The 67,201-nt window shown below is 42.8% G+C and overlaps 1 protein-coding gene across 2 annotated transcripts; it reads left to right on the top strand.

Annotated features, from left to right (window-relative positions):
• Positions 1 to 8,156: 8,156 nt before the first annotated feature.
• Lca5 (lebercilin LCA5) lies at positions 8,157 to 65,445 on the top strand. 2 transcript variants are annotated; one of them, NR_172050.1, is given in 11 exon segments: positions 8,157 to 8,264; positions 8,604 to 8,675; positions 29,902 to 30,270; positions 33,277 to 33,806; positions 54,227 to 54,364; positions 55,237 to 55,330; positions 56,160 to 56,302; positions 57,230 to 57,359; positions 59,384 to 60,357; positions 63,724 to 63,914; positions 65,057 to 65,445. NR_172050.1 is itself a non-coding variant. In NM_001393917.1 (8 exon segments), coding segments are annotated over 7 exon segments (2,193 nt in total). In that variant the 5' UTR covers positions 16,744 to 16,831; positions 29,902 to 30,068; the 3' UTR covers positions 60,340 to 62,215.
• The last annotated feature ends 1,756 nt before the right edge of the window (positions 65,446 to 67,201 follow it).

Genomic DNA, 67,201 nt, shown 5'->3' with positions numbered 1-67,201 from the left:
AAATTCGAAAACACCCACAGGGCTGAGAAGGCCTTTGGTGGATGCCTTTCCTTTGTCACCAGAAGCTCTCATTGAACTGCAGTCGTTTCACCGCTGGTCTGCTGGCCTCTGAGGGGGCTCTAGTGGTGCGCTGTTCCTATTTTACAATGAACTTAGAGAGAGTGCGTTGTTTTTCTAAGTACTAATTAATGGGACTCTGGTTTAAATATACTCAAATAAAGCCTCTCCTTTTCAAAATTATGGTGAAATTTGCATATATATGGTGTATATATGCAACCTTGCAGAGCTGGGCTTGAGGCCAGGACCTTCCCCTACCCTTCTGTAGGCAGCACCGTAAGCAACAGACGCCTCCTCATCTTAGAGTGAATGGCCCTTCTTGTGCCCTAGCTGTGCCCTTTGCAGTTCACCCCTTTCTGTAGCCACGCTCTGCAGTAGCCCCAACAAGAGCCTCGGTACACAGAGTCCCACCTTTGCCCATGCCCCTGTAGCCATCACCCCCCCTTCCTTGTGTCCCTTAGTCTTGAGAAATTCATTTGATTCACATACCTGAAATGTTCAAATTACTTTTCTCAGAAGAGTTTCATTTACAATACTAATTTGCATAGTAAACATTTCCTTTCCTGACAGCTCCAAGGAAAGCAGTGGGCCAGTTGGATTTGAACAATCTCAAGTCCTTAAATCAATGAGGTTGAAAATAATAAACTGTAATACACATAATGGCTTGTCTATTCCAGCATGATGAATTCCAAACTTCCTGCAGTTAGGGTAACTTTTCTCCTGGAATGGCATGACAAAAAAAGGTTTTTGTTTTTTGATTTTTTGGTTTCTTTGATTTTTTTTTTCTTTTTTGTCAGCCAAATGAGACATATAAATCAATAATCTTCTCATAATATATTAAAATTTACCTAGGGAAAAGGCATTCTTTGGACATGGAATGTTCGCCAACCAAAGTGAGTTTGCAAGTGCATGCATTACTGATAGCAGTGTGCTGTCTGCTGTCCTTGAGTACAGATGTGAACATTCGAACATAATTACACCTGGAAGGCTCTCGCCTGCCGATGCTTGCCACAGTCTGGGGGTGTTCCTGGGGAAGAGCTCCATCCCTGTCCTTCCTCTGTCACTAGCTCTCGACACTTCTGTTTTCACTCTACAGTTGTTCTCTGACTACCTATGGCTACATGCCTTTTCTTGTTCTGTAAGGGTTAAAATTCTTCACATTTCAGTACAGTTTGGATAATTTCCCAGTCATGAGTGGCTTGAATAATAATGAGTTAAAATGACAAACATTAGAAATACATGTTGATGCTAATAATTTAAACGTAAGTCATACTTAAATTTGGTTTCTTCCCCCAATCATTACTGATCATCATTTAATAATGACCTATGAAATGCTACAAGGTACACTTTAAACGTGCCGGTTAAAACTCAAAAGCCTGGAAATGTTTTCGTCAGGATTTGTTGGTAGGCATATGATGATATTTGATTCTTCATCTCTTATTCTGTGTGTATGTGGTCAGAGAAGAATCATAAAGTGACCATCGCTACTCTCAGTATCCCCTACATGGACAGAGAAGCAGAATCATTGTAGACGTGACTGCACATTTCCTCTTGAAATTTCAAAGTTAGTGTCTCCTCTTCTAACCATAAAGCATGTTTACAAATCAGGACAAGGACTGTAAAAGAAATATGAAAAAAATCATAGGTCTTTTGTCCAAAGACAGAGTAAATATTTTTGCACATGTTTTTTTTCTCCTGTGTTCAAGTTTCTTTCTTTCTTTTTTTTTAATTGCTATATTTAATTTGCTAGGTCATTATACACTTATGTCCTCAACATTTCCCTCAAACTAGGTGAATGAACAGAAAAATTATATACTTGAAATGAAAAGTAATTATGAGGAAGGATATACCAAGTCTAAACATTAAATATTGTATAAAGAAATTAAAAAATACTACTCACCAAAATATTCATGATAATGAAAACTTCCCAAACTGAAGAGAAATTATTACTCAGCCTGTGATCCTGGAGAGTGCTCCCTGTGGCTGAGGCAGTCTGTATATCTGTGTGTCCATCCTGTGCCTCCCATCCCGTGATCCTGGAGAGTGCTCCCTGTGGCTGAGGAGGTCTGTGTCTCCCATCCTTTCATCCAACACATGTCACATAAACCTAAAAATGAAGGAAAAAAATCCCAAACATAAAAAAGAGGCACAACTTTAAAGTAAATCAATTTTGTAAATGAAATTAAATAATGAGTTATTAATAAATGGTAAATAAAATGAAAGTGAATGCATTTCAAATAAAAACTTTGGCAAGATAAAAAATACTAAAAGCAGTAAACAACACACACACACACACACACACACACACACACACATAAAAGACTTGATAACACACACACACAAAAGACTTGATAAATATGATCCTCTAACTACAATTTCTGGTCTAGAAATGGTAAAGACGCTCTTAACATATATGATGCCTGGCTTTAATCCCAGGACCAAAAATAATTACAGTTTCATTACCTCAAAACCACAGTCACATTGGAAAGACAAACACCAAACTGAGGAAAAACAGACACATTGGGTATCATGAAATATTAACTTAAAACATAAGCTGATTATCAGTAATGCAATGCTATACTAAATACCGTAATAAAATCTGAGTAAAGGCAGCCTCTTCACCTGAAACAATCACATATTAATAAGAGTGAGTCTGACATCATTAGACGCCTTTATAATCTTACCAGAATTAATGTATGAGATGCAATTAATGTGTGAAATGAGACGTCACTTCATTTCATATTTCAAGAGTGGAAATACTGAATATTGGTACAAATGAAAGGGAACACCCATTCTCATAATCTTTTGGAGTAGAAATAGGCTTTAATCTTTTTTGTTTCTAGTCTATCAAAAAGTCTTGAGGCCAATGTGTCCTGTATTATAGTCATTCCATTTTTATAATTTTTGTCCTCCAAGATACTCTTTTATTAAAGAATATTCAAATGTAATATTCTCATGAAGTTTTTACAAAAGGAAATAGAAATGCAGTGAATAGCAATGTGATTAAATTACATTTCACAATAATTTTGAAACTATTCAAAGCAATTGGTTTTGTGATATTAATTAGCCTATAAATCAATTTGAGGTTATTTAACCTCTTTATTCAATTTTCCTTTCTAGGAACATGAAGTATTTTTAGCTTTTGCTTATGTAGGTCACAGAACATGGCTACTGTAGAAAGATGTCTTTTTCTTTTATATCAACTACACAAATGCTGCTAACTCTAAGATTAGAGTTTCTATAATAAGGATGTTTGCCTTACGGTGACCCCTGGCTCGCATTCTTTAGCTCTTGTCCAGTGCATGAAAATATGAGTGTCCTGACATTATCTAATTTAATGTTCTAAATAACCAGCGAAGTGTGTGCTTATATGTTTTCCATTTTACAGACAAAGAACTGGGTTGGGAAGATTGTTAAACGCTAGGCTCGTAAGCACAAAATGGAGAGTTTAAGTAACTGGTACCAATTTGCAACTTCTGAGTCACAGCCAGATCTTTCTGACTTATAACTTCAAATCTCTTAACTACACCACTCTGAGATGTAAAATGCTATGGAATCTTATATCTTTAGCTTATATTCCAATTGACTGAACTTTAGGGTTTAGAGGAAAAAATACATCTGAATTACAAATTTTAAATCAGCATTCTTTACTCCGTCTTGCAGACTTCTCCATAAAGCTTCTATTGAATTTTAAAGACTACTTCAGAAACCAGAACTCTCAAATGATTGTCAGTAGTATTTGTCAAGAGAAAATCAGAAAGGGTCTATTAATATTTTTGAATACATTATATCCTTTAACACAAATTTTGTGACTTAAAAGTCATGTTTCCCCACCCTCAGGTTTCTTATAATAGAAAGATTCTGGGGCTGGAGAGATGGTCAGAGGAAAACTTTGTGGAGTCCGTTCTCTCCTTCTAGCTTTATGTACTTTCAGGAGTAGAAGTCAGGGGCCAGGCTTGTGCAACACACTCTTTTATTACTAGCTGAGCTATCTTGCTGGCCCCAAGCACCCCATTTCAACTGTTGAGATTTTCCAAAGGCAAGTTTAGATTCTCTTAAACCAATGCTCTCAAGCTTCTTTGAGCATTGTCGGACACGAAGACCCCAGCTCTGGACCAGGGGGCCTGAGCACCTAGCTGTTGTGTGAATCTTTTTCCTTTGTGCATCTTGCTTTGAAAGGTTAAACCTCAGTTGCAAAGACCCAAGGTGGCTTTTCTTTTCTGTCTTCTTTACGGATTTTGTTTTTAGGAGACAGCATCTTACTACATAAACATATCCATCCTCCATCCTCCACCCCTGTGCTAAGGTTACAGGCACAGGCCCTCACGTTCCTGCCAGCTGGTTTGTATATGGTCAAGTGCACACACCTGCTTGGCTCCCTGAACACTTCTATACTCTCTCCTGTTCCATTTGGAATCTTAAAGATGAGGCTTTGTATGTTCTTTAAAATGTTTTTTTTTTATAGCCTGCATTGGGAAAAGCACAGGAGAGGAATTAAAAACAACCTTTAAAGAGCTAATAAAAAATGCTCTTCAAAAGTAGCAGTCTGGGGCTGAGAGACAGTTCAGTTAGTCAAGTGCTTGGTGTGTATTTTGAGGACCGAGTTCAGATGCCAATCATCCATGTAAAAAGCCACACAACATGGCACGCACCTGTCAGACTAGTGCAGAGAGGCACAGATAGCAGGGTTCCCCACAGCACTCGTGTCAAAAGGGCCAGCCACTCTTGATAAGCAGGGGTTGAAAAGATGACTCAGTGGTTAAGAGGACTGACTGCTCTTTCTAGAGGACCTGGGTTCAATCCCCAACACCCAGTGTCAGTTTAGAACCATCTCACTCCAGTTTCAGGGGTTCTGGTGCCCCTTCCCGGCCTCCCAAGTCCTTGACTCTGATAATTTTGTTAGCAGGAGGTGCAGTGCCCAGCCTCTCCTCTTGTCCTCTTTCATTCTCTTCCCTTCCGCTAACCTAAATATTGCTTTAAATCCTTCATTTATATTTTTAACACAACAGCAAACTTGCATTTTAGTAGGTGTGGTCTTGTTGGAGAACTTATGTCACTGTTACTATGATTGGGGTTAGGCTTACAGGTTTCAAAAGCCCAAGTGGTTCTCAGTGATCTCTCCCCCCCCCCCCCCCCTCTCTCCTGTTGTGGATCAGGGAGTAAGCTCTCAGCTGCTGCTCCAGAGTCATACCTGCCTGCCTGCCTGCCTGCTGCCTGCTGCCTGCCTGCCTGCTGCCTGCTGCCTGCTGCCTGCTGCCTGCTGCCTGCTGCCTGCTGCCTGCTGCCTGCCTGCTGACTGTTGCCTGCTGCCTGCTGCCTGCCTGCTGCCTCCTGCCTGCTGCCTGCTGCCTGCCTGCTGCCTGTTGCCTGCTGCCTGCTGCCTGCTGCCTGCTGCCTGCTGCCTGCTGCCTGCTGCCTGCCTGCTGCCTGCTGCCTGCTGCCTGCCTGCCCGCTGCCTGCCTGTCTGCCTGCCTGCTGCCTGCTGCCTGCCTGCCTGCTGCCTGCTGCCTGCTGCCTGCTGCCTGCTGCCTGCTGCCTGCTGCCTGCCTGCTGCCTGCTGCCTGCCTGCTGCGTCCTGCCTGCTGCGTCCTGCCTGCTGCCTGCCATGCATCCAGGAGGGCCATGGAGTCACCTTCTGAAACGGTAAGCCCCAGATAAACTCTTCCTTCTATAAGTCACCTTGGTGTTAGTGTCTCTTCTGAGCAATAGAACTATGAAAGGCAGGCATTAATAAAACTGTCTCATTTTTTTTTTCAGTCACTGCTCTCAACTAAGCTTTGGTTGAATTCTAGGTTCCCACTAGTCTAATCTCTTGGACATATTCCATAACATTCTGGTGATGCAATGTTTGAAACATAGTCCAGGCATTATTATTTCTTAAGACACTTATTTCTTTAAGACACTCAGAGAGACACACATGGGAAGATTACAAAAGAAGAGAAGATGTGAGGATACAGAAACAGACACACAGATTGAGAGAGAGAGAGAGAGAGAGAGAGAGAGAGAGAGAGAGAGAGAGAGAGAGAGAGAGAGAAATGGAGACTCTGTTTCTTGGGCACGGATGGTGTTCAGTGATACCAAGGCTCTGTGGTTAATGTTTAAACCATTGTGGGGTATGAGGAGGGCAAAAACATCTTAATCCTAGGTTCAGAAGAACGACCTTAGCTAGGCCTGGTGGCACATGCCTTAATTCTCAACACTCACAAAGTAAAGACAGGAGGATGTCTGTGAGTTTGAAACCAGCCTGGTCCATACAGGGAACTCTAGGACAGCCAGGACTACACACAGAGACTGTATCATAGTGTCTCAGGCAGGTGGGTAGGGGAAGCCGGAGACACTATGATAATTTCCCTACTAATTTGTATTGTTCACTTGGTATTCTAGAGGTAAATATTTTGTTTTCCTAAATGTATCAAATAATGTCACAGTGTTGTGATCAACTTCACCTTTGTCCTAAATACTAATTAGGGCATTCCAGGTTGAGTGGAGGCACACAGAAATTTGCTCCCTCATAAAGATACCATGACCCCAATCCTACTTGCTCCTTTGATCCTTGGAAGTCTGACATTTATAAGTGGACACTGAGAGCATGGAATGCTTTCTTTAAGACCACTGCTTGCAGAAAGCTTGGCTGCCCGTATTGGGAAAAGCATGAATGGGGATGCGGCTCAGTGGACCAATGCTTGCCTAGGATGCCTGAGGCCCTGGTTTCATGTCTAGCACTGCATAAAACAGGGAGATGGCACAGGCCTGTGATCTCATCATTTTATGGTAAAGCCATAATGATCAGAAATTCAAGGTCATTGTTCGCTACTGGAGAATTCAAGGTTAACCTGAAGTAGAGAGTGTCGGAGGAGGAGGAAAAGGAGGAGAAGGAAGAAGAGGAGAAGGAGGAAGAGGAGGAAGAAGAGGAGGAGGAGAAGGAAGAGGAGGAGGAAGAGGAGGAGGAAGAGGAGGAGGAGGAAGAGGAGGAGAAGGAAGAAGAGGAGGAAGAGGAAGAGGAGGAAGAAGAGGAGGAGGAGGAGGAGGAAGAGGAGGAGGAAGAGGAGGAGGAAGAGGAGGAGGAGAAAGAGGAGGAGGAAGAAGAGGAGGAGGAGGAAGAAGAGGAGGAAGAGGAGGAGGAGGAGGAGGAAGAGGAGGAAGAGGAGGAGAAGACATAAACTTGATCAAAAAGACAATACTACCAAGAGTTAGCAGAGGGCTGAGGACATAGGCTTAAGTTTTCCTTTGGATAAATTTGCAGCCAGTCATTTAACACTGCATTTGCAGATCAGTACACAACTTCAAGAACCACTGTTTTTGTTTTTGTTTTTGTTTTTAAGATTTATTTATTTATTATATACACTATAGCTGTCTTCAGACACACCAGAAGAGGGCATCAGATCTTATTACAGATGGTTGTGAGCCACCATGTGGTTTCTGGGATTTGAAACTCAGGATCTCTGGAAGAGCAGAGATCTTAAGGTTAAGAAGTGCTCTTAACCTTCGAGCCATCTCTGCAGCCCGAATCGCTTTTGCTAAAGGGCCGGTGTCTGGGGCAACACTTCTTCACAAGTATCTTCATATTTTTGGGACTTTTTTTTTTCATCCTATGATGTAGGTCACTGGTCTAAGTTATATGTAGTGGGAACAGGAAGTGTCTTTTATAGTTTGTTTTCCTATGGAATCTTATTTCTAAAATTGCTTTCCAATTGTTTTAATTACCAAGATAAAACTTCAGGTGGTGAGATCAAAGATGAGTTATACTTAGGGAGGCAGGCCAACAGTTAAAACAGAAGGGAAAGTGGGGGAAATTAAATTAGTTTATTTCCAAATTTCACTCATCTGAAAGCTTTGGTTAGAAAGCACCCGAGAAATAAGTCATGCATCATTTTAATGGATCCAAGTCCAAGTGACTGCAAGGCTGCTTGTTTTTCTTCCCGGGCCAAGGATGGGCAGGGCAGCTGATGCATCTGGCATCACAGGCATAGCCAGGCCCTGAGCGGACCGAGATGCTGCGCCACAAAGAGCGGCGGCGGCTATAGAGGGAGGAGGAGGAGAGGGCAGCGTCATGGCTTAGATAATGTAGGTTCAGGTGGGAGGCTTAAATCCGGGGAGACCTGCGGCTCATCACAACCTCACACTCACCGTCCTTTCAGTCACCTTACGAGCCACAAATAGAACCACAGGGCGGTGAGAGAAGGTAGATCAGACCGCTTGTTCCGCAGGTGGCACTTTCGACATTTGCTTCTTAATTTAACGCTCAGGCTTTTTCTTTAGTCTTAACACAAACCATGTAAAACCTCGGACGTCTTAAAAAGAATTTCTAGAGCCTTTATTTGGCTAGATTGCATATTATTAAAAATTAATCCTCAAAATAACCCTCTGATCTAAATAATGGCTTGTATCAGAGAAATCGGTCACTCACTGGACAATAGGAAATAGCGTATACCACTGCGGGGAAAATTGCTCTTTGCGGGCGGTATTAAGCTTTAACTCATGAATAAACACAGTCCTACCGGGCTTTATTTTGTAATGTACTAACTTAAATTTTTGTTTCGGTCAAGATGCAGAGCGTCCTTCCTCAGGTTGCTGCCCGAGCAGAATGAGCCGACTCCTCCGGATCCCCGGATTAAGAGGTGTGCTGATAAGGGCTAACACTAACTCTGTGGAAAAAAGTCTGTTTTGTGGCAGTTTTCTGTTTCTGTGGCATGAGTATCTTCACCCTGTCTTATCTGGGGCCAATGTAAGGTCAATTACGTTATCAAATTGCTGCAGGTGCAACGGTGTGCCTCGGGGAGCCAGTACCATGCTCCCGGCTGGGTACTGCGCCCATTAGGGGTCTCACACCAGCTGCAGGTGGATTTGAACACCTCTCTGAGGTGATGGTGGGATTGGAGCTGCACGTTTGGATTTGGTTGCACGTTTTGGTTTGCTAAGTGATTGAGAGAATTCTTGAGAACCCCTAGAATGCCAGATTGGGGAGATGCTGAATTGCTGGGGGCCCTACCTTCTCCCGTTTCAGTTTATCAGGGCAAGGAAGGCCTGGAAATTCCAGCTTTACAGCACAGGAATTCTAGCACTCAGGAGGCTGAGGCAGGATTGCCCCAGTAGAGGTCAGCCTGGACTTCAGAACAAGAATCTGTTTCAAAATAATAATAACTAACAAAATAAACAAAAGCAAACTCGTACAGAGAGAGAGAGAGAGAGAGAGAGAGAGAGAGAGAGAGAGAGAGAGAGAGAGAGAGAGAGAGACCAACAGAGAGAGAGACACACACACACACAAAGACAGAGACAGACACACACACACACACACACACACACACACACACACACACACGGGGCATGGAGATAGGGATTGAGATTGATCCCCAAACTGCAGGACAGTCTCTGATTTCAGAGTTATAACTTTGTACAAGGTATTGCTTGAAGGCAATTGCTTGAAGAAAAGATGGCGTTAGAAACCACGGGAATGACTTATGTCATTTATGGAACCTAACAATGACATGAAACTACAGATACAGATCAAACACCTACATGCCAGTGCAAGTCCATGGACAGTACTGAACTTACTGTACCTTACTATTCTTGATTAAATACTAATCCTGGCTAAAAGAGATTTCCTGAGTCTGAGTGGAATGGTATTCATGTAACCACAGACCTATTTAAAATGAGGACCTTAGATTTGGTTTCTTCCAAGGATTTTCAGATGTGCGTGTGTGTATGGGGCAGGGAGACAGAAACAGACAGAACAAGTTCACAAGAGGTTGCAAGCCGTTTGGACTCAGTCCTCTCTGACATGTACGGCATTGTGTCCTTTCACAGCAAGGAGTTCCTTTAATGAAATCTGTTTCCTGTATTTTAGACATGGGACTTTTATTTTCGAGGTGGGCAATGGCAACTGATGCTGTAATTCACTGTCCTAAAAATAAAACAAAATCAGAACACAACTGAAAAAGAAAGGAAGGAAGGAAGGGAAAGAAAGAAAGAGAGAAAGAAAGAAAGAAAGAAAGAAAGGAAGGAAGGGAGAGAGAGAGAGAGAGAGAGAGAGAGAGAGAGAGAGAGAGAGAGAGAGAGAGAGAGAAACTAAATACTGCCGAGCTAGTAATCGGCAAAGTCAGGTTCGGAATTAAGGATGCAGGCTTCCAGCTCAGCATCACTTTTCTCCTCAGAAGCCAGCTCCCCACTGCTAAGCCATGCCACGCCTCTGTGTAATAGCCTAACATGTGCTGACTGTGTGTGAGGTGCCTATGACTGGTGGAACGAATGCTTAAGGCTCTGAATTAAGATGTATCAAAGAATGGAGACATTTAGTTGAATTATCTGTTTTTTTCTCAGGCTGGAGAATTTTATAATTATGTGCTTTTTTTAAAATTTAAAAAGAAAAAAAGTTCATCAGGTTGGTCTATACGAATATATGAGGAGTGAAATTCAACTTTTGATATAGGCTTGTGTTTTTTATTTATTTATTTATTTATTTTTGCAGTCTAGCTTTTCTGGAATATTGTTCTCTAAATATCTACTTACACCCAGACCACTTAGCTGGACTTAGTGTTACATGAATACAAAGTCATCTTATTGATTACAGTGAGATACATAAGCACATTCTTCACAGATACTGAGCAGGTATTAAACATTGGTAAAATTCTGTGGTTATTTTAATTATTAATAACTTCCATAAGATTGTGTCATAACCACAATCTTTATTCTTTTCTTTTTTTACACTCCAGATTTTGTTCCCCTCCCGGTCCACCTTCCAACTGTTCCACATCCCATACCTCCTCCCCAGCTCCTTGTCTCCACTAGGGTGTCACCACTCCACCCACCCAGCCAGACCTCTAAACTTCCTGGGGCCTTCAGTCTCTTGAGGGTTAGGTGCATCTTCTCTGACTGAACCCAGACTCGGGAGTCCTCTGCTGTATATGTGCCAGGGTCCTCGTATCAGCTGGTGTATGCTGCCTGGTTGGTGATGCAGTGCTGAGAGATCTCAGGGGTCTGGGTTAATTGAGACTGCAGGTCCTCCTATAGGGTTGGCCTCCTCCTTAGCTTCCTCCAGCTTTTCCCTAATTCAACCAGAGGGGTCTGCAGCTTCATTCCATTGGTTGAGTGCAAATATCTGCATCTGACTCAGCTGGTTTTTGGGTTTTTCAGAGGACAGTTATGATATGTCCCTTTGTGTGAGCACCCCATAGCCTCAGTAATAGTGTCAGGCCTTTCTTGGGGCCTCCTCTTGAGCTGGATCCCACTTTGAGCCTGTCACTGAACCTTCTTTTCCTCAGGCTCCTCTCCATTTCCATCCCTGCAGTTCTTTCAGACAGGAACAATTATGGGTCGGAGTTTTGACTGTGGGATGGCAGCAACCCCATCCCTCACTTGATGCTCTTTCTGCTGGTGGGCTCTACAAATTCCCTCTCCCTACTGTAGGACATTTTATCTAGGGTCCCTCCCTTTGAGTCCCAAGTCTCTCACCTCCCAGGTCTCTGGTACATTCTGGAGGATCCTTCCAACCTCCTACCTCCCGAGGTTGCCTGTTTCCATTCTTTCTGCTGGCCCTCAGGGCTTCAGTCCCTTTCCCCCCCAACAGCATATCATGTCCCCCTCTCCCCCCACCTCCGCTGCATCCCCCCTTCATCGTCTTTCCCTCTCAAGTCCCTCCCTTCCTCTCCCCTTGTGGTTGCTTTCTTGTCCCTCCCAAGTGTCCTTACTTGGGCCCTTCAGCTTGTTGAACTTTTGGAGTTCTGTGGACTGTCTCTTGGGTATTCTGTACTTTTTTCTTTGACTAATATCGACTTATTAGTGAGAACACACTGTGCATGCCCTTTTGGGTCTGAGTTACCTCACTCAGGATGATATTTTCTAGTTCCATCCATTTGCCTGCAAACCTCAGGATGTCCTTGTTCTTAATAGCTAAGTAGCATTCCATTATATAAATGAACCACATTTTCTGATACCACCTTTGGGAATATGCCCAAAAGACACCCCACCATGCCATAGGGGCACGTGTTCCACTATGTTCATGTTGGCCTTATTTGTGATAGTCAGAAGCTGGAAACAACCCAGTTGTCCCATGACAGAATAGGCTTGTATTTTAGAGTTTAATACCAATGCAAAGCTCCTCCCCCAATTGAAATAAACTCTACAAAACTCAGATACTATTAATGACTCACCTTACAATGTTAAAGAAAGTCACCAGTGAATATCTAAAGTGGTTCAGTTTCTTTTTCAACTGACACAGTAAATTACTCAAAAATTTCATCAAGTATTCAACAATTCATCTTTGACAATAATCAACAGCCATGAGTACTATAGTTCATTTTTACTTATTATTTATATATTATTATTTTATATATGTGAGTACACTGTCACTGTCTCAGACACCAGAGAGGGCATCAGATCCCATTACAGATGGTTATGAGCCACCATGTGGCTGCAGGGAATTGAACTCAGGACCTCTGGAAGAGCAATCAGTGCTATTAACCGCTGAGCTATGGAAGATGAGGAGTGATAATCAGATTGGACTGTGTGTTTTTGCAAGAGCAGCCCCACCTTATCAGTCTTCAGTTGCCATGAACCTTATCTTTTGTTCATTTTTCTAAAGTTAATCAGTTTCTTTATAATGCAAACTACAGATGCTCTTCATTAATGCTATATGCTAACATTCTATTTAATTAATTCTCTTAATTCTATTCTATTTGATAAACAAATAAATGAAGTAATGCATTTAAAGCGGTATGAACAACACGAAGTTCCATTTTTAAATTGCCCGACTTCGATACTTATTTATACAAACTTCGATATTTAGGTAAAAGAATGTAAAACTATGACAGTTTTATGGCTCTGTTTAATTTTTTATTGATTCTTTGTGACCTTCACATCATGTGCCTCAGTCCCCCTCAGCTCCCCATCCCCTTATATCCACCCTTCTCTTGCAACCTTCTCCCTAAAATAAACACAACACACAGCACACACACACACACACACACACACACACACACACACACACACACCTCAAAACAAAAAGCAAAGCATAGAAAAACATCACTGACTGCAGTGCTTCAAGCTGTCCCCACCTCTCACAGGTGGCAGCACTCAGGAGAGCTGGCCTTGGCAATGAACTTGGCCAATGAAGTGAACTTAAGACAGAGGGATATTCTGTGGGACACACTATGACATACTATAGGTTTCATGATGAAATGTGGGGCTACTTTTCCCAAGGGCTGCAGCTGGTGAGGGATACTGCCAGATTAGCCACTTTCATGATCCTAGGGCCAGCTCTCCTGTCACAGGTAGCAAGGGACGAGAAGGGCATCACCCCCACACCCACGACACTTCATTGCTGATGAATGGTGGGGCTAGCCCACACTTGCTCTCACCCTTGAGGCTGGCTCATTCGCAGCCTGTCGCTGGTGGCAGTGTAGAGGGGCTAGCAACAGCTGTGCTTTCCCAACTCTCAGATTCAGCTCTCCCCATTCAGGGGGCTGCTCACCCACATCCCTGCTACCAAGGCCAGCTCCACTAATGCCTGAGTAAGGTACATGGTTGCTCTGTGAGCGCTGCCCCTGGTTGGAGGTGGAGCCAGTGATGAGGGGTGGGGCTAGTTCTAGGCAGCTCCTGGACATCCATGTGATCCCCATAGGCTGCCCCCACCAGAGACTTGCCCATGTTCTCTAGTGGTAATAAGACCATAGACATCAACACTTGTCACTGTGTCGCCATGGATCTAGACATGGTCTTTAGCAGCAGTTCAGGCTGGGACCTCACCATGGCTCCAGGTGGTGACACTGGCCATTCAAAACAGGCTACTGTTCCCCACCCGTGGGTCTCCAGTTCCACCTCTCTTCACAGTGCTCAAGCCGCTCCACTTCTCTTTCTCTCCATCTGACCACCGCATATGTGGTTGTTCCTACGGCAGGCTGGCCATGCGGCTGGCAGGCCCCTGTCACATCCTCCATCTCGCTGCATGGCAGGTGAGTGTCTATGGTCTGCCTGTGCTTTTCACAGGGCCACAGGTCTGTGGATGGCATAGCGATTGCAGGTCTCTGTCTTCCTCTTCTCTCCATGGGCTGCTTGGTGGTAGGCAGGGCTTTGTGTGTCTATGGCCTGCCCATGCTGTGGGGTGGAGGGCAGGCTGTGATCATCTTTCCCCTACCCTTACCTTATGGCGTAGCAGAATGCAGGTCTGTTTTCCTCCTCCTGGACTGTGCTGCCTGGATTTGGTTTGATCTTTGTGTGTCCTCGGCATAAAACAGCTTTGGACACCAAGCCAGGCATCAGGCTAGGATGAACAGAGGACTGCCATCTGCTCCTCCCTGACTGATATATGAATAACACCGAGGTGTCTCTTTGCCCATTGCTTTCTTCTTTCTGTTTTTTCTTTCTTTCTGTTTTTTTGGTTTGTCTAAGACAAGATCTTGCTATGTATATAGCCAAGGCTGGAAGTTGAGATATTCCTGTCTGAGGCTCACAAATTTTAGATTATAGGTATCTGTCACACACAACTTTTTAAAAGAATGGTATCTTATGAATAACTGAACTTTTGCTGAGGATGATCATCTGTTGTAATAAGATTATCTTATATGCGTGTGTATGCATCTCCCCCTTTAAAGTTGTGGTCAGTGCAATTTCTGAATTGTCTGATGGCAGGAAGGTTATGGATTATTATTCTGGCTAATAAATGGTTTGAAGGTTCTAGCAAATTCTTCCACCTCTGCGATAGTCGTTACTTCATAAGAAAAACTGGAATGATTCTATTAGAAAACCATTTGTAGAAATAGTTAAGTTTTCTTCGCATACTGCCACAGAGCATCAACCATGGCAAAGTCCTACAGAGAAAAAAAAAGGCCATTCATTGGCCAATGGGAATCTGAAGCCACTGCAATAACAAGAACTCCTGTGAGACTAAAAACACGACCCCAGAGTACCCCGTGGTGAGCAGGCTTCATCCCCAAACACGATCTTTAGAAACAGCAGACAAGTATTTAGTGCAGCTAAGTAGTTTCAATTAGCAGACATATTAAAATGGGTAGCTTCATTTCTTCTTTTTCCTGAAAAGCCGTATCCGTGTAGTACACAGTGAAGTGAAACGATATAATCAGAAGACCGAAGTCATAACAAAACAACAGATCAAAACCATGTCGTGTAGAAAGGTGAAATTATCATCACACCCCTCAGATAAGCCTTTAAAACATCAATTCCGTAAAACTGGCTTTTGAGGTGGGAGTTTATAAATTATTTTGGTCTATTTTTTCAAGGTCAAATAAAAGCAAGGGTTAACTCTGACAGAATAACACTGTGCACTGTAGTAAGGACACTGAAAATGTTATATACAGAGAGGTACTTTTGTTTGGGAGATCTCTAAATTTTTAGATACTTTTTTTTGACTTGCCGGTAACACTATTGCCAGGCTAGAGAAGCACTCCAAAGATGCTAGGTTTGGGATTTAATAGCCATGTGGTTCTCTCCTGACCTCATCACTTACTACTCCTTGAATCTCTTTTCTGGAACATAAATGACAACTAACAATATCTAAGTCATGGGTTGAAACAGAATGGGATCATACAGCCTAGAACATTCTGCATGCCCAGCTGTCACAGTTGTTGGCTGTCTCTGAGTTGAACAAACCTTCTCGGGAGGGGGTGGGGGGCAGTCATCCAGGGAGATGGCAGAATACTTCTTTATTTATGGTTCAACTACTTTCTGTTAACTCTGTCAGTAACAACAGTAAGCTATTTTGACATAGAACTATGGGACTGAACTATGGGATACGACGGACTTCATGGCAGTTTGCGGGAGTCCTTTTATTTTCACTAAAGGACAATTGCTACCTCCTAAGGCAAACTGTGTACCATAGGAAATTACATAAGAAAACACATAGAAAATTACATTTACAGTATTTAGGTAAGTAGTCTGTTACTTGAAGGGGGATAAAAACGAAGTGAGGGGAGAAATTGGGAACGATGATCTTTAATGGGCAACAGATTAGAATATATTTGCATCAAAGAATTTGATCTGCAGTTCAAAACTGAAACCAGAGAGACACTGAGTAGCCTTAAACAGTCTGGATGAGAAGCTCAGAGAGCTTCAAAGCCCCCGTGGAAAAGATTTTCTTTATAGCATCTTTGCCTACTGCAATTAATGCTGCTTAGTGTGAGCTGTCAAATTTAAAAGAAAAATTAGCCATCAGTCACCCTTCGCCCACTGGCATGCACTTAGGAATATTTCCTTCAAAAACGTAATTCTGCTCAAACGTGTTCCCATTATCCTTTAGCCCCAAATTTCCTTCAGAACTTAAAAATCCCACTCAAGCCATATTTAAGATGCGTTGTCTCAAGAAAGCCCAGAACCCAGGCAGGAGCACATCCTCCTACAGATCAATTTCAGCGGAACTAGAAAACTATATTATGATTTCTTTATAACGAAATCCAAAATATTCAGAAAGAAATCGGGGCAGTTTTCAAGGATTTTGTCCAGTGGCCAGTTTCACAGACCCTTTCCCGAGTCGGCGTCCCTCTTCCAGAAGGATTGGCATTCTTTCGTTCAGTCCGGGGCTCCGCGAAGCAACAGTCCTCGCGGGTCGTGGTCCCCGCCTCAGCTGCGGACCAATGGCTGATGCCTCTCGTCTCGCCATCCCGCCTTCCGATGCCACAGTAACCAATAGAAATGGCCGTATGCAGTTAGTAACCAATGGGAACTCGGGGGGGCGGAGGTCGGTCCTCCCGCGGTGCAAGCTGGGCCTCCGCTCCGTTGCCCGGGAGCCGAAGCCGCCGAGCCGCCGCCCGCAGCCGTGGTCCCTACAGTGAGTGAGTTTAAACTCCCCGCAGCCGCAGTCTGCAGCGTCCGGGTACTCTAGGTCTCGGGCCGGGGCTGTCAGTCGGATTCGGGGATCGGCCCATGATGGCAGGTGCAGGAGGTACCAGCTTAGAGGGCGAGGGGCGGGCGGCAGCGGAGAGAAGTGGTCTGCGGCCGGGGGATGGACTTGATGGGGTAAGGCGGGGCGGGGCGGGATTGGACGGCTGAAGCGGCTTTGGACAGGAGCGAGAGAAAGTTGAGAGGGTGGGATTTGTTAGCCCCACAAAGCAGGAGGAAAGCATGTGCAGACCGATCCAAAGAAGAGCGAAGTTACCAGAAAGAAACCTCAGGAGGCTGGTGGAGATCGGGATGGGAAAGAAGGGCGCGCGGAGCCTTTCAGAGACTCTGGAACAGTCTAGGATATTATTGTTACACTGTCGTTAAAGGGGAGAGGCACTTTGGTCTAGGCTGTGGATTAATTTTATACATCACTGAGGGATGATGGAATGAAGCGAATAAAGGTAGTTAGCAAAACCTACCTGTTGGCATAACTGAGTTGTGGTGAATACAGATGCCTTTTGTTTCGCGCTAGCTGAACAAGGGAACAGTGTTTCCCAGTGTGAAGGGCTGGTCCATTTCACCAGAATGTAAATTCTTAATCACTTCATGGGCTTGAAAAGTAATGGCATCTTTGGTTGGTAACACGTTGGTAGTGGCAGTATTTTTTTCCCCCAGAGGAGGGGTGCAGTGCAGACACATTGTGAGGATTAATTTTAAGGAGGTCTACATTTGGGTAAGTAGGGTGGGGGGTATGGAGGAAGGTTTTATGAAAGTAGATTTTCTTTTAGGATTGATTTTGTGCGTTTTCCCCCCTGTCATGGGCCAGCTCCTGCCTGCTCATCTCCACCCGGAGTTTGAGGGTCTTAACTCTTTGCCTAAGCAGAGTATGCTTGACCACATACATACTTATGCCCAACGTACATTCAGGGTTAGATGTCTTTGGGATCAACTGTCATAATTTAGGGCTTGAGAGATGATTCAACAAGCAAGAGTACTATACTCTTGCAGAAGTCCTAGGTTTGATTCCCAGCAGCCACATGGCAGCTCACAACTGTCTGTAACTCCAGTTCCAGGGAATCCTATGCTGTCTTTTGGTCCTTCTGGGCACCCGGAACTATATACATGGTGCACTCACATACATTCATCAAAACACCAACATAAGTAACTAATAATTAAACAAACAATCAATCAATCAAACATAATTTAAAAAGTCATTTAAATGATGAGGGTTGGGGTGGGAGAGCTACAGACATGAAGGAAAAGGTAAATGGAGGTTTCATTTTTCTCACGCTCATTAATCTGTATCCTTTCCAGTCTCTTTCCACAGTCCAATTTGACATTACTATTTACAGTATTTCACTCTGATTTCATGCATATTGGTTAGTATGCTTATTGAAATGTATGGCAGGAAAGATAAGTTTGCTTCAGTTCTTTAAATTGATAAACTGTCATTCAGAGGTCAAAAGCAATTGATGCCTGTGGAAAAGAAATATTTCCAAAGCTGCATCTCTTTAACCTCCCAGAACCACTTCTGTGAGACTTGCTAGACAAAGGCCCAAGCAGTCCCTCCCGTTGTCAAGTTGTGGGGACACCCCTCCCCTGCCACAACTCAGCCTTCCATTGTTTTCATCCCATAGTTTTCTTGGCCAACTCCATCCTTCCTCTTGGCGTCTACTGTCTATAATTTACTAGCACACCCCCAATTTTGCATCTCTCCAACTTCTATGTAGGTAATTGTAGATACTTCTGATTGGATTAACCTGCCCACAGGTACCTGGAACTCAGTATGCCTGATAAACCCCACGTAGCCAGATGATATCATTTGCATCCAGTCTTACAAGTCCAAAACTTTGAAATCCATCCTGGTTCTTCTCCTCATACTCTGAATTTAGTCCATCACCAAGGCTGGCATGTTCCGTATCTCCAGCATCACTTTGAAGCCCCGTGTCCCTAGCTTTGCCACTGTAGCTCAGACTCTGGTTCTTGGGTTAAGGTGGAACTCTGTAAAGCTCATGTCTAAGTGCTTTAACCTTCCTAAAGATCCCTTGTTTCTGTCAGAAACCTGCCTGTGATTGTAGCTTGCCCTGACCCAGCCTCATTCATTCCTTCGTGATGGTCACAGCCAGTGTACTCATTTCAAACCAGATTGTCCCCCATTTACATAATGTGAGGCACATATTCTTCAATAAGCATACAAAAATATAAGCAGGTAAAGTTAGCCGGATAACCACATAACCAATAATAGAAATGATTCATTAAAGTGTGTGTGTATTAAAATTTCAAGAACTCATGTGCTATGCATGTAAAAGGTTTTGGTTACTATTCAAAGAAAATGAATCTTACTGCCCTGTCTTCCTGCTGACTTCCTTTAGACCTGTTCCTCCATTCTCATCATATAGAAATAGATGCCTAGATTCTACAAATGAGAACACATGGGATATTTGCTTACTTAAATAACCTGGACAACCTCCAGTTCCATCCATTTTCCTGCACTGCCGTGTGTACAGTGCGTACACTTGCTTTGCGCACAGCTGCCTTGTTTTCTTTACAATACCCTCTGCTGATGAACATCCAGACGGGTCCATACCCTGGCTATTGTGAGTGCTATAGCAGTAAACACGGACGTCCCACATACATACTGCGCTTGCCGTATAGCTCAAGTCTGATGGTCTACATTTCCTGTGCTTAGGAACTATTTGCAATTTGAAAGTTTGCTTTTTTTTGTTTTTGTTTTTTTTTGTTTTTTTGTTTTTTTCCTGTTCTGTTCTTAGGCCCTAGCTGACTTGATACAGGGACCAGGTCACACACTGGGTTCTGGAGTTAAAGGTGTGGCCACTGTGCTCAGTCCTTGCTAAACCACATTTGCCACTGCCCCTCCTAACCCTCCTGCTCCCCCATCATGCTGTGCTTAACCTCTGGTAATACATGAAAACAGAAACGGAGCATTGTCTCTGGAAACACTTCCTCCCAGCACCAACCTTGGCTCTCATTTTACCACCTCTACTTCCTTTTACCCCCAGCAACTGTATTCTGTGGTATTATTTTTCTCTCTCAGCTCTGAGCTTATTCATGTTGGGGGGGTGGAATCAGGGGGTTTTCACTCATTTTTTTTTTATTTCTAACTTATCTGATGTGCAGTGCCTGGCACTTGGTGGATGTTGAACAAGAGTCCAGTGGACGAATGAAGGAACATCCTGTGATGTTTGCATTTGATCCACTACACTTTGGGGACACATACTACAGTTATGCTTTCATTTGGCTGAGAATTTAAAATGCCTTTTAAAAGAAGCTGACTATGTCGGAGATGTGAAGGCTAGCGTCTGCTGTGGTCTGACCGGTCGTAGTAAAATCATACTTAAACAGCCAACATAGTTTAAAAGGTTTTAGTATTTTAAGGTTTTATTTTGAACAAATATAGTTTGATAATGAAAGCAGAAAAGATCTTTTGTGAATAAAATAGTTCGTCATCACGTAAATGGAGCGAGGAGACTGTAGGTCTTAGTCTTTTCCTGCTCTGTGCAAATAGTTCTGCAGTTACGCCTTGGGAGGGGCACCGTGGACCTAACCTGATCATTTTATACTTTCCTTTCTGAGGAGACCAAACTCCATATTTCCCTGCTTTGCTTTGCTTCTTTTATTTTTCTTGTCCTGTTGCCTGCCAGAGGCTGAGGTAACCAGGGAGCAATGTTTTATACACAGAAACCCAGCACAGGCTTTTGTTAGGCAGTCAGCAAGGCGTCAGTTTTTGAATACTTGGCTCAGGTGAGCCAGACGATCCCTTTGATAACCCCCACACAGAAGTCTCTACGAAGCTCACTTCAGGATCCATGCAAATCTGGGTCTGAAGGAGCCATCACAGCACAGAAGGAACCTTCGGTATGTTATTTCCTGACCAGTCATGTGTGAACCGTATCATTGGGAATTCTTGTTTAAAGAATTTACTTTTAGATACAAAATGAAATGTTGTGGAATTGAGTTTCCTGGCCTTGCTATAGGAGTGCTCTTGGCCAGTTTTAGGAAAATAACTGTTCTTAGAGATTGAATTAGCAAGACATGTATGTGTGAATATGTATTTGTGTGTATATCTCTTAGCTAGTTAATTTTTCATCTAATGAATACATCAAACCATTCCACCCACCCCTCAATGACAGGAGAAACAGATGAAACACTGGTTCACTCCTGGTCACAATGACTACTTTAAATGAGTTGGAAACATAAACATGGAACATAAATCTTCAGGTTTCTGTTAAGCTACACCTTTTTTAAATTGGAAATAGACTTTTTCATACAGTGTATTCTGATTGTGTTTCTTCCTCCCTCGATCCCTCCTATAGACTCTCCTCTTCCCCTTTTGCCCAGATCACACCTTCTCTTTCTCATTAGAAAAAAAAAAAACAGGCATCTAAAATAGTAATAAAGATGAAACTATCAAACCAACCAGAAAACAAAACAGAAGAAAAACATTAAAAAAAAAGCACAAGAAACATATACAGACATAGAGACGCAAGAGACACAGAGATGCACACAGTCACACACACAGAGAAATTCCATGAGAACACAAAGCCAGAGGAAATCACAGTCTATACACAAAAGGCCCATAAGGGAAACAGACAGATAGACAAAGGCTCAACAAAGCACCGTGAGACAAAGGCCCTCTTAAGATGCCATTTTGTTGCAGTCACCTACTGCTGGGCACCAGGCCAGCCTTAAGAGTTGTTTGCACCCCCAGTGAAGCTCTGTTGGAGAAAACTAACTTTTCCTTTGCAAGCGGTTACCAAATGGAGATGGCTTCTGGGTAGGGATTGGAGGTTATGCCCACTTACCCTCTCAGTGCTGGGACCCCATCAGGCCCAGGCCTGTGTAAACCTGAGTCTCTGTGAGTTCACACAGGCTTTGGTCTGCTGGGTTTCACTTGTGTCCTCCACCCCCTCTGGCTCTCACAATCTTTCTGCCTCCTCTTCTCTGAGCCCTGGGCATCTGATGGAGATGTTTGGTCTCTCACTCTGTGTGTACTGTCTGGCTGTGGGTGTGTGGATCTGTTCCCATCTACTGCAGGAGGAAGCATCCCTGATGATGGCTGAGTGAGCTGCAGCTCTGAGTGTGCAGAGCATCGTTAGACGTTATTTTCCTGCTATGCCTCTGTGGGCTACACGTGTTTTAAGAGAGGAAAGTAATTACATTATTTAATAATATGTCTAAGCCAGTTGCAGTGGCCCACACTTGCAGTCCCATCCCTTGGGAGGCACCAGTAGTGATCAAGGACATCTTCAGTGCATGACGAGTTGTTGGCCAGCCTGGGCTACCTGCAACTCTGTCTCCAAACAATTAGTCAAATTCGTCCCCAAATATTAGTCAAATACAAACAGTAGCAGTGCAGGTGGATTTTACTGAATTTTGTCTGAAGCCCTATTAGATTTCTCAGTTATTTAAAAGAAACCCATAACAATTTCTCACAGTCGGGGTTGGGGATTTAGCTCAGTGGTAGAGCGCTTGCCTAGGAAGCGCAAGGCCCTGGGAGTGCTACTAAGGTCTATACAGACAGTGAAATAGACATGGGCTCACTGTAACAGAATTCAATCCAAAATGTTATGAGAAGGTGACCTCTGTGCTGAGAGCAGTCTGAGGGAGCCATCATGAGGAAGTTCTAGGTCGAGAGGGAAGCCAGACAAGGTTCGGTATGAGGGAAGCACAGGAGGCCATTTGTCCCGGGGAAGGGATGAGAGCAGTGTCCTGACAAGGCTGGGAAGGAAGCAGTGTGCTAAATCTTGGGCAGCTTTGACCTTAAGGAATCAGATGGTCTTAGGAGGTCTTTGGAGTGGATTGAACAGGGAAGCCCCGCTGTATAATCTCTGCTCCAGGTTGCTATTTCTGGCTGCCGCATGAAGAATTAACTGTGGGAATGAAAGTCGGCTCTCAGCAGCCACTGCAGAAGTCCAACTGAGAAAAGATGGTGACTCAGGCTTGGGCAGTAGCCGTGCAGATGGAAGACGCAGGTAGATCAACCACACAGCATTTGGAGGTTAAACAGTCAGGTTTTGGGAATGGCTCAGGGATGTGAAGAGTGGACCCCGGTGAGCTTAGGTTTGTAACTGAGTCATTTCATAGAGAGGCCCCTTAGTGAGGTCAGGAAAATAGGTAAGAGTCATGGGATGGAGGCATCGTGATTTTAAACGTGTGAATTTGATGATTTGTTCAATAGGAAGAGAGAGTGTTTGAGTCTGAAAGTCAGGTGTAGAGATGACCTAAGGATCGGGAGTATAGATGAGGATAGATGAGGGAGAGGGAGCCAGTGGGGACGGCTGGTACATTGAGTGGATAAGGTAGAAAAGGGATTGCATTCCACCGACACCCCCCCTCCCCCAATCAGGGCATCGCCATCACAGGCGCCTGCCAGTAGAGGGCGCAGTGGCAGGAGTGCATCCCTGAGCTCCAAGAGTGTGAGAGAAGCCAGCAAAAGGGTTAGTTTTCAAACTGGGCAGAAATGCATCTCTAGCATTACCAGGGCTAGGAGGGTAAAATATGGGATAGTTCCAGGTGGGGCGGGCTAATAACTAAAACTAATAACTGTGCTAGCATGCCAATTCTATATAGAGCCGGGTTTTATTGTTCAGAGATCAAAATGTTTGTAGTAAGAGAATGAGCACAACAAATGACTCCCTGAAAGTTAAAAGCCAGAGGAGTGGTGCTCCAGGAGTTCTGGAGAAAGTGACCTGATCTGGAACTCAGAGCCACTGAGAGTGTCAAGTCTGAGGACAGAAAATTACTTAAAGCATCCCCTCCCTAAACTTTACATAGAGCTCAATAACTAGACCTTCTACCCCTAAACAGTATAGCCCTTCTGAAAAACTTATTTAAGGATATGGGCCAGTAAACCATATGGAAACTAATAAAGATGACCCCCAAGGGTCAGACCCAAGACTTGCTGCAGTGACCAGGACTCTGATAAAAACAATTCCATATTAACAGCTACGTGTCAGGTTTAGAGATGAACTGGGCTAAGTTAGAGTAGGAGATTCAAGGGCAATGTCAGGAGAGTGGAGTGGATCTGGGCTGTTGGTATCATGAAAAGCTAGTATTTGTTAGGGATATAATAGCAAGCATGTTTTTTCCTCTCAGCCAAAAAGAAAAAGGGCTAATTATATATTCTGAAATAAAAGGCTTTAAAATTAGTACATAGCTGAATGTCACAGCCGTCGAATATGAAGAGTGGGTTAAATCCTCATAGTCCACCAATGGTGACTCAGGGAATAGTATACACTAGCCCCACTTTGTCTTTAGAGAATGTGCTCTTCAGCCCCCACCTGAAACTGAGGATGGTGTAAAACCCTGTATTGTCTATTTTTTCTAGTTCATACTCCTAGGATAAAGTATACCTTATGAGCCTGGCATTATGGTTAGCAATATTAACTGGAGCAATTATAAAATACTTTAATAAAATTAGGTAAATATAGTATTTCCTTGAAATATCTTGTACTAAAGATTTTAGTGTATAATAGTCTTTGGGGTTTTGTTTGTTTTATTTTGGTTTTCCTTTATTAAGAAATTTCAAACTTTTCACTTAAACGGTTCACGTGGCTTCCTGAACTCAGCCATCTGGACTATCAGGGGGCTGGCCGGCCAGCTGTTCTTCACAAAGGGGAAGAACACACAGAAACAGCACACTTCCCTTCTCCCAAGGACTTACAGTTAAACCTCACAGAATTCCTACACCCCATTATCAACTCCTACTTCCCACAACAAGTACTTTACACAAACTTTATGCTTAATCTGCCATCATCGTGGTCAACTGGGTCCAAAACGATTAAATAGGAGATCCCAGAATAAACTGTGCACAACTTCTGATGGGCATCTTCGTTCATCCGGACTGCAGCTTCTCTGCTCCTCTGCCTCAGGGCCACCCGAGAACCAAGCTGGCTGTGACACGAGTAACGGTCAGGTAGCATGTACAGTGTGGATACTCTGGGCACTTGGATGATTCACATCCCAAGCTGGACAGAGTGGAAAGGAAAGGGGATGTTATCGTGCTGCTGAGAATCACGTGCAGGTGGGCATTATTTCTGGATCCTCCCACTTAATGATATTGGGTCCAGTTGACCATGGATGATGGGAGATTAGCATAAAAGTGTAACCCTTTAAAACACTTGTGGGGAGGAGGAGTTGGATAATGAAGCGTAGGATTCTGTGTGGTTTGGTCGTAAGTCCTGGAGAGGAGGGAAGAACGTTGTTTTGTGTGTTCTTCCCTTTCGTCAAGAAAAGCTGGACAGCACCTTGATAGTTTAGATGGGTGAGGTCGGGAAGATATGTCTGCTATGCAGACAAAACGAGAATGCATCTTTACCTACATAACCAACTTTAAAATTATCAGCATTTAAATGGGGTGGATTTACTTGTGTTGGAGTTACTGAATTACCCTGTTTAATCCTCAAAACAGTTCTCCAATTGTTGCTATTAATAGTCTCAGTGTATGGATGGCAGAGGGACAAATCGGGCTGACATCTATTTTTGGTGCATACATATGTGTATACACCAGAGGTTGACATGGGGTTTCCTCAATTACTTCTCTGCCTTTTTGCGTGAGACCAGTATTTCTCACTGGATCTAGGACTTACCTGTTTGGCTATGCTGGCTGCTCAGTAAACCCCAGGGGTCCTCCTGTCTCTGCAGCTTCAGTGTTGGGAGGTTGGAATGGTTCAACTGTGGAGTTGTCGAGGAGAATTCTGAGTGCTTGTGAGAAAACTCTAAGAAAACAAGAGTGTTCTGACCTCAGTTTCTTCAAAACACGGAATAGTTCTCGGAATGTGTTTTTGTGTTCCTCCAGGTGTGGCGGATAGGAGTGAGTTTACTTCAGATCACTCATTAAAACCGGCTTATATTTGTTTGTATGCCTCTGTGGAGAAATGTTTTGTTTTGTTTTGCCGCATTCGTCTTGTCCTTGTGATTGTATGCTTCATTTAGTGACTCTTCTTTACCTTCTGAGTATCCGTTGTCAGATGCTCTGAGTAAAGTTGGCTATTGCATGAGACTTTAGTCTACCTTACTCTCAACTAGAGTGGTAAGACACTGGGATGACTGTGTGTGCCTCTGCAACTGGCATTTTAAATGTGGGTCGGGGTCCAAACTCAGGTCATCGTACTTGCAGGGCAACCCCCTTTTCTGTCAGAGTCTTCTCTCCAAACTTGTGTTGTTTTCATTTTTCCTGCGTGTTAGTACTTTACCATTAGAACCGTTGATTTCAGATCCTTTGATGAATTTTCAACACCCTGAGGTTGATGGCCATTAATAATCAGACTAAGATCAAAGTATTAATTTTTTAGTGGAGATGTAGTTCAGTGCTAAGTTATGTACTTAGCATGTGCAAGGCCCTGCACTGGACCCCACGGTTCTCTCTTCCTCTCTCTCCCTCTCCCATACATTCAGAGAACCATAGTATCATGATAATGAAGATGGTCTTCATCACCGTGTTCATACAGTTGCTAACTCTTGGTGATCTTTCTTCTCTGTCCTCTCTGGGTTATCTTGAAGCAAACCTCAAACATCAGTTAATTTTATTTGGAAGTATTTGAACAAATACCTTTAAAAGGCGAAGATTCATCAGATACAATCTGCACAGTTGCCTCTGACCCAAAGCCTCAGTAATTCTTTAACGATACCACCCAGCCAGTGTTACATTTGTCCAGCCTTTCGTTCTCTTATGGAAGGTATTCGAGTTGCCACACACATGGCAGGCATAGGGCACAGTCTGTGGTTGTTTAAGAGTCAGTACGCAGGCAGTGTCTTGAGCACAGGCCGTTCTACTTGTCGGTTGTTCATGAAGATGCCACCACCTGTACTGTCTGTAAATTGGCCTTAGATTTGGATTGATCTGAATTGATCAGATTCAAATCTAGCACCGGGGCAGGAGGACAATTTCTTTGAGAATTGTGTCTCTGCATGAGGTACATGTCTGTGTGTTTCTTTCCTATGGTGTCCCTGCTGTTAACAATCCTGTCAATTTCATTGTTTCATGAGTGGTTGCAAAATGACAGAGTTCTAATCTTGCATTTAAATATTTCCTTCCTACCATTTGCTAAAAATAATTCTATAAAGAAATGTTTTATCCCTTATTATTTTGAGATACAGCTTTGGTAGCAGAGGTAAGGTACATGCCTGCTGAACCCCCACCTTCCGCCCTAAGCATCTGCACAGGCCATTAATTGCAGATTCATTTAGCATGTGGGATTAAGTTTATGTCATGTTTTAATCCCTTGCTGACGTAATCCTTATAAATGATTAAAGCATTCTCTCTTTGACCAGTAAGAGCTTCTTCAAGTTGGCACGTGAGCCCTCTGCACATCCTCTCAGCAGCTTCTCATGACTTCCTTGCTTCCTAGAATAACCAACCCTCTGGCTTTTTCAGTTCATCTTACATGCCTCCTCCTTTAGACATGGAATTAGATACTTGCATGCCTCCTCCTGCAGACTTTTTACAAGGAGGTGATATTTAGATGTGAGGCGTGGGAATGCCTAGTTTGTTTCTTCTTCCTAGTATTTCTTATTGGACATAGATATAAAATATTTTCTCTTTCTTTGGAAAAATTAAAAGATAAAAATTAGTATGCCTTATTGATGCTTCTGATTCAGATTTTGGGCTTAAGAATGTTAGAGCTTATGTACAGGTAGATTTTTAATTTTTCATTATATTGAAAATTCCAATGTCCAAGTATTGAAACAACTGCCCACTTGCTTTGTCCCAGCTATGCAAGTATTAGTCTGTTACATATTTAAAAAATTTTTACTGTGTAGTTACTAGTGTGTGTCTCTGTGTGTATTTACTGGTGTGTGTATTTGTGTGTGTGTATGTGTGCATGTATGTGTGTATTTACTGGTGTGTGTGTGTGTTGTTTGCGTGCATACATGCACACAGAGGACAACCTATGATGTCATTCTTGCCTTCTACCCTGCACATTTGTTTTAAAGTAATATGAACTGGTCACCTTATGTTTTTGCTACCAATTTTATATTAGTTACCTCATTTGTTTAATTTCTTAAGGTTTATAGAAATTGCTTTAAAAAAATCCCCCCCCCAAATTATGGTTTCTGAAGTCAAGTCTGTAAACAGTTATGTACAAAGGAGGTTGGTGTCTACTCCTGACCTTGAATTCTGCTCTCTCTCCTCCCTAATAGCTATTTTTTTCTCTGGTAAGAAAACCCCCAGCAATGTGGCTTTTAAAGCTCAAACTCATTAAAACTAAATAAGCATTTGATCTTCAGTCATACCAGCGATGTTTTCAGCGCCGTTCCACAGGTTGTCAGCGACCTCATAGAACACGGACTGCGGAACTTCACTGATGTGTCTGAGTTCTACTGCATAGCCATACCCTTGAGAACTCATTTCTTTAAACACCCGATTTATCCTTTTACCTTTTAAAAATAAAAGGTTATTTATTTTCCTGTCACGTCACAAAATACCCGAACCCAAGCATGTACAAAGAAGAAAGGTTTATTTAGTTCACAGTTTTGAGATTGGAAACCCAAGATTGGGCAGCTGCAGTTCTGTGGTCTCCTGGGAGGACCTCATGGCAAATGATGGAAGCCCTCCGTGGTGGAGATTTCATGGTGAGACAAGGAGTCAGAGTGATTCGGGGGTCAGACCTGCTCCATGGCCCCGACCTGGATGTAAGGTCTCTGTCAGAGGAGCTCTTGACCACCGAGCTGGACCTCTACCCCTCTATTTTGCTTTGAGAATGAGCCTCGCTCAGTTGCCCAGGCTGCTCTGGAACACGTGATTTTCCTGCCTTGCCCTCTCTTGTACCTGGAATTACAGTCATGTGGCATCGTGCTTGGTCTAGGCTTCTTGTAGTTGGAATTATTGGTCTAGACTTGGCTTTGTATAAACAACATGCCATCTTCAAGAACTCGCTGTGGGAGACCAGGGTTAATTCCTTCCACGGGTAATACTCTCATGACCTAATTACTTTGTATAAATCTGGTCTCTTGAAGACATTGTCAATCTGAGCATAGCCCTTCCAGGGACAAAGCTTCCAAAAATGCATCCTGCACACTTCCTGTGCTCTGTGTCTCTTCTGTCAGCGTTCCCTTCTGCACCCCAATGGCTTCACACTGGCTGCTCATGCTAGGCCAGTAGTGTGCCTCTGAGACATGACCCAGTCTGCCCTTTCCTTAGTGGATCTTGGAGATTTTCCCAGACTGTAGAGTGAATAGAGAGTCATCCTCATTATTTCAATTAGTTAGAGGGTCAGCTCCTTCCTGGTGGCACTCATGGAGCTGTGAGTAGTGGTGCTCGCTGCCTTGTGCGTATGTCTTCTCATGTATTAGGGGTGCTCTACTATTAATAGTAGCTTCATCAATAAGGTTCTGTCTTCCAAATAGAGGAATCAGTCTCATTATAAAAGTAACCTGATTCTATTTTTCTCATTTAGTTTTTTTTTTGGGGGGGGGAGTGGCTTTTTGAGGCAGGGTTTTTCTGTGTAGCCCTGGCTGTCCTGGCACTCACGCTGTAGACCAGGCTGGTCTTGAACTCAGAGATCAACCTCCTCCTGCCTTCCAAGTGTGGAAATTAAAGGCATGTGCCACCACTGCCTGCCCACATTTAATTTTTGGCATAATATGTGCTAAGGAGCACTTTGTTCACCAAATATGTTTTGGCCTTTATACTTTTGTTTTGCATTTGATAGTCATTATTAGGTATTTTTCTTGTTTGCAGGGTTTTTGTTACTTCCCCACATAGAAAAAATACTGGCAATTTGATCATATTGTCTTGTAAATTTTCAAGATCATGTTGTAATCCTCAGGATTGAAGGGTCATCAAAATTAGTTGACATTTATTCAGAAGGAATGTTATCATCTAGGCCATGACAAACATATCTTATTTCAGATATGTAAGTTAATATATAAAAATATAAGTGATAGCATCTTTCTTATCATTGTATGCTGTAAATTATTTTATTAAGCTCTATTTTGATTAGAGAACTTGTTTCATGACCCTTGATGAGTCTGCTTTCTCTTTCCTCACTGTAGCAAATGAAGTGTATCTTGTGTTTACTGGTGTGGACTACAGACATACTGTGAAGAAAACAAACTGCACATAAATAATTATTACCAGGACACCGAGGCTGCAAAAACATTCTTCAGTACTTCCACGAATCTGTAAAACGATGTGACTAGAGAGGTCGTTTTTCCAAACAATGGGGGAAAGGGACCAAAGTTCAGATACTGATCAAGAAAGAAAAGGAGGCAAACACCCTTACTCGTCCCATTACTCGTCTGACTTCGGGTCCTCACCACAGTCTTCTGGCCCCTCGTCACCTGTCAACACGCCACCATGTGCCAGTAATAGGGAGAAGAATCCCAAAAGACACCTGTCAGACCACCACGTGCGCCACCAAAGTAAGTGTCTCGAGACCGTCCCAGACACCGGCATGCTCAGGCGCAGGCTCGGCAAGGCCGGTGTGAGTGAACAGACCTTCCCCTCAGTGTGCTCGCTGTGTGTGTGGAGTAGGCTGATTTGCATTTTGAATAGGCTTCATTTTCATAAATTATATGTTGCTTGTATTTAAATATTACCAAACATTACCATTTTTATATTCAAGTTCATATAGAAGAAAGCACCGTAAGACAGCTCATTTTCTCTTCTTCCTGAGGATCTATCTTGTAAGGTGCTTACAGTAAAGGCAGAACCTAGAGGCAGTTGTACATTTCCATATCTTTGTTTTTAATTAACCAAAAGCAGTGACATTAATTGTTTGTGAGGTATTTTCTTCCGCAGACCTGTGACCTTAGGTGGGTAGCACAATGCTCATTATAAATGTGAAACTTGAACCTAGGGATGAGTTTGGACTCTGTCATTGTCCAATGTGTTTGCATTCACGGACTTAAAGGGGAATACAGTATTATTATTATTTTTTTTTTTTTGGTTCTTTTTTTCGGAGCTGGGGACCGAACCCAGGGCCTTGCGCTTCCTAGGTAAGCGCTCTACCACTGAGCTAAATCCCCAGCCCCTGAATACAGTATTATTAAACATAACTTTTGTGGGGTTGGGGATTTAGCTCAGTGGTAGAGCGCTTGCCTAGGAAGCGCAAGGCCCTTGGTTCGGTCCCCAGCTCCGAAAAAAAAGAACAACAACAAAAAAAAAACATAACTTTTGTTATTAAAGTGATACTATTCTGGAGCATGCTTAGCTGTGTACTGTTAGATAAATTTCTTCATTTTAATAAATCTCGGAGTCCAGAAAATCCCTTTGTACTGAGCAACAAAATGCCCAGAGTCTGTTAGAACACCATAGAGCAAGAATCTAGGCAAGGGAGTCCTGTGACCCACGGATACATGCAGCACCCTTATGATAAGTCCTCTGCAGATTACTGAGACTTCCTGAGTGGGAAATAATAATAATCAAAAAATAGCATGAAAATCACAAGGAGTGTGTATCCCCCGAGAGCCACCTGTTGGTGAGCCATAGTGCAGCTCTTCAGGATGTCCATTTACTGACATGTGAGTTCTTTTCTTTGGCTGCCATTCCCTTTTGCCTCACCTCACTTCTAAGCATCATCTTTGCGTTTAACCCTCTTCTTAATCTGGTTCTTATAATTTAATTAATTGAGTACATGGTCTCAGGCTTCTATATACTGACAAAACTCTTGTCCAGTTGAACCTGGTAGTTCTAAGGATAATTTATGCATCTAGGGTATTGGCAAGAAGTACTTTAATTTCTCTTTTCCTTCCCTGGAAGCTCCCCAGTTAAGGGGTCAGAACTTTGTAAGCCTTACCTTATTTGAGAAGAGTGCCGAGAAAAAGCAGTGAAAAGCAATCCCAGCAGCAGTGAGAAAATTCAGTTATTATCTACTCTCTGGTTTGCACACTTTCTCCTGTGCTGTCTTTAAACCCTGAGGTCATTTATCTGCTTAGACCAAGCAACAGGACTAAATTGAATTAATTTCTTGTCTTAGTTTTTGTTCTATTTCTGTGAAGAAACACCATGGCCATGACAATTTTTATAAAAGAAAACATTTAATTGGGAAGTTGCTTAGGATTTTAGAGAATCCTTGATCATCATGGCATGGACTATGGTGGCAGGCAGGCAGGGATTGAGAAAGGGAGACTGTGCCTGGCATGGGCTTTTGAAACCTTAAAGCCCACCCCTAGTGACACACCTCCTCCAACCAAAGGCCACACCTCCCAGTCTTTCTCAAACAGTCCCACTGATTAGGGATCACAGACTCAAACATGGGCCTGTGGGGACCATTCTCATTCAGACCACCACACTCTCACTCCTGGTACCAACTTCTGTCATCGTTACTGTGCATAGACCATGACCAAGACGACTCCAAAAAAGAAAGCAGTTAACTATGGTGACTTGCTTACAGTGTCAGAGGGTTAGTCTGTTATCATGGCAGGGAGTGTGGTGGAACCTGGGCAGCCATGGCTCTGGTAAAGTTAACTGAGAGTATTAAGTTTTGATCCACAGGCGGCAGAGAGTGACACTGGGCCTGGGGCAGGTGGGCTTTTGACTTAGAGGTTGGTTTTGTCCATTTATTTTGGTTTCACATTTTGTATTTTAACCTTTTGATAGACTTTTAGATATCTCTTTTAATGAGTAGGCCTTATATATCCTGAGACTTATGTTGAATAAATTTTTCATGAAAATACTTTAAAAGCTTGGAGATATATATATATAATATCTATTCTTTTAAGAATTTTATGTGCTTTTAAAATTACTTTTGTTTTATTTGTGTGTGTGTGTGTGTGTGTGTGTGTGTGTATGTATTTGGAAGTTGGAGGACAAAGGACAACCTTGGTATCATTTCTTAGGAGCTGCTTGCCTTGTTTTTTGAGACAGTAATTCTTCATGGGTTTTAACTTGCCCAAGTGGCTAGACCGGCTGGCCAGTGAGCCTCAGGGATTTGTCTTCACCTTCATACCTCCATGCCTGGATTTTTACCATAGCTGGCTTTTTTACATGGGTTGTCGAGGGCAAACTTGGGTCCTTCTGTGACAAATACGTTGCCACTGAGCCATCTCTCACCCCCAAACTCTCTTTAAATAGAAACCAAGACACACACACACACACACACACACAAACAAACAAAAAAACCCCAAAAACTTAAATAGTATCAAGATCTTAAAACAATTCCCTGGTATTTAAATTTTACATTAGCACTAGCTGTCCTGGAACTCACAGAAATCCACCTGCCTCTGCCTCCTGACTGCTGGGATTAAAGGTGTGTGCCACCACATTTAACCTATAAAATCATATTTTAAGAACAAAACAAACATGTATGTATGTATGTATGTATGTATGTATGTATGTATGTATGTATATGTGGATCACTTGTTCTGGATGGGTAAATAGTAGCACAGGTAAGGCCTTCACTCACATTATTACTGTTTCTCTTTTAGCCGTTAGGAAAGTGAGTCCTAAGGCTATACCCAACAAAAAGGGGGTCCGAGTGGGATTTCGGTCCCAAAGCCTCAACAGAGAGCCACTTCGGAAAGATCCAGATATCGTAACAAAGAGGGTTCTTTCTGCAAGACTTCTGAAAATCACCGAGCTGCAGAATGAAGTGTCTGAACTACAGGTCAAGTTAGCCCAGCTGCTCAAAGAAAACAAGGCTTTGAAAAGTCTGCAGTATCGTCAGGAGAAAGCACTGAGTAAGTTCGAAGATGCAGAGAATGAAATCTCACAACTTATACACCGCCATAACGGTGAGATTACTGCGCTCAAAGAACGCTTAAGAAAATCTCAGGAGAAAGAGCGGATGGCAGAGAAAAGAGTGAAAGACACAGAAGGGGAACTATTTAGGACGAAATTTTCCCTACAGAAACTAAAAAAGATCTCTGAGGCCAGACACCTACCGGAGCGAGACGATTTGGCCAAGAAACTAGTTTCAGCAGAGTTAAAATTAGACAACACCGAGAGAAAGATTAAGGTAAAATTGTACGCCTTTCCGTTGTGTTCTGTGTCTGGTTCTCACTGGGCGTGGGGCGCCATCTGAGCAGTCCGTTGTAGCTCAGCCTTTGCTTAGACCTGACTGTAGTCTTTAATGCTGATTTTCTAGGATAGAGATTAAGGACAGAGCTGACTGGTGGTGCAGGCCTTTAGTCCTGACACTCAGGAATCAGAGGCCAGGGCATCTCTGTGAGTTTGAGACCAGACTGGACTACATTCTAGGCCAGCCAGTGGTGCATAGTGATACCCTGGCAGAAACACAAAAGAAATTCAGGGCAACTGAGAATGTGTGTTTAGGGGCTCAGAGAGAGTTTAGAGTGTCCAATGCCTGCTCCTCAAACAGAAGGACCCGAGTTCTACCCCCAGCACTTACAGAAACTTAGCTGGGTATGGTAGGTGGTAAGCACTTCAGTGCTGGGGAGAGGAGGTGCAGACAGGTAAATCTTTGGCGCTTACTGAGCAGCGAGCCTGGTCTACTTGTTGAGCTCCAGGTACTAGTTAGTGAACGATGGTACACAGGAACAAGGAAGGAAGCCCAAGGTTGATCTCTGGCCTCCACACCCATGGATGCATACCTTTGCTTACATGGAAGATTATACATTTAATAGCTAGATGTCAAAGACTGCATATTACTAATAACCCATATGGGGATGGGTAAGTTGGAATCTTAGTTATTTCTGGAAATATTCTCTTTGGCTTTTTGGATTGTCTTAAAAAACAGTGATGTATAGTAAATACTCCGAACAACAACAACAACAACAACAAAAATCTCTTTTCATGAGGAAGGAGAAAGATCATAAGGGTCATGGACCACTGTGACCAAAAGCTAAAACAAAAAGGGGACTGTCTAGAGGAAAGAAGAGCCCATGTGGGCTAAGGGACATGGTGGGGCTGAGGGGTCGGTGGAGGAGGGAAGCAATGAGAAGGAAGGATGGTGGCACACAGGCATGAGATGGGTTAGTGAGTGTGAGAGGCCCTTTGTATAAGAGACCCTCCTGACAACAGTCTGTGCAAGGAGAGGGGGGCGTGGATAGGCCTAGAGCGCTGGCATGTGCGTGTAACGGGCATGTGGGAAGCTGAGGAAGGCCTGAGTTCAAGGCCGGCCTTGACCGTAGTAAGACTGTCTCTTAAAAAAGGGTACTGTTCATTGTTGTTAGTTTGTTTTGGGTTTTTACTTCCTACTTTCGAGATCATTATAGATGAAATGCATTAATAGGAAAACTACATACAGAGTCTCTGTTCCAGTTATCTGGTGTCTCCTGTATTTTATAACCATCTGACAATATTGGAGTCTGGGATTTGGTTCTAATACAGTGAGATGATCCAGGAGACTCCGCTTTGTACTCATGGGTATTGTGATGCACAATAATTTCATACCTGGCCTTTTGGTTTTTGTTATTTTGGTGGCCATGGCTCCAGTCAAGATATGGATCAGCAATAACTTTTACCCTTCTCCTCCCCGACCTAAGATGCCCAGTAACAGGTATCTCTATAGTTCTGTCATTTCAAGATTGCTCTGTAACTAGAGTTGTTTATTACAGAGGCTTGACGCTGGTGTATGTCACTTACACTGTAATGCCAGTTGTTAAGTAAGCCAGTGGCTTTAGATTTCTGAGTTGTGCCTGACAGTGTAGTGACTGGATGTCATGGAATAGCCAACTGAAGGATATCCCCTAGTTTTCATACTAGCCAGTAAGAATGCTAAGACCAGTCATGTACAGATTGTCTATATGAACACGGCTTTCATTTCTCTGGGATGTGTACCGGAAGTACGTGTGCTGGATTGTAGGGTAAGTGTGCTTGTCTGTACAGAAACGACCAGCACCTTCCCAGGACAGCAGTGCCCGGGCATGTCTGTCAGCAGTGCCTTCTGCTCTGTTTCTTCTCATCCGTATCTGGTTGGCATTAACCCCGTCCTCACAAGCCCGCAGTGCCTTACTGTGCGTTTCCTAAGAGGTTGGAGTTGAACATCAGTTCATGATTTTTATTCAGTATCTTTTTTTTTAAATTTTGTTCTTGGTGGGTTTATTTTTTCTCATTTACCAAATGAATTATTTGTGTGTAGTTTTTTATGTTGATTTTTTTGGAAGTTCTTTATTTTTCTTGATACAAACCTTTTTAAAAATGTATGGTTTGCAAATCTTTCTGTAACTTTACTTACCATCTTTGCAGATGGAAAGATATTTCAAGAAGGAAAGATTTTCATTTCATTGTGGTACACTTTAAAAGATTTTCTTTTGAAAAGATTTTTCTTGTTGTCAAGTCTAAGAACAATTCACCTCTGTTTTCCTTTGTAGCATTAAAGGTGTTCTTTTGTTTTGTGACTAAAAGTAGTTGTTTTTCTAATTTTCATTAAGGAATAAGTGACAAAAATATATGTTTAAAACATACAGCTCAGTATTTTATAAGCACTGTGTTTTATGTTTTACATGTAAGATAGTGGTTTATTTTGAGTTTATTTTTTGTGCAAGGGGTTGTGGTTAGGCCCAAGAATCAGGTCTCTGTTGCTCTCTTGTCTTCCTCTTCACCTGGGCATCTTTTACAGACACCAGTTATACATATTTTTAAGGGCTTCTTTCTAGTTCTCTAATCTGTGCTGCTGACCTAAATATCAGTCTTCTGTTACCACACACCCTTGAACCTTAACACAGAGAGTGACTTCTTATAGGCTTCTGAAATTTTTTAAATCTACGTTAGATCTTCTGACTGTCTTAAAAGATTTAGAGTGTGTGTGTGTGTGTGTGTGTGTGTGTGTGTGTGTGTGTGTGTATTTGCGTGTGTGTGTTTGCATCAGATCCCTGGTAGTTGTGTTACAGGCAGTTTTGAGCTACCAGATTTGAATGCTAGGAACCCCACTTGGTTCTTCTGGGGGAGCAGCAAACACTCCTAACTGCTGAGCCATCTCTCAGCCTCTCCGTGTGTGTTGTAAAGTGAGCTTCTCTGCAAACATCCTTGAGCTCTGATAGGAATTGCTATATGCATAGATGACTTTGCAGTGACCGCCACCGGAGCTGCTGCATTTTCCACCTCCAAGTGCAAGGTGTCTCTCTGATTTGACTCATTTTTGATTTCTAAATAGCAATATTTTCTTGGATCATTTCTAAAGTTATTTTTTAATTCAAAGCTTATTTCATTGTAAAATTAGATTTTCAGTTGAATGTTTTATGTATACAAAGTAGCAATGTGGTTTTAGAAATGACCCAAGTTTTAGATAGTAAACTTACAAGCTCTAAGTCTGAGATCTGACCTGGACTGCTTCTGTGTAACTAAAGTTGTGCTGGGATCAGTGTTTAACATGCAGTCAGGGACCTTCCTGTGCCCAGTTGGCAAATGTCACGTCTGCTGCCACACCTTCCTCCTTTCTCTCCTGAGTTGTTCTTCCCACTCATCCCTCCAGAGAGAGATCTTCTCTACCTCTTCGCCTACTCTTTTATCCTCACAACAACTTTGGCGGTGGACTCATTGTACGTAATTATTTCTTTCAGAAGTTCGTTAATCAACCCAGAACTTGAAGTCATTGTTACTAAGTTTATAATTTGGCTAGGAAATGTGGCCAATTTCTTCAATTTCGTCTCTCCACTCTAAATTAATCCCCCCCCCCCCCCGTCTAGGTCAGTTGGTGATGGTTAAGAGAGGCGGTGGGGTGCTTCTTTGTGAGGTTTCATGTTTCCCACACTATACCTCAAGGGCACCTGGCTGGGCCTGACTGCTGCACTGTTCCTGTACTGCTGCAGTGGTCATCGTTTTCCCCTGAGGCTGACTGGCTGTGTGGTGACGAGGACTGTTTGTTCCTTTTTGATGTTTTTTAAATATCTTGTCTGTGTATGGATCACAAAAATTTTATATCCTTCAGCTTGTATTGCTTCACTAGCTTATATTTTACTTTTATATGCATTTTATTGTGTATATTTAACATACAGAACATGATGTTATTACAAGAGACAGACATATACTAAAAATGGTTATAATAATAAAACAAAGTATTTGTCATCTGAAGTGGTTGTACATGTTTCCTCTCTGCGACACGAATAGTTACCATGTGCTCATATAATTAAAATCTCGGGCACATTATAGCAATTAACATCATTTTCATATTGCATATCACATTTTTGGCATTTTTGAGTTTTTATATTCATTTTATTTTTGGAGGCTTTCATGCATGAGTACCATAATCTTTTATGCCCAATACTCTCTTCCTCCAACTTACCCCGTGTGCTCCCTTTCACTCCCTCTCAACTGCATAGACTCTTTAATTATTGTTATATTGTATATGAAACAGTCTGAAGAGTCCATTCAGGGCTGTTCATCTGTACATGTGATTAGGGATGACTTGGGATTAGATAACCTGTCAGGGGGCTCATCCCTGGGGCAGACTGAGTCTTCCTCTCTCAGATGCATTAATGGCCTGTAGTCTTTATCAGTAGATGGGGCCTTAGGAGATTTCCCCCATCCATGTAGATATGTCAATCAATGATACTGCTTTTTGGGTCTTATTTAGGAGACCATATTGTTTAATATTTTATGGGTGCAGCTTCCCTGTCATAGAAATCAGAATCTTGCAGCAGATGGCGCGGTCCCCTGACTCTTACGATCTTTCCCTCTTCTTCCACAATGTTCTCTGAGTCTTCAGTACAGGGGTTTTATTGTGGCTGTATCTGTTGACAAGGCTTGGCACCTGCGTTCTCTCTGCGTTTTGATCAGGCGTGGATCTCTGTCTCCATCTGCTATAAATGAAGCTTCTTTGACGAAGAGTTAGAGCTACACCTCACCATGGGTCTCAGGATGGGTGTTCAGTTAGAAATTATCCTGGTTTAGGAACACGATAATAGCAGGTTCTCCTCTAGGGTCTATGAGCTTATAGCACAGGAGGCTGGCTAGGTTCAGTCCAAGTAGGTGACAATTGGTTAACCCAAGATGTGTCACTGTTAGACCCTGGGTTTGTTTGCCATGCTGGTCATTATTATGGGGTTGTAGGCTTTACAGATGGGTAGGAATTTTAATTGCAACATGCATAACACTGGGAGAAACTATGAGAGCTAGTGTCTCAGGAAGGAAGCTCCTAGGTCACTTCCAGCTTGATTTCTCCTTGTTCTGTGACTGACGTATGTGGTGGCTTCAGCAATAGGGCCTTACCTTCTTCAAATTCTGGAAGGCAACCAGGGGCAACATCATACCTATATTGTTGGAGGACTCCCTTGGACTCCTCTGATAAATGGCTGGAAGGGAGATTTTCCCATCTCTTACACTGGGCTGCTTGTTGTTGTTGTTGTTGTTGTTGGTGGTGGTGGTGGTGTGTGTGTGTGTGTGTGTAATATGTATGTTTTAAGGTAATATAGCAATGTGTGTTTCTCTATGAGTCTTTTTTACCCCAATCATTGTTTCCTTAATTCTTCCTCCCGCTCTTCAGTATTGCCCTCCTTCTCTCCTCTGGAATGTTCCCATCACTAGTTTTTCCTTCCCTCCTCCATAGCACCCGGGTCTCACTGCCCTCCTCTTTAGGACTTCTCCACATTCTGGTCCGCAGTTCCACAGTGACTCCAGGTTATAGACTCACAACTAAAGATTCAGAACCAGGATCCGTAAATTATCAAGAACAAGGCTGGCTGTAGTATTAACTATTTTAAATTCTGCCCTGGGGCTTCTACCCCAGCTTTGGTTATTGAGTTCCCAGATAGAAAATACACACAGCCTTTATATTTTTAATAAGCCTTAAGCAGCACAATCGCTGGGTAGCTGTCTACCCTCCATGCTGTTAGAATCTATTTCCCTATGGATAGCCCCGAATTATTACTGTGTTTCACCTGGGATGCGCTTAGCTCCAATTGGGCAGCCCTCAGGGCCACACTCTCTCTTACCTCATGACTATTTCTCCTTTTTCCCCTCCTGCATGTTCCTCTTCTCCTCCCTTCACGCCTGAGAAACTGCAACCCCACCTATGTCTGTCCTTCCCAGCTATTGGCTGTTGGCATCTTTATTTACTAATCACAACCAACTGGTTAGAGTCGCCTAGCTAGTCTCTGGGGCAACCAGTCTTGGGAGCCCAAATTAGCGTTAGAATACAAGCAGCTCAAGCCCACCGGGGCGGGGTGGGGGTGGGGGTGGGGGTGGTATTTACCTTTCCGGGTCCAGGTTACCTCACACAGTGTAACAATATATTCCAGTTTCATCCACTTAATTGTAAATTTCGGGATTTTTCTTTACAGCTGAATATTATTCCATAGTGTATATGTACCACACTTTCTAGGTTGTTTCTCTTCCTAGCTGTTGAGAACAGAGCAGCGGCTGAGAAGTTACCTGTGGAATAAGAGGCCAGGCCTTTTGTGCATGTGCTGACAAGCGGTACAGCTGGGCCACGCGCTGGACCTCGATTTAGCTTTGTGAGGGTTTCGCACACTGATTTCTAGAGTGATTGGACCAGTTTGCAAAATCGCCATCGACGAATGAGGGTTCCATTCCCCTCATTCTTCAGTCTTGGTTGTAATTTGTTTGCTTGATCTTAGCTGTTCTGACTGGGGTGAGGAGAAATGTTTGAATTCACATTTTTTTCTAATGGGTAGGGATAATTACAGGATTCTTCTTTTTCCTTTTGAGACCTCTCTGTTCAGATCCCTATTTTTAAGTTGGGGCTTTTGTTTTCTTGACTGTTTTTTTTCTTTAAATATTCTCAATAGTACTTCTCTATCAGATGAATAGATAACAATTCTCTCCCGCTCTGTGGGCTTCCTTTTCAGTAGCTGGATTGTTGCCTTTACAGAAACGTTTTAGTTCTATGAGGTCACATTTGTCAGTGGTTGGCCTTGTCCTCAGCAAGGGGAGCCCCATAAAGAAAGCCCGTGCTTAGACCCCTGCTGTAGGAGACCATCTCGTTTTCTTCTGCTGTCCCCACTTCAGATGTCACACCTTTCCTCCACTTGGAGTGAAGTTGTGCAGGGTGACGGTGTCATGGGTCTAGTTCCGGTCTTCTATGTGTGGACGCCAGCACCGTTGGCTGGAGGAGCTATCTCTTCTCCAGTGGGTATTTTTGGCATCAAATAAGAAATGGCTGTAGTTACATGCACTCAAATTTGGGTCTTCCGTTTTGTCCAATTTACCTCCATGTCTGTTTTGGTGCCTTAACCACGCCATTTTTATTACTATAGCTCTGTAGCATAGCTTGAACCTCTGGCATCGTTCCTTTTCTCAGGACTGCTTTGACTTCCAGGTCTTTGGTGGTTCTGCACGAACTGTAGGCTATTATTTTCATTTGGGTGGGGATTTTAGTTTTCTTTGATTTCAATGTAGATTTTTTAAATGTTAGGATTCCATTCTTGGCTGGAACTTGGAAGAGACAGCTTGAGGTTTATACAGACATCAGGCCGTGGTGTTTACTCCTTTCACCACGTGCACTTACTCTGAGGAGTAGAAGGAGGTGTTTTTACAGCACTGAGTTTAGCTAGCTGATGTCGACAGCCTTTCCCATGAACATCACCTATTTGGCTGCACATTTGTTATTTGATGGGAGTAACAGGATGCCTGGGAGCTCAGCAGTTTAGGAGTAAGATCAATAGTTTAGAAATGGATATGTGTTTACAGAAATAAATAGTGAAACATTTCAGCCTGGGCAGTGGTGGCTCTCGCCTTCAATCCAAGCCCTGGGGAGGCAGAGGCAGGCAGATCTCTGGGTCTCATCCGGTCTACAGAGTGAGTTTCAGGATAGCCATGGCTACCCAGAGAAACCTTGTCTTGAAAAACCTTTAGTGAAGGATTTCAATGGAGTTAGCTCCCCTGACAGTTGACTTCCTCCTTTGGGAATCAGCTCAACTATAGTAATGCTTGATCCAAGCCCAGGACACACTAGGGTGAACACCTTAATGGAGTTAATCATGCTAAACACTGTACAAAGAGCTGGCACCTAAATCAGAACACATGTTTAGCCCTTATTTAAAATTACTTTTTACCTTTATTTGGGGTTTTATATGCTTTTATTTTGGGTTTTACTTCAACAAATTTATACATGAATTTGTCTTCTTAATGCCATTTAAATTAAACATGAAATATATGATACAGTCAAAAAAATTGAATACCATTGGGATACCATGCTTTGAGATGTATATATATCTCATCATGACCAAGAAGCAAGCTGGGGAGGGAAGGGTTTATTCAGCTCACACTTTCACATTGCTGTTCATCACCAAAGAAGTCAGGACAGGAACTCACACAGGGAAGGAACCTGGAGGCAGGAGCTGATGCAGAGGCCATGAAGGAGTGCTGCTTACTGGATTGCTTCCCCTGCCTTGCTCAGCTTGCTTTCTTACAGAATCAGGGACCACCGGGCCAGGGATGGTACCACACACAATGGGCTGGGTCCTCCCCACTTGATCACTACTTGAGAAAATGCCTTACAGCTGAATCTCATGGAGGCATTTCTTCAAAGGAGGCTCCTTTCTCTGTGATAACTCCAGCTTCTGTCAGGTTGACACACAAAACCAGCCAGTACACATGGAAACTTTCAAAAAAGATTTTTAACAGCTTTTTCAAATGCATAGCACATTGTTGTGTATAGTTAACCTTCAGAGTAACAACACTGTTGTCTGTGATCACCCTTCTGCATCACAGCTATGTTGGCTGTGGTCACCCCTCTGCACCATGGTGGCTGCGGTCACCCCTCTGCACCGTGGTGGCTGCGGTCATCCCTCTGCACCGTGGTGGCTGCGGTCATCCCTCTGCACCGTGGTGGCTGCGGTCATCCCTCTGCACCGTGGTGGCTGTGGTCCTCCCTCTGCACCGTGGTGGCTGTGGTCCTCCCTCTGCACCGTGGTGGCTGTGGTCCTCCCTCTGCACCGTGGTGGCTGTGGTCCTCCCTCTGCACCGTGGTGGCTGTGGTCCTCCCTCTGCACCGTGGTGGCTGTGGTCCTCCCTCTGCACCGTGGTGGCTGTGGTCCTCCCTCTGCACCGTGGTGGCTGTGGTCATCCCTCTGCACCGTGGTGGCTGTGGTCATCCCTCTGCACCGAGGTGGCTGTGGTCATCCCTCTGCACCGTGGTGGCTGTGGTCACCCCTCTGCACCGTGGTGGCTGTGGTCATCCCCCTGCGTCACAGTTCTTTGTTGTTTTCTTTAGTCACTATACTGTATAGCAGCAGGCCTTAGCACTTTATTGAATAGTCATCTTAAAATAGGATCCTATTTTATGTTCCTTAATATAATACTACAAATTTTAATTCTTAAACCTGATTTGAAAGCACAAAAACATGCTTTAGTTTTAGGAAGCAGTAGTCTCAAACCTTTAAAGGTTACCGGCAATGCTTCTCCAACCAAGCTTTTGTCTGTGGGTTCTTCTACTGATGTTAGCCACATTAGGAACCACAACTTAACAGTTAAATTGTTTACCTTATTTAAGCAATGATAAATAAGTGCTTCCGTTACATTATCAAATGTTTTCAGTGTAAGTGCTAGCCGAGTGGTTAAGAGAATGTCCTCTCGAGCAGAGGACCCCGTTTCAGTTCCCAGCACCCACATGACAGCTCACAGCCACCAGTTGGAGTGTCCTGTTCTGGCGTCCAGGGGCACCAGGTACATAGGAAACCTACACGCCTATCTACAGGCAAGCACTTAGACCCAGAAAATAAAAATTAACCGTTGTGTTAGTGTTTTGTTTTCTGAGACAGGGTTTCTCCGTGTAGCCCTGACTGTCCTGGATCTCATTCTTCTGTAGATCATACTGGCCTCAAACTCAGAGATCTGCCTTCCTCTGTCTCTACCTCCCAATTGCTGGGATTAAAGATGTGCGCCAGCACCACCTGGCTAAATAAATCTTTTTTAATAAACATTTTTTAATAATAATTTTTCTGAACTTGAAATAATTCAGGGTGGAATTGGTTTGTATTACATATTTGTAAGTTTCTTTAATGCCTGACTCAGGAGAGGACAGCTGGGTCCTCACTCTGCTTCTCATTCACTGTTACAATATGTTATTATGATTGATAAGTATGCAGACAATTCTGCCTCACACAGATGTTGGTAGTAATTAGAAAACAGAGGCATATTTAAAAAGCACTTTAAACAAGTGGATGTTCTTTAATATTGTTCTAAAACTTATGTTGGTATTCTCCAGACTTTGGGTGCCTTCCAGAACGAGGCTGTAGGAGCAGATTAATCGTAGCAGTCACCAACAGTCTGTCCTGAAACAAAGTCAGGGATTATGACCATTATAGGAATCTAGAGTCATCAAACAGAAAATCGTCTTTCAGCCTTTGCAGAAAGTTAAACTGTCATCACATGTACATAAGTTTTTGATAAGAATTGGAGTGAACTGTGAGGGGTGCATTTAGTATGAAAGTTCAGCTCTAATTTTAACATCGGATTAACACAGAGTGAGCTATGGTGTTAAGAAAGCATGATGAGACTATTGATGTCGTCTCTGTCTGTAGGCAGCTGGTGAAATTTAGGAAGCAGTTTGCTATTGTAGAGCTCAGTATTTATCACTGGGAAAGAAAGCCTGGGTAGACTTTTCATCTGGTAGATTTTCCTATTAGATACCGTTACTCAGTTTCCCTTTACTTCAGGGGTTCCCTAGAGTAGACTGGTGCCTCTTGTTAAAACAGTACTGCTTCTCAGTAAATGGTCTTTAGAAGCAAGGACTAATTGAGCATAGCTTCCTTTCTCTCTGGCCAGGTAGGTCCATTTCTCTCCCTGCCGCCTCCCTCTAGCGGCCAGAATCTGCTCTCAGAGCTTTTCTCCCCAAATCCAGAAGCTCTGCCATTGCCTTGCCTCTCCTGTGCTATTTTTAACAGGAGAAGTGAATTAAGGCAATAACGGACATCAAGTCAACAGGTTACCTCTGTTTTTGCCCTCTTGTCTGTGACTCTTGTCTTAACCCCCAGGCTTCAGCTGGTGCACCTGAGGAATCAAATGATGGGGTTGGTGCTGTTAAGCTCTGGGATCTGATGGGTCTAAGTCCTACTTCATTTTTTATTATCATATCCATCAATCATCTATCTGTCCATCTATCTGTCTGTCTGTCTGTCTATCTATCTATCTACCATCTATCTTTCTATCTATCATCTCTATCATCTATCTGTCTGTCTGTCATCTATTTTTTGTGTTTGTGTGCACGTGCAAGCATGTGTGTATGCGTGTGTGCGTATGTATCTCTGTCTCTATGTAGTGGCTTGCATACCATGGCATGCTAGTGGAAGTCAGAGGAAGTCAAAGTTCTCTCCTTTTTCCATGTAGACCCTAGAAATTGAATCTGGGTCATGAGGCTCGGTTATGAGTACCTGCGTCTTCTAAGCCTTCTCACCGGCCCTGAAGTCATAATGTATGAGCCTTCCATGTGCCTCAAATGCTTTTAGTTGGGAAACCTTTCAATTCCTCTGATTAAAATTGTTTTTTTAAACGATTTACTTTTAATTTTGGGTATATGTGAGTAGAGATATTATGTAGATATGTAAATGCAGGTGCCTGCAGAATCCAGAGGAGGGTATGGGAGCCCACAGAGCTTGAGTCACAGGTAGCCATGAACCATTCCCAGTGAATGTTGGGAATTGAACTCTAGGCCTTGGAGAAAACAATAGCCATCCCTTCATATAACTATATCCCTTCATGTAATATCCCTTTATATAACTATTATTAAATATTATAGAGATGAAAACACGAAGTGCTTGAAAAAGAAAACTCAGGTTGTTGCTATTTTTTACTCTAAAACAATTCTAAAAAATGACCAGAGGGGTTGAGAATTTAGTTCAGTGGTAGAGCGCTTGCCTAGCAAGCGCAAGGCCCTGGGTTCGGTCCCCAGCTCCGAAAAAAAAGAAAAAAAAATCAGAGAAAAAAAATGACCAGGACATACATACATACATACATACATACACACACACACACACACACACACACACACACACACACACGTATGTGTGTATATAAATTTATGTATATATATATATATATATAACTAAATATTATTATACCTATATATTTAGTGACTTCAACAGTTATGTTTGGAGGATCCATGGTAACTTCTGATTTTATAGGGCAATTGTTTTAGTTTTGTGCTAATATTTACATGAGAATTTTTGAGCTGAAGAAGTAACATAGGCTTTAACTTCTTTAACAAGAGGGGCGGGCTTTAACACTGAAGAGGTTTGCAGTGAAGTGCGATTTCCTCAGTCTGTGGAATACTTAAGCATCGAATCAGTCCCCTCGAGGAAGCAGTCTTTCCTTGCAAGCCGCTAGCGGTGTACACTGTCATACATACCCTCCTGTCAGACGGGGGTGCACCCTAACAACTCCTTGATTCATTACTTCACTGCGCATGCGCTTTGCATGCTGGGACGGCCAGGCCAGGTCCACAGGCTTATGCAGCAGCCCCGTACAGACAGGCGTTCCCTGTCTCATTATGTTTCATTGAAGACTGTTAGAAGACTTTACAAGCAGAGCCGTGGCTGTAGCCAAGGTTGGTGCAGACAAAGCTGCTGTGACCATGGAGACGTCTCTAGGTGTTACTCTGCATGTCATGTTAGGCCTTGTCCCCGCTAACTTTCAATTGACCGTGTCTCTAAAGGTCAGGAACCAGCCTAGTTTGGTTTTGTGCTCACACTACTGGATGTTGAATATGCTCCCTGGAAGGGAATGAATGTCTCAGGAGAGAATGAGTGACCGGATGCAGTGAGGAGGCTGCTGTGACAGGTGCAGAAATGTGGAGGGTGGCTAGTGTGATAATGTGTGAGATCCAAATGCAGTTTCCCCTTGGCTCAAAATTTGGCTCTGAACAGGGTCATAAAACTTGATTAAGGTTAACTATTAACTTTTCATTTATAAAAAGATTAACTCTGAGAGTATGTATTGTGGGACCTCTGGCTTGAATAGTTCAGGTTCTAGAAAGAATGTATTTTTAGTTTTTTAGACTGTATTACTGCTTAAAGTACCAACAGTGGGGGTTATTTAGGTATGGCAATACCCATGGGGTAGGAGGTATTGTTAACTCTGACTTATTGCTCAGAGTACCTATAATAACATGTACAAAATGTTACCAAGCTGCCATGTAGAAAGCAAACAGGACAGCTAGGAAGCTAAAACGAGCAGCAGAAGCAGTACCAGCACAGCAGCAAGCCTGTCTTACACACCATGCTGAACCAGACAGAGCCGGTCTTTGAGTTGGCTGAGCAGGTAAAGGTGACTGCGGCCAATTTTGATGACCCGAGTTCAATCCCAGGGACTCATATGGTGGAAAGGGAGAACTTACCACCAGAGATTGTCCTCTGATGCACACATGTGCTCTGTGGCACAGGTGCATGTGTACACACACACACACACACACACACACACACACACACACACTTTTGTGTACAAATGTAATAAAATTTTTAAAAATAAATGAAATACGAAGGCATAGATCAGACTAAGAGAAAATATCACTTCATTGTTCAAAGGACTGCGGCACGGAAGAGGAGAAACATTTTGGGGCGGGGGGAGTTCTTGGTGCAATACTAGTCAAATGAACATTACATAGAGACTGATTTCCGCTCATCCATTTGTAAGGAAGACCTTCCCAATCATTGAGATTGCCTTGCCATCTGCCTGGGTCGTCCTATGCAGGAGCCTGTAGGGTGGGCTGGTGAGGTGAGTGTCAGGCCTCTTGCTTCACAAGGCTGAACTCTTCAGAACTGAGCGCTAGCACATTGAATAGCGGTTAAGATAACAGGAGGAGACCCATTGAGACAAACGATGGCCTAATGACTCTCCCAGTGATATTCAGTGGTGCTTGAGGACAGTCCTCTTTGCTAGGGAAGACTGAGCAAGCAGAAGGCAGGCAGCAGCTTTGAGTTTGCTGCAGAGCTGTTGGGCCATGAGCCTGTCTCTTCCCACCTAGAGATCACAACTTGTAAGCATCCTTCTGGATCTTTCTGTGTGAGTGAGAATCATGCAGAACAGGGAGGTGGTACTGGGTTTTGTTTTAGTAATGAACTGTATCATAGCAGGTGTTTGGATCCCTGCCTTTGCTTTATCCTCAGGAATGATTAGTGCATTCCTGTTCCACTAGTGTGATACATTTAGATTTACTTAGATACATTAGGGATAATGTTACTTAATGCAGTTTACATATTGCTTAGTTCTTTATGCTAATACCGGAGAATTTTATGTCAACGTTCACATAGAGTTTTATTTTATTCTACGCTGTCCTTGTGCAGTTTATAAGACTCAAGGCTATACAAGTCTCTTGTGGAATGATATGTAAGGGATCCTCTTTTCACTCTTTACTACGTGTCCCCTCCTAAGTCTCTGGATTGAACACTTCTCTCAAAGTTTGCATTTGTTTTTTGTTTCTGCTGATTATGCCTCTCATCTAAGACCTAGAGACTGATGGTGTGTATTCCATTTTCAGTCCTTCAGAGTACTTTATATTTGTTCATTTCTTCATAGGTTTTATATTTCCACCATTAAGTTAACATCTATTATTGGTAGTATATATCATTGCACATGTTAATGGGATTCACTTGGTATTTCCATATATGCATATGACATGGATCATGATAGCTTCTGTCTCCTGCATCCATCCCTAGTGGTCACTATTCTGTTTTTAGAACGATGGATTTCTGTTTCCGCATGTGTGAAAGTGTGTGATACATGTCTTCCTGTGTCTGGCTTATTTTCCTTAGCAGGATGACTTCCATTGAATTTTCTGAAAATGACAGAACTTTTTTCTTCTCAGTTAAATAATACTCTATGGTACATGGGTATGTATGTAAATGGTATGTGTATGCATGTATATGATATGAATATATATGTGGCATGTATGTATGTATCTATATGGTATGTGTATATATGCATATGGCACATGTGTATGTATATATGCTATGTGTGTATGTGTATATAAGATACATGTGTACATGTATATGTGATATGTGTATGTGCATAATGGTATATTTATATGTATATATATGTATGTGTATATGTGATACATGTATGTGTATAGTGGTATATGTATATGTATATATGACATGTATGAATGTGTTTATGTGATATATGTAAGCATGTAATGGTATAGGTATTTATGTATGTGTGTATATGGTATGTATGTGTATATATGATGTGTGTATGTGTATATATGGTATATATATGATGTATATGTATATACATTACATGTATTACATTATTTCATTTATATTTTTATCTCTTTACAAGCACTTAGTCAGAGTCTTACTGTTAGGAATAGTGCAGTAGTACACACGGGCAGCCGGCGTCTCTTGTAAGTTAAACTCTCCCTTTGTTAAATTGTCAGGTGTATTGTCACAGGAAAGTCACTAGGGTTTAGCAATGACTCTATCAATACTGGCTTCTGTTTATGGGAGCTACTTCATAGCTGCTTCAATCTTGCTGCTTATTCTAGATCCATTCAGTTGTGTATGTCATCTTCATTCAGCTCCAGCAGACCGTATGAGTCTAGGCATGGAACTGCTTCTTCTAGCTTCCAGTTTACTAGAAGTGTCCCAAATATCAAGTAAAATCCTTTGGATTTCATTGGTATCTGTTGCCACATCCTCTTTTCATGTCTAATTTTATTAATTTGGGTTATTATATTTTCTCTCTCTTCTTTCCCTCCTGCACCCCTTTCTTCTCCCCTCCCCCATTCCTATGCACTTTGGCTAAGAGTTTTTTCATATTGCGGATCATGTATCTTTTCAGATAGCTAACTTTGTCTCACTAATTTCTTTAGTGTTGTTTGTTTGTTCCGTTCCCTCCCTCCCTCCCTCCCTCCCTCCCTCCATCCCTCTCCCTCCCTCCTTCCTTCCTTCCTTCCTTCCTTCCTTCCTTCCTTCCTTCCTTCCTTCCTTCCTTCCTTCCTTCCTGTTTTGGTTTCCTTGTTTAACTCTGGCTGCCCTGGAACTCACTCTGTAGACTATGTTGGCCCTGAACTCAGAAATTCACCTGCCTCTGCCTCCCAGGTGCTGGGAGTAAAGGTGTACAACATGACTACCCGGCTAGTGTTGCTCCTTTAGTATTTGTTTTGTTAATTTTCCCCTCTGATCTTTATTATTTCCTCCCATCTCCTAATTTGGGGGTTGGGCTGCTCTTGTTTTGATATACCTTGATGTATATCAGTGGATTATTTATTTGAGACCTCTCTGGTTCTTTCAATGTAGGTCAATACTGCGGTAACATCCCCTAGAACTCCCTGGTAAGTTGCGCTTTTACTTTCATTTGATTCGAGCATCCCCGTGATTTCCACAGTGACTGAGGGACATTGAGCAGTGTATCACTTTCAATCTCTGTGTGTGCATGCTTTCTCAGGTGTGTTTTAGAATTATCCTTTGATATTTGCATGCATGTGTACCTCCTCCCTCCGATCCTTTCAGCTTATCTTCCACATTTTCTTTGTTTGTTTCTGTGGTTTTTCTATTGCCTTCTAATTTTATAAGAAATTATTTCAGTTTTTATATATTTGGTACGATTTATTTTATGGCTTAAAATTGATCTATTTTGGAGACTGTTCCATGACCTCTTGAAAAGAAAGTCTGTTTATGGCTGTCGTGCGTGTTCCACAGATGTCTGTTAAGTCTGCTCCCCATGGCCCGTCTTAACTTGGAAGGTTTTCTGTGTGGTTATGATAGCATGCTTACTGGTAGAGTTGGTGTGATGAGATCAGCATTGTTTTATCTGGACCTGTAGTATTTGTTTATGGAACTGAGTGTAACAATGTGTGGTACATGTATGTGTACAACAATTGTATCCTCTTGATAGGTGTTTCCTTTTGCTAAGGATACGCTGCTCTTCATGGCCTCCAATTCTGGCTTGACGTCTGTTTTATTGCAATCACTCCACCTGCTCCTGCTGCTTACAGCTTCTGTGTGCTGCCCAAATCCCCTTCCAGCCTTTGCATGTCTTGGCCAACGAAGTTATATTTGTTTGTCACCTTGTGGACTAGACTGAAGGTTTTAATCAGAGAGCTAACGATTACTTAGGTTCAGTGTTGACACTGAGAGTCATTTGCTACTCCTGTAACTTTGTTGGATTTTCTTCCCATTGGCTTCTTTGTGTACTTTTCATTCTTTTCTTTCTTATTTATTTATTTATTATAGAAATTCATCAAAGCTGAGTTAAATAGGCTTGATTCCTTCCTTATTCTCATTTTTAAAATCAATTTCTCTTGTAAAATATTTTCTATAATGCTAGTTTAGTAGTTATGAATTGCTTTATTTTTTTATTGTGCTTATTTTGGAAAACACTTTCTTTACATTAAAGGACACCTTTGCTCTGTATGGTGTCTTATAAGCAGTTGTTTACTCTCGGGTTTCAGATACAACGGTACATGTTTCGGTGGAATTTGGGCTTTCTGCAGAGAGACTTTGTTTCATTTTATCTATAATGTGCCTTGAAGACATTCTTTTCTGGTCATATCTAATTGGAATTCTAAATGTCTCTTATACTTAGATGTCTATTATTCAGCCTTGATGTAGAGAACAGTTTTAGGCTGTAATTTCACTGACTATGTTGTCTCTCTCTGTAGTTTGTACTATGGGCCCTTCTAGACATAGATTCTCAGGATTGGTTTCTTGATCACGTCCTGCAGTTTATGAGAATTGTGGTCAATGGAGTTTATGTCCTGATCAACAGACAAGAAAGTCTTGAGCACTGGGCAAGGGCCATGGGCACTGGGTGAACCTCTGAGCCCTGGCCCTGCAGTTGTCTCACCGGAAGCCCCTGCTCGTCTTGAGCACAGCTGGGATCTCTGTTTGCCCCACAGTGCTGGCTGTGGCTTTCCTAATGCATTCCCCTTTGCTCTGGCCTGTACTTTGCACCTGTGCATGTGTGAGGTGAGGTTACGCCAGTTCCTCAGGACCTTTGTGAGGCAAAATTCAAAAGTGTTTGGTTTGGTTTGGTTTGATACAGTTCCTTCTGCTGTACTTGGCCAAAAGGTTCCTTGACCCCAAGCAAGGCAATGTCTGTACTGTCACAGAAATCGAGGTATACAAAGGTTCCAAGCTCCTACGCATACAACTTCAAACAGCAGGTCTCATGTTGAGGTGCCTCCTGGCATTTCTCAGGTTTGCCATTGTTCGGAGCTTGTCGTGGCCGCTCAGTGTTCATTCTTTCCTTCGGGGTTCATGTTCTTTCCTACTGAAATAGACTTGCTTTCAGTGAGGACCAAGTTGTAAACTTTGTCGTCATTTTCGAGAATGTCTTGTCTCTGCTCTGGAATGTAGGTTTCCCTGGCTCTCACTTGGGTTCCAGCTGGACAGAGCGGCCGTTTGGAACTTGAGCATGTTTTATTCCATTTTTACCTGTGCTGTGTTTCCTCTCTGCAGTTTGACTTCCTAATTTGCCTCAAAGCAACCAGGGTACAGTTTTCGTGCTACCTGCTTTGTAGAAATATTTCCAGCTTAAGTAAAGTGGCAAACCTCAAATGCTACGATGCAGGCTAAATGGTTGACTAGCTCATCTGTTGTAAACATTGAAAATGTTTGCCTTGTCGCAGGCAGCCACAGGATCCCATGTTCTTTTTGTGTCACATGTGGAGACACAGATTGGCTTTCTGAGGGCAAGTTACATATATCATGCCCCTTGGCCCTAAATACACCAGTTTTGTGATTTAAATGTGTACAGGAATTTCTTTATTCCACTGTCCCCAGTGCCGTTTTGTTTGTTTTTCTGTTGACTTAATTTCCTTTATACTCCTCCTCCTGTTTACGAGATCCAGCCTGCTATGAATATAGTACCGACCTCTGCAGGGCTTTTATATAGAACATTTTAACTTAGTGCTCTGTCCTTGCTGCTATACTTTGGATTTTTTGAGAGAGAATCTTACCATGTAAGCCAGTCTGGCTTTGCATTCATTGTCCCACAGCTGAGATTACCGTTGTACACCACCAGACTCAGGTTAGAACATCCGTAACTTTGCATTCCTCTGATGCGTCAGTGTTACTAACCCAAGTTTGTCCGTCGGAATAGAGGCAGTATCGTTTCCTTAAGATCGTTCTGAGGTCCTTGGTGTCTACCCGGGCTGTTCTTTCTTTGCTTTTCACCATCAATGCCTTAATTGGCATTGAGGAAGTTGCCGAGCAAGGCAACTGGCTGGGGCCACCAGAGCCCTCACTTCTGCCCTGAAACCCCCATCCTGTATTCCCATTCACAGTGACAGATACTGGTAGCTGTTGATCCCTGTGAACCATGGTCACTTAGGCTTCTGAGTTTCAGACCTTGTAACTGACAGGTAATATTCCTTCATTGTGCCTTGACTTTGCATTTTCTTCATAATGATGCTGGGCCTCCTGTTTGGTGTCCATATGTCTCTGTCTTCTTTGATAAATTACCTGCTCAGATATTTCTTCTACTATTTTTTTAACTAAGCTGTTTGGTTTCTTATTACTGAATTTTGTGAATATATATGTATAGGTATGTATATATATATGTATACGTATATGAAACGTATATGTTTCTGTATTGATATAAGACAGATAAGTTGTTTCTCCCAATATAGCTTTTTATTCACCTTTTTCTGTCAAAGACAGGAGTGTTCTTACTTTCAGTGAGAACCTAGAAACTTCATTTCTTAACATTGCCCTGGAGAAATTATAAATTTATGTTTTAAGTTGCTTATTCTAGGATATTCACTATGGGAAAAACCGGAAGCACAGAAAAACTGGGACAGCAGAATCTGGTTAAATAAATTGACTGATTTATTTAATTTAATAATTTATTTAATAATTTGGTTACAAAATGGAATGTGATTTTTAAAGGACCTTGGCACTAAAATCTGTGGCTTTGGTTTTTTTGTTTTTTTTTGTTTTGTTTTGTTTTGTTTTGTTTTTTTGTTTTTTGTTTTTTTTGGATAGTGAGGAAAAAGCTCAGGCTGTACCTCTGAGATGCTGGCAATGATGATTGCACAGTAGTAAGATTATAACTGCCTTTTACTTCCCTTTTTTTGTGTTTGGTTTAAAAGACTTTTTCTTTTCATCTAGAAGGTAGGCAAACAACGACTTATTTGAAAATTAAATATTTTAATCTGAATTCTGCATAAGCTCGATGAGACGTGTTCAGAGACCAAGGGAAGGAGCACAAGTTTCCCTAGAGGGCAGGGCAGTCCAGTGCAGCTCTGCACCTGTGTTTGCTGTCGTCCACCTTGGTATTCACTGCCGAGCAGTTTATTCTGGAAGCTCCAACATGTTCCATCCGTTCTGTCTTGTGCTCCCTCATGCAACCGTGTGCTGCAGGCAGGTGTGTAAGGAGTGATTACCTCATCAGGAAAGACAAGGGAGGATCACCAATCTAGGCCACTTACTAGGTGTTAGTGAGCCCGTTTCCTGGTTTGCGTTAGGCTCCTGAACACTGAGCTTAGCCTGGTTTTAAGTCAAATCAGTGCTACGAAGATGTCCTGTGACACTTAGCAGTCCCATGTTTCACTCTTGGTTTTGTTGTTGTTTCCCAAAGGAACTATCGAAGAACCTGGAGCTAAGCACCAACAGCTTCCAGCGGCAGCTGCTTGCTGAAAGGAAAAGAGCGTTTGAGGCTCACGATGAAAATAAAATTCTCCAAAAGGAGCTGCAGCGGCTCCACCACAAGCTGAAGGTGAGCACGCTCTGCTAGGCTGCAAGATTTCCCAGGCCATGTGAAATCACATGAAAACCTAGTACTTAACATAGTGGCCACCCTTCATATTCGCTGCTATATAAGCTACCAATTCTAATATGTGTCACTTAGAAACAAAGCATGGCTAATGTCATTGCTGTAACAAAGTAAATACTGTATATGCCAATAGGAACAATGTAAACGAAATTAATAACAGAGTTCTAGAAGAGGATCATGGGAAGGAGCACCTGCACCTCACTCTTGAATGATCTAGAATTCTTCACATGGGTGCTTTTAAAGTTCCTTCTGTTTAGAAGCAACACAATTCATATTAATTAATTGTGTTAATGACGCTTGCATTTGACAGAGGTCTGATGGGCTGAAATTTTGCTCAGAATTCTGTATGCATTATCTTATATAGTTTTCTCTTGGATCACCAAGTTCTCAGAAAAAGGCATCATCCCCGAATTGTGAAGAGCTCTTAGGCTGAAAAGTGTGATCCACCCTTTCAGTCATTAGTAACTCAAAATCCATCCGTAAGAGAGGCTCTGCCTCTGCCTCTGTGGCTAAGCCTGGATAGCTAGGCATTCTGGGGGAGGAGGTAGAGCTTGCTGTATTTGCATCCCCTTCCTTCCCTCTTCCCCCTTCCCTCCTGCCTCCTCCTCTTTATCTCCTTACCGCTTTCCTCTCCCCCACCCCTGCCTTCCTTCCCTCCTCCTTGGAGGTAATTCTTTTTCCAGTTGGACAGTTACAGTTGGGAGCTGGCCTGAAGAAATTTATGTCAGTTTGATAAAGAAGATATTTGTCAATACAACAAGGATGTTTAATTTCAAACTGCTTACCTTCCTTCCCTATACTGGGTTTGTTTTCAGGAGAAGGAGAAAGAATTGGATATAAAAAACATCTACGCTAATCGCCTGCCCAAGTCCTCTCCAAAGAAAGAGAAAGAAATTGCAAGAAAGCATGGTATGGTAGGATTATTGCTGAAACTGGAGCTGTTAGCACGAATGGGTTCTAAAGTGAAGGGGAAGGGAGGAGCGTCCTTGGGATGCATTTGATCTTTCATTATGAATCAGATTTACTCGGAATCACATTGCTTTCAACTTTGACCACTCATGTTTAGGGGGACAGGGAGCGGGCTTGGGGGTTTAAAAGTTCTTGCCGCTCTTCCAGAGCACTCTTAAGGTGCTGCACAGTGACTTTAAACTCCAGCTCCAGGTGACCCGATACCCTCTTCTGGGCTCTTTGAGCACCCAGACATATTTGGCGAACAGACTCACAGGCAACCTATATACAGTAATTAAAAAAAAATAGAACTTGTAAAATTAAAAAGATGCAGTTTACGCAGCCTTTGAAAAACTTCAGTGTTTCTGTGCTAAACACACAGTGGGCAGCTTTGATGTCATCATTAAATAAACTTAGCTTTAATAAAGGTTAAAAACCTTCCTACTGGAATTTTGATAACATAAAATTATGTAATTATTGCCAAGTATTAAAGCATCTACCTCACACAATTGTACTCTTCACTGCGGCCATTTCACTCGCTCCTTCTCCTTCTAGTAGAAGCAAATCATTTCACTCCATTGTTTGTATTATGTGCAGTTTTCCTTTTTTAAAACAAAAGTATAATTTTCCTGTGAATTACAGAAATGTTAAAGTACTGACTTTGCAAAAGTTCATTAGCGTCTGTAGTACAGTTGCCCTCAAATCACATAATTGGTAGTTAATCCGTCATCAATGAAGTGTGCTTTCAGTGGGATGAATGTTGCCGATTGAATATATATCCCCATTGTAGCATCCTGCCAGAGCGACTTTACGGACCTGTGTACAAAAGCAGTACAGACCGCTGAAGACTTTGAGCCGGAAGAGTTTCCTTTCACAGCACAGACAGTCCTTTGTTATGAAAACAGATGGGACGGGTCAGAATATCTTCCTTCGGTGAGTTTAGCACAGTGACTGCAGTCAAACTCCAGAAAAGCTATTTGCACAAATGTGGTCAGAAGTTCTGCACACGCGCCCCACCTCTGGCTGCTTCTGTGTCCTCTGAGAGGTGTGCTAGTCACATCATGAGATGTGACCACATCTCATGAGATGCAGCCCAAGAGGGAAGAGGTTCACTCTGGCTCTTGACTTGAGGGAATGTCCTCCATCATGGTGGGGGATGTGAGCTGTGTAGTCCAGAAGCAGAGAGGAAGGCAGGCCCTCGCTCAGCCCTCTTCTTTTTCCCTTTCGTCCCCAGACATTAGGGTAGGGCCCCCGCACATTCAGCATGGGTCTTCCTCCTCAGTTCAGGTCCTCTGGGTTACACTCACATGTGCATCTCCTAGACAAGGACTGGCCGTCAAGGGGGCTAGTGAGTAAGTTTATAATACTATTTGAGTTAGATACTACCTAATTAATTATTAATGAGACATTTTAGACAAAATGTAGATTTAAAAGATTCAGTGTGGCTGCCAGTGCCCGTGTTCTGCAATTCACTATCAGTCATCCTAGTTGGCTAGCATAGCAGGGTAATAGCCATTTCTAGGTAGCTGAATTAATCAGATTTTGTTGTAAAAATAGACAAACCCAAGCTACCTTTGCAGCTTACCTCTTCACAGTTATACATAGATTTTTGGTTTTCTTTTTATTACATTGATTGGTTCTAATATATCTTGTTTTCTCTTTAAAATTTTAGCTAAATTAAAAGATAACCTTTCCCTTTTTAAGCATCTTTCTACACGTGGTAACTTGTGATTTGTTAATGTATTAAATGAAGATTTGGTTTAATTTGTAACTTGGTCACCATGCTTGATGAATGACCCACTGAGTTTAAAGTCTGTTTCTCCCTTTTCCATACGCATTTGCATTTTGGATACGTAACAGTACCTGGAATACCAGGAGCGAAATGAGCATGGGTCAGAGAGTCTAAGCTCAACTTTGGAACAAGAAGGAAAGTACAGCGACGACCAGGATTCATGTACTGCAAAGCAGGAGACCGGGAAGTCTGAGAGTGGTAAGAGTTTGTGGGGGCAGTGGGTGGGCTGTCAGGTGACTGCAGGAAACAGGGAGAGACCCAGGGAGCAGTGGAGGGTAGAAAACGGCCAGTCAGAACACCTGAATAGAGTTAGGAAAGGAAGGAAAGGAAGACTCCAAGTTGTTACTGAGGCTTGGGAAATATGAATAAATTAACTCTAGCGAGTTTAGATGAAACAACTTTTAATCAACGAGGAAAAATTTTCCCGAGTGATGGCTAAGACTTGAGAAAGAACCGAGAGCGCCCTATCGTGCACTGGCCTTGAAACTGAGTCAGGAGCTAGTGAAGACACAGAAGTCAGCGCTCTGCAAGGCTCTGAGTGTTCTTGTCATTTTGGTTTGCTTTAGTGTGCAAATCTTTACTGGCATTGCTTATAAGTTTGAGAGGCAGTTCCCACAGCTTAGATCAAGGATGCTCGAGGTGTGGGTACCAGGCGTCCCAGACTAACTTCCCTATCTCAGTTAGTTCTGTGGTAGTTGCATATGGAGAAATCTTCTGAATTTGTTTGTTTTGAGCTGAAATGCATGGAGCAGAAATTTGTGATCCAGTTGTTGCTTGAAGTTGTTAATATGCATATTGGATGGGAAGTGCTATCAATGTTGGCCAGAGGCCGAGCAAAATGCTTTTATGGGTTAAGCCACAGAATGGAAAATTGTTATAGGCAGTTCATTTAGGGAACAACAACGATGACAAAAAGGAATAAAATGACCGAAGACTGTGGCCTGGTCCCTTAGGCTCTCCCCTACCCTCTCTTCTATACAGGGTGGTCTGATATCAGAATGATATCAGAATTTATGCTGTGTACTAAAATTTGATATTTGAATTCATTCACTAGAAAATGACTTCAAAATTATGGAAAAATGCCAAGAATGGCCATAAACAATGACAACAAAACAACAAACAAAACAAAGCCCCCTTTGAACCTTTACAAATGAATTCTGCGCCTCACAGCCGTTCCCTTGAGCACGTGGCATGTGCTTCTCCCAAGCACAGACATTCTCTTATACTCTCCGTCACAGTTCCCACATCCAGGAGCTCTCTGACACAGAATGTGATCTTGTTGGTAAACATGAGACTGTTCCTGGAAGCATTTTCTCCCCCCCCCAGAAATTGATTATAAATTGTGTTTAATTCTCTAGGGTTTTTTACTCGAGTACTTTTTGCTTATGTTTTTCAGTCTGTGAAATATACATGTGTGCATGTGTACACACACACACACACCACATACACACCACACCACATACACACACATACACACACACCACATACACACACACACCACATACACAACACACCACATACATACACATACACAGACACACACACACACACACACACACCACACACACACACACACACACACACCACACACACACACACACACACACACACACATTTGTTGGTGCTGGTGGTGGTTTTTCAGGATAGGGTTTCTCTGTGTAGCCTGGAACTTACTCTGTAGACCAGGCTGGCCTCTAACTCACAGAGATCCTCCTGCCTCTGCTTCCTGAGTGCTGGGATTAAAGGCATTTCCCCACCACCTCTTGGATTGAAATGAATATTTTTGATGAGTAAGAAAAAAATAAATGTTCTTCATTTGAGATTTAACTGAGATTTTTGTCTTGATTTGAGTCGCTGCACTTACTATACGAGCTGTGTGTAAGGGTTGCTTTCTCAGGACAGCCAAGAATTTATGTGTAAACTCACTGTTCAGTGTGTCTCCTCGCACATCATGAATTGGACAGTACTCCATAGAGAACCTTCCTACTGCTATACTGAAGACCAAAGTGTGCCATGGGACCCTTAAGTGCAATTTGTATTAATTATTTTCCAATCCAGATTGTCAAGCATAGAAACAAAATATCACAATGTCCCTTACACCTTTCGTAGAATGTCAAATGTAGATTAAAAGACATTTTTCAGAAGATGGTAGCTGAATTTTCCTATTTAAAAATACTTATTGCTTTAAAAATTCCTTTTTTTTAAACTTTCATTTTATGCAGAATGGGAAAGAGAAGAGCTTGATAAGGTGAAAGGCAAGTCATCTTTGCTAGGGAGAACAGAGAAGCTGGTGTTAGAAGCTGGAAGTGTCCAAACGGAAAGTTATCAAGCTCAAACGATTGATAAATTCCAAGACGAGGCGGAAAGACTAAAGACAGAAATGCTTCTTGCCAAACTGAACGAAATCAACAAAGAACTCCAAGATCCCCAGAGCCTCAGCCGACCCCTTTTGCCGTTGCTACCCAACTTCGAATCCAAGCTGTACTCTCCAGACAGAAGCCTCAGACCTTACACGTTCTCGGAGTCCTTAGACAGATCATTTAATGGACAACATTTGTCAGACATGAGTTTTTTAACTCCCAGGGACGAAGGCCAGAGTCCAGGACTGATCAGAAGTCCAGCTCCTTCAGATGAGTTCTCATTCGGTAGCTACGTGCCTTCGTTTGGAAAAACACCAGGAAAGTCAAATCCACCTAGCCAAAAAAATAGCCTTTTAGATTTCCAAAGCAACATGTCTGAGGGCCTGAGTAAAGACAGTCTAGATTTCATTTCAAGGAAAGAGAAAAAGGCAACCCTGATGGAGCAGCTGTTCGGCGCCAGCGCCAGCGCCACCAACACCGCCACCACCAGCACCAGCGCCACCACCAACACCAACACCAACACCAACACCAACACCAACACCAACACCAACACCAACACCAACTGCAATGTCCCCTCCAAGAGCATTGACTCACATTTCCCTGCTGCCAGCAGAGGTGACTTGGACCCTCTTCATTTCCTCTCCGGGGACAGAAGCAGCAGAGTCCGGGAGCCTGATGGTGAAGATGAAGACCTTTTCCTCAGCGAAGGAAGAAGTTTTAATCCAAATAGACACCGGTTGAAGCACACGAGCACTAAGCCAACAGTCACGGCCGTTGACTCTATTGACGAGGACATTGAAGAGGTTACCCTCAGATGACTGACTGGAGCACACAGAGTATATATATTTTTTCAATTGTAAATATTAAAGTATTTTAATACAGTATTTATTATAAACATTTAAACTTTCAATGGTAAAGTAGACTTAGTAGGGAGTAACTTTTAGTGGCTAACGATGGCATAATCAAACAGGTAGTACTGTTCCTCAAAGCCGCATTGTAAGAATGCTTTTTTGTTTCGAAATGAACCCTAAGGAGAGTTGTTGCTGACTGTTCCTCTGTTGTTACGGCTAGGTCTCACTGAGTTAGCACTGTGGGAAGTTTTACTTCAGTAAATCTCATTTCTTTTCCCTCTCATTTTGATCCAACCTCAGTGAGCCCAAGCACTGTTTTTCCCACTGATGGCTAAGTGGAAATGGAGGGTCTCCGGTAGGATTAAAGACCTCAGTGGCAGACAGCAGTGGGATGTAGGAGCTGTGCCCTTGTCTGAGGTGACAGAGCCAAGCCACTCTTGAGTGGTGGTGACAGTAATGTTGGGACTTCATTTTCTTGGAAAACCATCCCTGGGGACTTGAGGGTGTTTAGAGGAGTGTGCACTGGGCGGTGACTCCTCAGGAGTAATTGATACTCCTCAGTTGCAGGCCCGGAGTCACTCAGTGCTGCCTTGCTGGCCGCGTGCGTGGATACGGTAGAGCACAGGAGACATGGCTGCCTTAATGGCCTTCCTTTCTGTGGCTGCAGGAGGCTTGGGCACAAGCTCAAGGCTGTCCTTCCTCTCCTCTTCTGTACACTCTAAATTCTGGTGACAGGTGAAAGATTCCCTACCAAATACGGGCAGTAGAAGAAATGCCAGCCCAACACAATGATTTTCAACTCAATTATGTTTCCAGAGTGTTATGTTTGGAAATTTTCATACATATTTTTAATATTTGAACTTGTGCTCAAACTCAGGAGACAGCAGTGCGATACTCGTGAGTTTGTGATGTTGACACAACTTCACCAAGAAGTTTTTAGACGTGGGGCTCCTGTCTTTCTGAGTAGATGCGATAGCTTTCTGTTGAAAGGCAAGGTCCTTCCACTCAGTCCAGGATAGCTGAGGGGCATTTGCTGACTTGGTCTGGCCTGTTGGAGCAGTAATGTATCAGCCAAGGAGAAGCATTGCGTGGAACGCGGGTGACCTGTGGAACGCGGGTGACCTGTGGAACGCGGGTGACCTGTGGAACGCGGGTGACCTGTGGAACGCGGGTGACCTGTGGAACGCGGGTGACCTGTGGAACGCGGGTGACCTGAGCAGTGTGTCCATTTGTTCACATCTCATGCAAGGCTTAGGGAAGGCGTTCCCATGTTGTCTGGGTTCTTCTGCTGTTACTTGGTAAGACCTTCCCTGGTCAGTCCTAATTCACGGCTGTACTGCTGTCTTCCCCCTGGATTGGGTTCTTGTCATTTTGGGGGAACAAACTCTCCTTAAAGTGCTAAATAATATTTAAAATTTTTCTCAGGAGAGGACTTTATGAATAAGCATTTACTATATTGCAAATCATTGTAATATATGTAAGCATGTTATTTGTGACACAGTTCTTGATAAAGCATTATGTAATGTTAATTTTGTTCATGGATATGGTTTTTTTTTTACAAAAGTATTCTAATTTTAAGGGTTTTTAAAATGTTTTTGTCCAGAAAAATTTTTATTCACTACTTTCATTATATTTATGCCTTTTCTACTTGAAAGTCTATTTAACCCAGTGAAACAAAGAATTATTAAAATTAAATTAAGTTAAAAACTTAAAGGCATTATGATGTTTAGTATTAAAATTTGATATTAAAATGTACAGAACTTAGAGAGCAAATCAGTTTTTTCTAAATGTCAAGTTAAATTATTTGTACTCAGAACTCTTACTAATAAAAAGTTAAAACACACCATGATTCTTTATTTGAATGACACTTTATATTTGGGAGACAGACCATGGAAGCAGGATCTGGAAGGTAGCTCCTTCATTTGTCGCCTTATTTTGTTCAGGACTTTGACTTGAAGCACATGAATTTGTACCAACTAGACAGTGTGGCTGTCTTCTCACAGAATTATAGTCCTAATCAATCTCTTCGACCTTACTAGCTCCAGCAATGACGCATGATCCACGTGGTAATAAAGAGAAATGCAGACGGGGAGGAAGAAGCTGGAGGGAACGCAGGTCTGTTTCCTGGCGGACCCTGGGCTTCCTCCTCCTCCTCCTTACTCCACATCCCAAGCTGCAGTCCCTGGTTCCTCAGGATACCAGAAGGGAAACATGCACTAAAGCAGCAGTGTGACAGCTTTAGACGGATAGAAATCACCCTAACTCGGCCACAGAAAATACCCATAAAGCCTTTTTCTCGGCTTCACAATACGTACCCCCCACGTTAAAGTGTGTTTTTTAAAAAGTCAGTTGAAAGTGCTTCCCTCTTGTTGAGGTGAGTAGAGAGGGTAGAGACTTACCCTGCAGGCACTGCCCTCCTGTGTCAGCTTGTACCTGTGGACTGTGGCTTCCTCAGTTCCTAACGGTCTTCCGTGGGCCTTATGGTGGTTAGAAGTAAGGGGAACACAGAGGTTAATGCTCTGCCAAGTGCCAGCATGCTATACGCACTTGATAAACAGCTGCTGCTGATGATAATTAAAATAAGTAATTGAAAAAGTGGAGCAGACACAGACACGCACACACACACATACACACGCACACCCCAAGACTGGGCACACAACCCATAAGCCCCCAACCATTAGGCATCCACAGTAAAGACACCCTGTCTTGGGTCTGTGCTTACTGGTCCTTTATTTGTCACTATGAGCTCTTCTACAGAACAGTAGAAAAAGAACTTAGAGTTTCCCAAGACAGGTTTGGTGGCATGAGGCAAAGGGAGAGCCTCACAGCGGTTAAATGTCTGGACAATGCTGGGCCTTGGGTTGCATGAGTTAATCATTCACACCCCACTTCTCTACAGCGGATGTGTCTGGATAAGCTTGGGAACCTCTGCCTCTCCTTTTTCTCTCTGCAAAGCGCTGCTGTTGAGACAGTCTGTTTTGTGGGGCTTGCCTACATACGTTCAGTCAGTTGATAGACCCAAAACCATGCCCAGAGCCACAGCTACCCAAATGTTAGCCGTGTTGTTGTTGTTATGGAAAAGAAATTAAGTAAAGGGGAGAGCATAGTTTTTAAAGGGCCTTTTCCTGAGTAGCTGGTACTGTGTTAATCATTGCTCTCTTTAGAATTGAGGCAAACATGGCACCTGTGTGTTACAGAGTAAAACCAGATTTCATAGGTGGAATACTGCACTCAATTCTCACGACATAAGAAATAAAACCAAGCAAGCAAGCAAACAAAAAAACACTGCATCGGTACTCTATAAAAACAGCTTCTACAAAATCGATTACTTTTGCTTTGTCTTGTTTTCAGGTAATCTCTTGGTAAGAATAAATTGGTAGCTTCAAACCTACGTGGTCCCTTCAGCTGGCACTGTTTCCCCAAAGTGTCTACAAACTGGCAGAAGAGACATTGCCCGTGGTATGCAGTGACATGCCCACTCTCTGTGCTGGTTGCCTTAATCAGGGAAGGATGGACTCTGCTCTTACCCTGCTCAGGACAAGGTTAGGAATGGGGAAGGCGTGGTTCCGCTGACGAAGCACTTTGGACAGTTGGTGGCTGCTGGGGAGAGTCAGTTTTCTTCAAGAGTGCAGCCCCCTCTCCCCCCAGTAGGCTGACTCAAATCCAGTGGTTGGCCCAACCCAATATCCATGAGTACATGGGTGACACAAACTGGAGTTGATTTTTCTTAAAAGATGTAAAGTTGGGAGGGGGTGGATCTGAGGGGAGTTGTGTATGGGTGAAAGGGTGAATGTCATAATATTGTATGTGTGTATTAAATTCTCAAGGAATAAACACTTATTTAAAAATTAATTCTTTCTAGCATATGTCTCTACATTTGGGAATATATTCAGTCTGTCCATAACACAAAATAAAGATTAGAAGTGAGTCAAAACAGGATAGAAACACATTTGTCTTTGAGGTAAGGAAATAGGTTAGCCTTGACTGCTTACACATTACAATTTTCATCAGATAAATTGTCTTCAAGTTCTATGTATGAGAAATGGGACTGATCATATCTTTACATGCTTATGAGAATCCATTGAAGTGGTATATTTTGGGGAGAAGAAAACGGTAGAATGAAGTGTGCCAGAAGGATAGTATTGTCGGTTCTGTACTTAAGAGATACACACGGGCTGGAGAGATGACTATATGGATAAAACAAAGTGATTGTCTGCCTCTGCCTTCTGTGCTCAGGAGATGGGGAGAGGGGCCCCTGGGGCAAGCAAGCTAGCTAGACTAACCGAATCAAATGGATGGGCTCAGGCTTGGCAAAAGACGGAATGATCAAGGAAGATACCTTATGTCAACATCTGGCTTACACACACACACACACACACACACACACACACACATGCATGTGGGCATACAGTAAATACACATGTACTCACTACATTCATACACAAAGCATTCATTGCCGTCCAAAATATCTCTTTTTTTTTTTTTTTGGTTCTTTTTTTTCGGAGCTGGGGACTGAACCCAGGGCCTTGCGCTTCCTAGGCAAGCGCTTTACCGCTGAGCTAAATCCCCAACCCCCAAAATATCTTTTAATTAGCCAAGGCTGGTGATATGAACATTTGAAAAGGTAGGCATGTTCTTAGACATCTTCAAGTGAGATGGCTCTCACCTTTCTCAACTGTTGCAGAGGCTGCAGCCCTCCTGAGAAGGCATCTGGCTTTTCTGTGAAGGAACAGCCTGTGGCTGCAGGAGAAGCGAGTTTGCACAGATTTTTGCTTCTCTGCCGAACTCATGGAAGAATCAGAAGCCAAGGGATTGCCTGCCTGCCTCCCTTGATGTACTCTCCAGCAGAGTACCGTGATCCCTTCAGCTGGTACTGTCTCCCTAAAATGTCTACAAACTGGCAGACGGGCCATTGCCCTTGGTATTTATATGTTCACTCTCTGTGCTGGACTCTGCCCGAGAATGCCACCCAGGCAGCAGTGTGGAGATCCCCTGAATACCAGGGCTAAAGAGAGCTAGCTGCCTGCCTCCGTTAACTGATCTGATTAAAATCTACGTCCTGTGCAGTAGGAATTGATTCTGTCTAGGTACATTTTTTCATACAATCTATATAACAGGGCATTGCTATATCTGATTTTTACCTGATACAGGAAGTCAAGAGTTTATATACAGTGAGTGATGGATGCCTGAAACTATGTGCTTCTTATGGGTAATATTTGGGGCGGGGGGAACCCTTCAGATAATGACTACAAACCCGCATGCCACTTAATTTCCAAAAGGATGTAAAATCAATAGACCCCAAAAGCACTGACCAGGGAAATGGTGTGTTGTGACCAGGGCAGTTGTATAGAACAGTAAGGCCCATGAGCCTCAGGCCTAGTTTTTTTGTAGATATCTAAGCATACCTCATCCTAGGCAGGGCATAGTTTCTCTGGACAGGAGACTGGTTTTCTCTTGAACAAACTGAGCAACATTTTAATAGATCTGCTTTATGCTCCAGGCAGTAATTGTCAAGTCTGTGTCCCCAGAACTGCTGCAGCATGGGGAAGCCAGGCAGAGATGCCTGTTGACAGCTACGTTATAAACCTCCTGTGTCGAGACAGCATCAGAAAGCATCTGTGTTTGAATGAGCCCTCGAGGGCATCCTGATAGATACAGCTGGAGTCTGAGAACCACTTTTATAGGGAAAGCAAAGGGAAAGGAGGTGTTCTTTTATGTACAGGGATGGCTGCAGTGTCTTGCAAACTCAAATCTGGTGCTTGGAGCTTGTAATGCCAGGGTACAGATGAGATACAAGGACTCTGCACCTTACACTGCATGGTTCCTAGAAAGAAACTATCTCAAAAGCGTGCATGTGTGTGTGTGTGTGTGTGTGTGTGTGTGTGTGTGTGAGAGAGAGAGAGAGAGAGAGAGAGAGAGAGAGAGAGAGAGAGAGATGTTCATGGGTGGAGATAAGGTTACACGAATGATTATAGCCTTAGGGTGATGGTCCTGGCTTTTCTACTTTGAGAGGTAGTTTCTTTGCTGAGCTTAGCTGGTGGCCTGGTCTCTTCTGGAGTCTTCTCTCTCTGTTACCTGGCTTCCTGTGTTGTCCCGAGATTACAGACACTTACTTTACCGCATCCAGCTTTTATGTGGGTTCTGGAGATCCAAACTCGGATCAGTATGTTTTTACCTGCTGAGCCATCTCCCCAGCCCAGAAATTATTATATTTTAATGGCTATAACTAGTTGTGGTCTATTACTGTCAGTTTTCTGACTAGTATGTCAGAACACTTGAAAGAGAGAGAGAGAGACAGAGAGGGGGAGAGAGACAGAGACAGAGATGGGGGGGGGGGAACGACAACCAATACCAGAACAATTGGGCAATTCATACAGCATTCCTCTGTTACATTCTGTGATCCTCAGATTTCCAGAAGAAAAGGGGGGGTGGGGCTTGAAAATGCATAGTATTCCCTCTAGAAGGACTTTCAGTGGCTTAAGTTGATATTCTGTATGAACATACAATTATTTAAACTAATAGGTCTCTTAAAAATTTAGATTTTTGAACGTTTAGAAAATGGTGTGTATGCTTGCACATACACATCTGTGCTTATGCACGCATGTGTTCTTAGTGAGCCAACCACAAACTTGTGCATACAGCTTGAGGAACACTAACAATTTTTAAAAGGATTAGTCTGCATGCATGAGATGGTTTTACGTAAAACTAAAATAGAACTAACTACTTGAACTCTTGTGCATTCTTGAGCACTGGGGAAGATGCTCTCCCATTTATGGTTGTGGTTTGAAAGACAATGGCCCTTATAGGCCCATAGGGGGGAGGTGTGGCC

Source organism: Rattus norvegicus, chromosome 8, assembly GCF_021556685.1.
Source record: "Rattus norvegicus strain SHRSP/BbbUtx chromosome 8, alternate assembly SHRSP_T2T, whole genome shotgun sequence".
Classification (NCBI taxonomy): Eukaryota; Metazoa; Chordata; class Mammalia; order Rodentia; family Muridae; genus Rattus; species Rattus norvegicus.
Note: the sequence above shows the minus strand (reverse complement) of the source record. Positions and strands in the feature narration are given on the sequence as shown.